General features: G+C 44.0%; 2 protein-coding genes across 3 annotated transcripts; both read left to right on the top strand.

Moving 5' to 3' along the window:
* Window positions 1-7059: 7059 nt before the first annotated feature.
* pnmt (phenylethanolamine N-methyltransferase) lies at window positions 7060-11590 on the top strand. Its single transcript, XM_021565302.3, has 3 exons — window positions 7060-7471; window positions 9419-9629; window positions 10045-11590. The coding sequence occupies exons 1-3, from the start codon at window positions 7270-7272 to the stop codon at window positions 10484-10486; spliced, it is 855 nt and encodes a 284-aa protein (XP_021420977.1). The 5' UTR covers window positions 7060-7269; the 3' UTR covers window positions 10487-11590.
* Window positions 11591-14538: 2948 nt separating this feature from the next.
* On the top strand, window positions 14539-63252 carry LOC110491676 (integrin beta-3). 2 transcript variants are annotated; one of them, XM_021565300.3, is made up of 15 exons: window positions 14539-14807; window positions 19268-19353; window positions 21115-21322; window positions 23300-23552; window positions 35363-35525; window positions 35623-35784; window positions 35927-36022; window positions 36179-36268; window positions 40112-40246; window positions 50193-50652; window positions 53314-53536; window positions 53929-54029; window positions 54535-54654; window positions 60340-60506; window positions 61582-63252. In XM_021565300.3, exons 1-15 carry the CDS (start codon window positions 14726-14728, stop codon window positions 61651-61653), a joined length of 2418 nt encoding a protein of 805 aa, XP_021420975.1. In that variant the 5' UTR covers window positions 14539-14725; the 3' UTR covers window positions 61654-63252. The 2 variants fall into 2 exon arrangements, with proteins under 2 accessions (XP_021420975.1, XP_036802463.1); XM_036946568.2 differs by lacking the exon at window positions 14539-14807 and adding an exon at window positions 16700-16948.
* Window positions 63253-72089: the final 8837 nt, after the last annotated feature.

The raw sequence follows: 72089 nt of genomic DNA, 5'->3' as shown, positions 1-72089 counted from the left end.
AGAGACAGTGAGGGTTAAAGGTAGCGTCTCACGCTGAATCCTGGGGAGAGGACTACCATCCAAAGCGAACAAGGCCGTGGGCTCCCTTAACTGTCTGAGAGGAATGTTATGTTCCCGAGCCCAGGTCTCGTCCATAAAACAGCCCTCCGCCCCAGAGTCTATTAAGGCACTGCAGGAAGCTGACGAACCGGTCCAGCGTAGATGGACCGACAAGGTAGTGCAGGATCTTGAAGGAGAGACAGGAGTAGTAGCGCTCACCAGTAGCCCTCCGCTTACTGATGAGCTCTTGGCTTTTACTGGACATGAAGTGACAAAATGACCAGCGGAACCGCAATAGAGACAGAGGCGGTTGGTGATTCTCCGTTCCCTCTCCTTAGTCGAGATGCGGATACCTCCCAGCTGCATAGGCTCAGCACCCGAGCCGGCAGAGGAAGATGGTAGTGATGCGGAGAGGGGGGCAACGGAGAACGTGAGCTCCTTTCCACGAGCTCGGTGACGAAGATCAACCCGTCGCTCTATGCGAATAGCGAGTTCAATCAAGGAATCCACGCTGGAAGGAACCTCCCGGGAGAGGATCTCATCCTTTACCTCCGCGCGGAGACCCTCCAGAAAACGAGCGAGCAAAGCCGGCTCGTTCCAGTCACTGGAGGCAGCAAGAGTGCGAAACTCAATAGAGTAGTCTGTTATGGATCGATTACCTTGACATAGGGAAGACAGGACCCTGGAGGCTTCCTCCCCAAAAACAGAACGATCAAAAACCCGTATCATCTCCTCCTTAAAGTCCTGATACTGGTTAGTACACTCAGCCCTTGTCTCCCAGATTGCCGTGCCCCACTCACGAGCCCGTCCAGTAAGGAGAGATATGACGTAGGCGATACGAGCTGTGCTCCTGGAGTAAGTGTTGGGCTGGAGAGAAAACACAATATCACACTGGGTGAGGAACGAGCGGCATTCAGTGGGCTTCCCAGAGTAACACGGCGGGTTATTGATTCTGGGCTCCGGAGATTCGAAAGCCCTGGAAGTGGCCGGTGGATCGAGGCGGAGATGGTGAACCTGTTCTGTGAGGTTGGAGACTTGGGCGGCCAGGGTCTCAACGGCATGTCGAGCAGCAGACACTTCCTGCTCGTGTCTGCCTAGCATCGCTCCCTGGATCTCGACGGCAGAGTGGAGAGGATCCGAAGTCGCTGGGTCCATTCTTGGTCGGATTCTTCTGTTACGGTGCGTGAATGAGGACCCAAAAGCGAATTAACGTAAACAGAACTTCTTTAATAACAAAACATAGGTAGGCTCAGATGGACCGGCAGATTCCGACAGGACAGGACAAGGTTGCAGCAAACATGACGATAGTCTGGTTCAGGCATGAAAAACACAAACAAGAATCCGACAAAGACAGGAACAAAAACAGAGAGAGATATAGAGGACTAATCAGAGGGAAAAAGGGAACAGGTGGGAAAAGGGGTGACGAGGTAGTTAGGAGGAGACAAGGAACAGCTGGGGGAAAGAGGGGGAGAAAAGGTAACCTAATAACGACCAGCAGAGGGAGACAGGGTGAAGGGAAAGGACAGAAACAAGACACAACATGACAATACATGACAATTCTACCCGCACACGCATGGTCCAATGACCATAACCGTTGAACCAGCATGGAGCCCGTGTTTGGCTTGATGTGGGCTAGCCTGTGATGAGCTAGCCCGTGTTGGGCTGGTGTGGGCTTGGTGTGGGCTAGCCTGTGATGAGCTAGCCCGTGTTGGGCTGGTGTGGGCTTGGTGTGGGCTAGCCTGTGATGAGCTAGCCCGTGTTGGGCTGGTGTGGGCTTGGTGTGGACTAGCCTGTGATGAGCTAGCCCGTGTTGGGCTGGTGTAGGCTTGGTGTGGGCTAGCCTGTGATGAGCTAGCCCGTGTTGGGCTGGTGTGGGCTTGGTGTGGGCTTGGTGTGGGCTAGCCTGTGATGAGCTAGCCCGTGTTGGGCTGGTGTGGTCTTGGTGTGGGCTTGGTGTGGGCTAGCCTGTGATGAGCTAGCCCGTGTTGGGCTGGTGTGGGCTTGGTATGGGCTAGCCTGTGATGAGCTAGCCCATTTTGGGCTGGTGTGGGCTTCTATGAGATCACAGTAATGATAGTTTTAACCATATTTTGAGGCTGTATATGTTATGTTTACAATCCTCTTCTTTGTAAACAATGAATAAAACCTTCTATTTTGGGTTATGATAAAGATAGAGGTTAAACTAAGCTCATGAGTTGAGTTACAGTATATCCTTCAAAATATAAATGGGCAAATATCAGGGATGATTGAACAGCTTCCCAAAACCCAGACCATAGCTTTATTGTGATGTAGTTATTGGATGGGACTGGGATTGTGTTACGAGGGTTTGGACCTTTAAAACCAATTATCTCAGAATCATCTTTTTGCAGAACCTTATCATCCCCTCTCTCATAATGACTGACCAAGCTCTACCGTATGTAGAATAAAAGGAAGTATCCTGGAGGTTAGAGTGTTTGGCCAGTAACTGAAAGGTTGCTGGATCGAATCCCCGAGCTGACAGGAAACAACTCTGTTGTTTTGCCCCTGAGCAAGGCAGTTAACCCACTGTTCCAACGGGCGCCGAAGACATGGATGTCAATTATGGCAGCCCCCCGCAGCTCTCTGATTCAGAGGAAAACCCATTTCTATTATGTATTTAGCCCTCATACCACCAGAGGTAGAGTGTTTATTCAATTCTTACATTTTTTCATGACTTTTTCAATCGACTTGTTCTTAATTAAATCAAATCAAATCAAAATGTATTTGTCAAATGCACCAAACACAACAGAATACCGAACACCGAATACAATACCTTACAGTGAAATGCTTACTTACAAGCCCTTACTGGAACAAACAATGTAGTTTTCAGAAAAATACATGTTAAGTAAAAATAGATAAGTAAAAAATAAGAAATAAAAGCAACAAATAATTAAAGAGCAGCAGTGAAATGACAATAGCAAGGCTATATACAGGGGGTACCGGTACAGAGTCAATGTGCGGGGGCACCGGTTAGTTGAGGTAATTGAGGTAATGTGTACATGTAGGTCGAGTTAAAACCTCTTATTTAAGGATCCAACCCTTTTTTTCCATTTTCGCCTAAAAGGACATACCCAAGTCTAAATGCCTCAGGATCTGAAGCAAGGATATGCATCCTGAAGCAAGGATATTCTTGATACCATTTGAAAGGTTACACTTTGAAGCCTGTGGAAATGTGAAATTGATGTAGGAGAATATAACACATTAGATCTGGTAAAAGATAATACCATCATCTTTGAAATGCAAGAGAAAGGACATAACGCATTTTTACAGCCCAGGCGCAATTTAGATTTTGGCCACTAGATGGCAGCAGTGTATGTGCAAAGTTTTAGACTGATCCAATGAACCATTGCATATCTGTTCAAAATGTTGTATCAAGACTGCTGAAATGTGCCTAATTGGTTTATTAAGACATTTTGAAGTTCATAATTGTGCACTCTCCTCAAACAATAGCATGGCATTATTTCACTGTAATAGCTACTGTAAATTGGACAGTACAGTTAGATTAACACAAATTTAAGCTTTCTGCCCATATCAAATATGTATTTTTTTTTTGTTACTTACAACCTCATGCTAATCACATTAGCCTGCGTTAGCTCAACCATGCCATGGGGGAGAGGTTAAAGTGACTATGCATAGATTATTGACAGAGAGTAGCAGCAGAGTAAAAGAGGGGGGTGGGGGGCAATGCAAACAGTCTGGGTAGCCATTTGATTAGCTGTTCAGGAGACCTATGGCTTGGGGGTAGAAGCTTTTGAGAAGCCCTTTGGACCTAGACTTGGTGCTCAGGTATCGCTTGCGGATGCGGTAGCAGAGAGAACAGTCTATGACTAGGGTGGCTGGAGTCTTTGACAATTTTTAGGACCTTCCTCTGACACCGCTTGGTATAGAGGTCCTGGATGGCAGGAAACTTGGCCCCAGTGATGTACTGGGCCATACGCACTACCCTTTGTAGTGCCTTGCGGTCGGAGGCCAAGCAGTTGCCATAACAGGCAGTGATGCAACCAATCACCTTTGGGGTAATTTTGCGCCTAGCACTAATTGCGCCCATAATGATTTGATAGAAAGGTGCAGTTCTCTATTCCTTCCAAGACCAGATAGACAGATGATCTGCAGAGATATAACAAGTGGTAGAAAAATGACTCAATATCATACTTGAGTGAAAGTAAAGATACCTTAAAAGAAAATGACTCAAGTAAAAAGGAAAGGAAAGTCACCCAGTAAAATACTACTTGAGTAAAAGTCAAATAGTATTTGGTTTTAAATATATTTAAGTATCAAAAGTAAACGTAATTGCTCAAATATACTTAAGTATCAAAAGTAAAAGTATAAATCATTTCAAATTCCTTATATAAGTAAACCAGACGGCACAATTTTCTTGTTATTTTAATTTTTTTGGGATAGCCAGCAGCACACTCCAACACTTAGACAATAATTTACCAACGAAGCATGTGTGTTGAGTGAGTCCGCCAGATCAGAGGCAGTAGGAATGATCAGGGATGTTCTCTTGATAAGTGCGTGAATTGGACCATTTTCCTGTCCAGCTAAGCATTCAAAATATAACAAGTACTTTTAGATGTCAGGGAAAATGTATGGTGTAAAAAATATATATATACATATATATATATATATATATATATATATATATATATATATATATATATATATATATATATATATATATTAGGACTGTAGTGGAGTAAAAGTAAAAGTTGCAAAAAATATATAAATAGTAAAGTAAATGACAGATTCCCCCAAAAAGACAACTTAAGTAGCACTTTATAAAGTATTTTACTTAAATACTGTCCACCACTGGATATAGCTCCCCATGTACTCACCTATGATTGTACTTTTTCTATAGCACATATCACATGACAGTATACAAAACCAAAACTACATCATTTTTTGGCATATACAAATTTGCCAATGGTATACAAACTCTGTAAATGGTATAATTACTAGATAGAACTGCAATACAGAACTCAGATGCACTCCAAATCTACAGTGCTGTGAAAAAAGGTATTTGCCCCTTTTTCAAATGTTCCCTGTTTTTGCATATTTTTGATATTGAATATTGTCAGATCTTCAACCAAAACCTAATATTAGACAAAGGGAACATGAGAGATGCTTTGCTGACTCTGGATCTGGACGACTTGCCTTAGTAGGAATCATGAATTCTGCTCTGTATCATAGAATTCTACAGGAGAATGTCAGGCAACCCGTCTGTGAGCTGAAGCTGAAGCACAGCTGGGTCATACAGCAAGACAATGATCCAAAACACATAATCAAGTCTACATGAAAAAGGTTAAAAAGCAACAGATTTGAAGTTTTGGAATCGCCTTGTCAAAGTCCAGACCTCAATTTATTTTCATATATTTCTTTTCAACCTTTATTTAACTAGGCAAGTCCCAATTGAGATGTTATGGACAGACTTGAAACAAGCAGTTCATGATTGAAAACCCACACCTGTTGATTATTAAAGCAGTTCTGCATGCAAGAGTGGGCCAAAATTCCTCCACAGCGATGAGAGATTCATCAACAACTACAGGAAGCATTATACCAGCTACCCTGGTATATGCACACATAGTGCTGTGTTGGTGTTTATTCTCCTATAATATCCTTAGATATTCTATATATGTGTATTTTTATGGTATTTGGGTTGCTATACCATTTGGTTTGAAGTGTTTTTTGAGGATAGGTCCCGCCCTACCATTCCCATTGTTTCACAAGCAGCGATGCTAATGCTGGCTGTGGGGTAAGTAAATAAAGAAAACAAAGACATATTTTTGGTCATTGTCTCTCAGGATCAACAGATGAATTACTTTTTGTCAGTAAAATTATGTATATTTCAAAATTAGATGTACAGTGGGGCAAAAAAGTATTTAGTCAGCCACCAATTGTGCAAGTTCTCCCCCTTAAAAAGATGAGAGAGGCCTGTAATTTTCATCATAGGTACAATTCAACTATGCCAGACAAAATGAGAAAAAAAAATACAGAAAATCACATTGTAGGATTTTTATTGAATTTATTTGCAAATTATGGTGGAAAATAAGTATTTGGTCAATAACAAAAGTTTATCTCAATACTTTGTTATATACCCTTTGTTGGCAATGACAGAGGTCAAACGTTTTCAAGGTTTTCACACACTGTTGCTGGTATTTTGGCCCATTCCTCCATGCAGATCTCCTCTAGAGCTGTGATGTTTTGGGGCTGTTGCTGGGCAACACAAACTTTCAACCCCCTCCAAAGATTTTCTATGGGGTTGAGATCTGGAGACTGGCTAGGCCACTCCAGGACCTTGAAATGCTTCTTACGATTTGTTTTTATTTCAGATTACATTAATTACATGAATATTTATGTTTTGATAAGAATTAAGTTAATATTTTGCTATGATTGTTGCTTTTTCTAATAGTTTCTTCTTGGTGTCAAAATGACCCCCCCGTTGGTAATCCATGTGTGTAAAATATGTTGGTAGGATGAGGGTTAAATGGACACAACATTTCTCTAGACATTTTTCATTTGAGTTGTAGAAGTCTTAAGTGACATACAACCCACCCATACAACAATCCTTGCCTTCCACTTCAATATCTCTCAAAACAGCCCAACTTTCCTCTCCGTCTCCCCCTGTACAGCATAACAAAATGGCCATCTGACTGATAATTCACAGTGATTAAACCTCTATGTTTGTTTTTTTTGCCTGAGAGCTCTTTTTTAAGATGGGGGAGATAAGAGAGTCTATAAGAGCAGGGATTGCTGGCCTTGAAGTGCTTGTGTGGGCAGCCATTAGTGGATTTCCTTGGGGAGAAAGCCCTCTGTATGATGGTATCACTACCCCGTGCTAGGAGAAGTGGAATAGTGGATGGCCCAAAGGTATCAGGTGGTCACACTGTCCGAGAAAGAGGCAGAGGGGATCGCTATCTCGTCTGATAAGAAAGAAAGAGAGAGAGAGAGAGAGAGAGAGAGAGAGAGAGAGAGAGAGAGAGAGAGAGAGAGAGAGACTACCCCAAAGCATAGGAACACAGACAGACATAAACAAAGCACACGCACAGACTGACCACACACACACAACACGACACACACAGGTATTAATACTGGGGGAGACAGAGACCGTTTTCCACCCACCTTCCCTGACCCACTGATAGAAAGGCAGAAAAGGGAGAACAGGAAAGGAGTGGCACGAGTGGGAAAGAGGGGTTCTGATAGAGAGAAAAAGGCATGGACAGGGAGGCAAAAAATGAAAAAGAAGAGAACGATAGAGAGAGAGAGAAGGGGGTGGCGGCGATGGTAGCTTGTTACCAAGGCTTTGATCCAGCAGCCTATCTACAGTATAACTACATGCCACCGCGGGCGGACTTTGACCGACAAGACAGCATCGTACCCTGGAAACTAGGATGTCTGCACAGAGCTTTTACCGAGGGTGAGTGAGAGTGTGTGTGTCTAACAGGATCAGTGTGCTGATAACAGCTTTTTTATTTGAGTTTATTTCACCTTTATTTAACCAGGTGTCCAGGTTGAGAACAAGTTCTCATTTGCAAATGTGACCTGGTCATGATAAAGCAAAGCAGTTCGACACATGCAACAACACACAGAGTTACACACGGGATAAACAAACATGCGGTCAATAATACAGTAGAAAAAGTCTATATACAGCGTGTGCAAATGAGGTAGGATAAGGGAGGTAAAGGCAATAAATAGGCCGTGGTGGCGAAGTAATTGCAATCTAGCAATTAAACACTGGAATGGTAGATATGCAGAAGATGAACGTGCAAGTAGAGATACTGGGGTGCAAAGGAGCAAGATAAATAAATAAATACAGTATGGGGATGAGGTAGTTGGATGGGCTATTTACAGATGGGCTATGTACATGTGCAGTGATCTGTGAGCTGCTCTGACAGCTGGTGCTTAAAGCTAGTGAGGGAGATATGAGTCTCCAGCTTCAGTGATTTTTGCAGTTCTTTCCCGTCATTGGCAGCAGAGAACTGGAAGGAAAGGCGGCCAATGTAAGAATTGGCTTTGGGGGTGACCAGTGAGATATACCTGCTGGAGCGCGTGCTACGGGTGGGTGCTGCTATGGTGACCAGTGAGCTGAGATAAGGCGGGGCTTTGCCTAGCAGAGACTTGTAGATGACCTGGAGCCAATGGGTAAGCTTAGCTTACTCTACTGTCTGACTGCCCCATACTGGGCTCGAATCAGTGATCCTCTTCTTCACAAACACACTTGACCGCCCTCCTTGTCAACGTTCCAAAGGCTTGAGCCACAGAAAAAAGAATCTATCTCGATAGCTCGATCCGCGACATTTCAAGCGTGATGTGGTACGTTCTTAACTCCTTTACACTCACCCCTTCTTAACTCCGTTACACTCACCCCTTCTTAACTCCGTTACACTCACCCCTTCTTAACTCCGTTACACTCACCCCTTCTTAACTCCGTTACACTCACCCCTTCTTAACTCCGTTACACTCACCCCTTCTTAACTCGCCACACAGTGAGCTACTCCAGCCGTTGAGTTGAGCCCAACTGCCAAGCCATGCCACCGTACCACTGTCTGTGCCAGGGGTCAGTCAGCATGTTGCTAACAGCTTCCTACATGTTCCAACTGCCCCATACTGGGCTCAAACCAGTGAGCCTCTGCTTCACAAACACACGCGACCGCTCTCCTTGAAAACGTGGCAACGGTTTGAGCTGTCGGAAAAAATATCTAATTTGATAGCTCCTCGACATTTTAAGCTTACACGTGCTTGTTTGCGTCATTGTGTGTGTGGAAGAAAACTGTTTCAGTCAGTTTTATTCCATTTAGTGCCGATACAATTTGAGGTGTTAAACTCAACCCCTGTGTGTGTGTGTGTGTGTGTGTGTGTGTGTGTGTGTGTGTGTGTGTGTGTGTGTGTGTGTGTGTGTGTGTGCGCGCGTTTGTGTGCATCAGTCTGTCTGTCTATGAGCGACTGTATGAATAACATTTTTCAGGGTGGGTGTGATATTTGAAATATGTACAATATCTGTGTTTTTGTGCATGTACAGTAGATTTGTAAATGGGAAGGGTGAGTATGTTTAATGTTGTATCACTTCTCTCTCTACTCCTCTGTCTGTCGACTCCTTCGGTCATCTCCATCTCTCTCCCACCATTACTTCCCTGTCCTCTCCCTCTCTCTCCCACCCTTACTCTATTTCCTCCCCTACTCTCCTCTCCCTCTCTCTCCCACCCTCTTATCTCTACCCTCCTCTACCCCCCTTCCCTGCCTCTCCCTCCCTTTCTATCTCCCCCTCCTCTACCTCCCTTTCTCCCCCTCCTTCTCTCTACCCCCCCTTCCCCCAATCCTCAATCTCTTTTCCTCTTACCCCTCACTTCCCCGCCCTCTCTGTCAGGTGACATGGGAGGTGACGTGTTGGTGGACGTGGGTTCAGGGCCCACTCTATACCAGGTGTTGAGCGGCTGTGAGGTGTTCGACACTGTGTTTCTCACAGACTTCCTGGAGGTGAACAGGCAGGAGCTGAGGCGTTGGCTGCAGGGTGAGGGCTACAGCAGCCTGGACTGGACCCCCTACCTGCAGCATGTCTGCAAGCTGGAGGGCCGACGGTGGGTGCTGATGTTAGTGTTAGACCAGTGTCGTACTCATTAGTGCGTACCGTCGCAAAACGTTTTGCAACGGAAAACAAAGACAAGCGTTTCATATTGGACAAGTTAAACAGGTTGAACAGGTTGCCCCTTCGTGTTTCAATCAGTTTTCTTCCATTTGGTGCCTAATGAATATGATTTGAGGAGTTAAACTCAACTCCTTGAGGGACGCATCAACAGAGTCTGCTGCTTTTCACACTTACCTATAAACTCTCTAACAGATTTAGACCTGGGGAACCAGGTGCGGGGACTGACTTCCTAGCATATATTGATTGGTCAAGTAAGTAAGTGCTGGCTTTTGAGGACAGACATTAAATAATGTATGTTTATTGTTTTTAATTGTTTGTATTGTTTGTTGTTTTATTGTCCTGATCAGCCCTTCAGCGTGGACCGAGAAAGCTGCGCGCCTGCGTTCTGTTGTCTCCGACATTCTCCCCATCGACGTGCATCTCCCCCGCCCCCTACACCCTGACTCCCAGCTCCCCACTGCCGGCGCCGACTGCCTGGTGTCCTGCTTCTGCCTGGAAAGCGTCAGTCCTGACCTGGCCTCCTTCACCCGGGCCCTGGGCCACATCAGGGGCCTTCTCCGGCCCGGGGGCCACCTGCTCCTCATCGGGGCCCTGGGTGAGAGCTACTACATGGGGGGGCCCGGTGTGCGCATCCCTGTGGTGCCCCTGGATGAGGCCCAGGTGTGTGCCAGCGTGAGGGCCAGTGGGTACACGTTGGTGAGGCTGGAGGTGTACACGCTGCCCCAGGGCATGATGGTGGGGGTGGACGACGTGACGGGCGTGTTCTTTGTGAAGGCCAGGAAGCCATAGAGGAGAAGGAGGAGGAAAGGAGAGGAGGAGGAAAGGAGAGGAGGAGGAAGGTGGGTGAAGGTGGGAGGGGAGGGAGAGTAGTGGAAGTAGGAGGAGGAGGAGGATGTGAGAGGTTGGAAGAGACTAGGATGAGTAGAAGTCTAAAAGAGATGAGGTCAGAAAGTAAACAATAGATGATGAGGAAGATACGGAGTTCAAAAAGAGAGAGAGAGGTAGAGGATGTTGGAATAGTGAGCAGGCAAACTGTATTTAAAAAGAGGAGAAGGAGAGAGGGGAAAGATTGGATCAGAACAGTGAGGAAGTAAACAATAATATGAGATTAAAAACACATAAAGAAAATAGTATTTTTAATGGGAGAAGTGAAAGGGAGAAAGAGTAGGAGAGGAAGATTGCTAACAATTTCCACAATAAATTACATTTATGGCCCTTCACTGACATTTGACTTAAAGAATAAAAGGTCTACTTCTGCCCCCTACTGTTGAAATGAACTCACTGACGTGTCATGATCTTAGTCTTGATCCCACTGGTTGCATTTACATAGGCAGTCCAATTCTGATCTTTTGCCCAATTATTCGCAAAAGAGCTGATCTTATTGGTCAAAATAATTGGACTGCCTGTGTAAATGCAGCCACTATTTGGGTGTGCGCCCAACGCATTCAAAGGCAATTACTTCATAGAGCCTGAATTGGACTAGCTTGGTGGAAGACCCAAGTATGTTTTCATACTTGAACTTCGACCCGAGAAGTCATGTAAATCTAACAGTGAAGTTATTTTCTATCAGGATTATGGTTAGCCTTTTAGGGTTACTCAGCGATTGGCCATGTTGTTAGCTGTTTAAAAAAAATTGTTAGTTTGTCACGGAAAGGACTAAATAGGCTTTTAGTCATAAATTGAGTTAGATTTTATTTTATTTTTTACATCAAAGTTCTATGCTCTCAAAACCATTAACAAATCCTTTTGTATGTTTAAAATGTATTTTTATTGTTGTCTCTTATTGTGTTATGTGTTATTTTCTCTGGCTACTTTTGGCTTGTTGGTCAATGTTAACTTGGCTTGTGGCTTCACTGACTTTGCCTGAAGTGAAATAAAAACGTTGAACTGTTACCTGTTTCTGACTGTCCCATTTCATTCCAGTTCAACTACTACAAAGAACTTGTATATTCCACTTAATTTATACTCCAGAGCAGTGGTTCCAAAACTGTGGGTTCGGGGCCACACGTGGGTAGCAGCAGAGGTCCAGGTAGATACAGGGGATGAAATGTGTTGTGGGTTGTAACAAAAAATGTACTCAAAACACTCAAATCTACATTCAGTTGGATGTTTTGAATAAGAGGGTTCATTATTTGTATGATTTTTTTGGTCTTAGTTTGTGTTTTCACCGCTCAACCCTTACGGTAGGTCACGACTACATAGAGACCTAAATTGGTTGGGTCACGAAGCAAAACAGTTTAGGAAACCCTGCACTAGAGAGCGCTATATGTTGGGTCATGGGTCACTGGTCACATAAAGGCACACAAGTGACAAAGAAGTGAAAATGCACAGGTATGGAGAGCATAAGTAACTAAAGGAATACTACACAATAACATTGAATTTCCTTTACCTTCCGGGAACAACACTGACTGAAACATTTAGAAAGAGTTGTTGGGATTCCTTATTTTATTGGAGAACTACAGGTGTTTCTGTAGATTAGAGGAACTGCTGAATACTTTTGGCTTAGACGTTTCTGGATACAATACTGCCTCCTAGTAGTACTGCCTCTTATTGGAGCTGTCGCCGATTCCGAGGCAGAGGTCATCTTTTGAACAACAGGTGGTCTAGCGGTCGGTCTGACATTGGTCTATAGCAGTCACCGCCGAAGCCCACAGCACATCTATGTCTGTTTTGGCGTGCTCTCGAATCCCAGCCCCATCGCTCATCCGCTCTGTCCAGCTCCTCCTGCCTGCCTGTCTGTCCTGTCTGTCCTGTCTGTCCTGTCTGTCCTGTCTGTCTGCTCAATCAAAAAGAGTGGTAATTTCCAGACAGACTCAGGTCCCTTGGTGCATCACACCACGGAACGCTTCACGTAGCCAGCCAGTACAGTGCCTTTGAGCCGGTGCTTGGTGGAGTCATAGACCCCCCCGTCTATGAGAGAGCTTGGCACAGATCTCGCTGTGTTTCTCCAGGCGACTAGGATCAAAGCACCGGCCACAGTGCTCACACTGCTTCAGCTTGGAGTTGGCTGCACTCATCCTCAGTCTAGGTTTTGTGTCCACCTGAATGAAGGAATTCATTTGTTTATATACTGTATGTGGCAAATTTAAAACAGGCTACATTGAGTTGCTTCAGCCATTGTGAATACAACACTACTCACATGAAAATTCTCAAGGACAAAAAACACAAAGTCAAAAGACATTTCCATTGTGGTACTCCTCGTTATCAGATGGACACATGATTGCACAGCTCATGCCAGATGGTATATTGGGCACTCTAAAGGCACTTTACATACAATTAAATTGGAAAAAGACATACAATATACAGTATGTAATACAAATAAGCCTAAAACATGATCACAACACTGAACTAGATCAGCAGTGCACTAATGTACCTCTCCGTCCTTCATTGTCTCATCCTCCTCTTTCACACTCTTCTCGACTTGGACCCTGTCCTTGCTCAGGTGTCTCCTGGCTGCTTCGGCTTACTTGCTATGCTTCCCTCTTCCCCTCTGGTTTCCATCACCTCTTTCTTCCTCTCTTCCTCCTCTTCGTTATCTCTTATCATCTCCCATAGGTCAGAATCCACCTTCATCAGGCAGATCTCCTGGATGAACTTCTTCACCTTGACCTTGAACTGCTCCTTTGCTTTCCTCTCCTCCAAAGCCTGAGCATCCATCTTGGCCCCACCTTTGATCAGGTTTAATTCCTGGGTGACACAGATATTCCATCACCTGCTCAGCCTCCAAGTTGAAGACAACCCATACCATCTTATCAGGGCATGGCGGTAGATCCTGTACAGTTAGGGTCTGAGTCTTGAACTGGACGTGTTTCTTCACAACCTGCCTTCTGAACTTTGAAGCGGGACGAGGGCTTCCCTCTGGTCTGACAGTCCGTAATGACTCCTTCTTGGCATCATTGTTTGGCACAGTGACTCTGACTCTAATGGGAGGCAGTTGCATCTTGGTGACCATATTGGCTCCATGGACTGCCTTCAATGGCTTGGCGCTATGGAGGTAGATGTCTTTCACCACGCAGGTTTGATCCCTCTTGGTCCGGATGGGTTGCAGTGGCTTCCGGATGGGAGGAACAGTAGCCTTCCCTGACTGCTGAGATGTTGGAGCTACATGCAGTCCTTGACTCTTCCCATTGCAGATGGCCCTCTCCTTCTGCAGTACTGGGATTCTGGAGGGAGGATGGGGCCTATTTTCCTCAGTCTCAACCTTTTCCACAGGCTCCAAACTGGATGGGCCATATCATAAAGTAGCTTCATAATCAACACCTTATCATACTGACTCAATGTGACCATGTCAGCAGAATTAACTGATGACTGTGTTCACTATGGGATATTGTTCTGACTAAACTTTTTTAACTAGGTAGCGCTCTGTTATACTAGGATGATTTGTAGCAACACTGTCGGCAATCACTTTACAATATTAGTTGACTTGAGTAAACCGAAGAAAATTCACATTTTAGAGTCATACAGTCAGTGACTCACACCATCTCCAACTTCAAAGCCAACCATTTAAAACCTAGCTAACTTAGTATCACGTTACTCTATATGTTTCATACATGTATTGTAATCGTATTTAAACAACTTTATTTAATATAACAAGACATAATAATAGCTATTATTTTATTATAGCTATGATATAGGCCTAATACAAATATTCAACATATTCAATACAAACACTTTTTTTAAAGCTTAAACATGAAAACATAGTGTTCTAAAACGTGCTTAAACAACTGTATATTGACTGATAGGCCTACATTCGGATTAATGTTATTTTACGATAAGAAAAGGGCATGAAACGCTTGTGATTTTTTTTTTGCTCTAAAGACCCCCTCCCCCTTATAAACGCCACACCTCGTTGTAGGCTATGACTTTCCGTACAGAGGAAAACAGTGCTTTTGAGTTTACTCTATTTGGAGTTGTGTCAGATCGCAGACTGAGCGAAGGCGGAAGGGAGGGGGGGTATTTAAACTAGTCACAAAGAAATGTCTTGCCAAACGTCTGCGCCGTGCGTCCTGGCAAAGTACCCACGCCAAGATGGGTAGGCCTACTCACATAACGCAAAGGATTCAACTTTGGATAGGTTCTTTCGTTTTATTTGCAGTTACTGATGTTTTGGGTAAGTTTGAACTATATGATGTAAATGTGCTACTTCTAGCGGTGTGCGGTTGCTGCATCTTGAACATCGGTGTAATAATTAATCATTGTTGAAAGAGGGCGCAAAACGCAGTTCAGACAGGGAAAGATACTACAGCTAGAAATACACGTTAGACACTGTAGTTTCTTTAATGGTCGCATGAAATGGTAATATCGCTACAAATAACGGCATTTAATAGATGCAGTATCCTCAGTTTGGCTTTTATTATAGAAAATCATTGTAGTTTTTATTAAACTAAATTCATCATAACTGGATAAATGGATAAAAAATGTTAACTCCAAACTCGTTTTGGCCTCCAGTTTCCATCTTTCCCCTTATGACTCCTTACCACCTGATGAGATGACAAAATGGAATTATAGGCTTAGCATTCTGCTAGTAAGAGGACCATGTTAATTGTGTGTGTGTGTGTGTGTGTGTGTGTGTGTATGTGTTTGTGTGTACATGTGAGCGCGTGTGCAGGTGTGTCCCATTACTTGAGGTTCAATAAGCATGTCAAAAGTGATTCGTTTGATTGACAAGAATAATCACTATTTATTAAAAAGGTGACTTAAGTCATAAACACACATATACACACCAAATTACTGTAGGCTATCTACACCCTTACAAAAAAGCCTTACAGGAACCCTGCATGAAGAATCCTACAGGATTCCTGCAGGATATATATTCTGCAGGATTCTGTAGAAATCATGCAGGAAGTCCTTCAAGTAAACAATCCTGCAAGAATCCTGCAGATAGTCATTTTCCTGAAGGACAACCAGCAGGAATTGTCCTACAGCAAAATGGCCCCAAAATCCTTTTGATATCCTGTAGATAAGATTCCTGAAGGTAATTCTAAAATATTTTCAGGGCCATTTTCCTGTAGGACAGACAACCTGTGGGATCTCTTCCTCATCCTTTAAAATAATGGACACAAAGCATAAGATATCTGATTGCATAGGAATGTTATTATTCATTGCAGCAACAGCGGGCGTGTTTGATTGTCCGTTTCACCAGCACTGCATTAAACATGATTCCTAGGAGAAAGAAAATGAGATTCTGAATAAATATGGCAGAATTATAGGTAAAAGAGTGAGAGTAATGGTGACGTCACATGAACAGCTTAATTGTATTGGTGTAAAGGGAAACAAATGTCTGCAATGGTAAACCTGGTGATAGTTGGTTTTAATATGGCTGGTACCAACAACTTCTGTGAGTACTGCTATGCGTGTGTGTTAGGCTCCATTTTAAAGGGAGAAATGAGAGGCTGAAACTATGTGTGGTGGTACCTTTGCCTGCAGGACTGTCGAGTGCTGCTTTCTGTGGTAGTCAGTCTCACTTGTTTATAGGCTCTGTCTTAACTGGGGAGGGGAGGAGAGAGATGAGAGCGAGAGAGTTCCGAATATAACTGCAGAACTGTGTGTGTGTGTGTGTGTGTGTGTGTGTGTGTGTGTGTGTGTGTGTGTGTGTGTGTGTGTGTGTGTGTGTGTGTGTGTGTGTTACATGAAAAACAGCAACAAAATAGTGCAAATTATATACTGTAATAGTAAAGGAAACCGTATCACCTTTAAATAGAAGACTACTGGACTAATGGAGCTGCAAATGAGACAAAGATTCAGAAACAGAAACATGATTTTATTATAGCTATTATTGTTATGATATAGGCCTAATACAAATATTCAACATACTCAATACAAAAACTATTTTAAAAGCTTAAACATGAAAACATAGTGTTCTAAAATGTGTTTAACAACTGTATATTGACTGGTAGAACTACATTCGGATGAATATTATTTAAGGATAAGAAAAGGGCATAAAATGCTTGTGCTTTTTTGTTGCTCTAAAGCCCTTATAAACGCCACACCTCGTTGTACAGTAGGCTATGACTTTCCGGACAGAGGAAAACAGAGTTTACTGTATTTGGAGTTGTGTCAGATCGCAGACTGAGCGAAGGCGGAAGGGGGGGGGGGTATTTAAACTAGTCACAAAGAAATGTCTTGCCAAACGTCTGCGCCGTGCATCCTGACAAAGTACCCACGCCAAGATGGGTAGGCCTACTCACATAACGCAAAGGATTCAACTTTGGATAGGTTCTTTCGTTTTATTTGCAGTTACTGATGTTTTGGGTAAGTTTGAACTATATGATGTAAATGTGCTACTTCTAGCGGTGTGCGGTTGCTGCATCTTGAACATCGGTGAACTAATTAATAATTGTTGAGAGAGGGCGCAAAACGCAGTTCAGACAGGGAAATAGACTACAGCTAGAAATACACGTTAGACACTGTAGTTTCTTTAATGGTCGCATGAAATGGTAATATCGCTACAAATAAGGACATTTAATACATGCAGTAATATCATTTTGGTTTTTATTATAGAAAAGTATTATATTTTTAATTAAACTAAATTCAACATAACTGGATAAAAAATGTTAACTCCAAACTCGTAACTTCTCTAAATCTGTCCACATCGCTCCCCGTGCTCTCCCCAGACTGTTTGAGATTGGCCTCTAGTTTCCATCTTTCCCCTTATGACTCCTTACCACCTGATGAGATGACAAAGGGGAATTATAGGCTTAGCATTCTGCTAGTAAGAGGACCATAAGTCATAAGTAGCTGTACCATGTGTGTGTGTGTGTGTGTGGAATGTGTGTATGTGTATGTGTATGTGTGTGTGTGTGTGTGTGTGTGTGTGTGTGTGTGTGTGTGTGTGTGTGTGTGTGTGTGTGTCTGTGTGTGTGTGTGTGTGTGTGTGTGTGTGTGTGTGTGTGTGCGTGCGTGTCTGTGTGTACATGCGAGACTATGTGCAGGTGTGTCCCATTACTTGAGGTTCAATAAGCATGCCAAAAGTTATTCGATTGATCGCCAAGAATAACTATTTATTAAAAAGGTCATACACACACCAAATTACTGTAGGCTATCTACACCCTAACAAAAAAGTCTTACAGGAATCCTGCATGTAAAATCCTACAGGAATCCTGCAGGATATATATTCTGCAGGATTCCTGTACGATTTTCGGGGACAGTTTCCTGTAGGACAATTCCTGAATGAATGCTGTAGGATCCTGTAGGAATCATGCAGGTAGTCTTTCAAGAAAACTTTTCCTGAAGGACTACCAGAAGGAATTGTCCTAGAGCAAAATGGCCCCAAAATCATTTTGATATCCTGTAGATATGATTCCTGAAAGTACTTCTAAAATATTTTCAGGCCATTTTCCTGTAGGGCAACCTGTGGGATCTCTTCCTCATCCTTTAAAATAATGGACATAAAGCATAAGATATCTGATTGCATAGGAATGTTATTATTCAATGCAGCAACAGCGGGTGTTTTTGATTGTCCATTTCACCATCACTGCATACAATATGAATAAATATGGTAAAAGCATAGGTAAAAGAGTGAGTCAGTCATTGGCTTAATCAATAAGTGCATCGATGACGTCCCCCCCACAGTGACCGTATGTACATACCCCAACCTGAAGCCATGAATTACAGGCAACATCCACGCTGAGCTTAAGGCTTGGGCTGCTGCTTTCAATGTGTGCATCAATACAGGAATAAGATCGAATCGTACTACACAGGTTCTGATCCTCGCCGGATGTGGCAGGGCTTGCAAACCATTACAGACTACAAAGGGAAGCACATCCGAGAGCTGCCCAGTGACAAAAGCCTATCAGACGAGCTTAACTACTTCTATGCTTGCTTCGAGGCAAATAACACTGAAACATGCATGAGAGTACCAGCTGTTCCGGAAGACTGTGTGATCACGCTCTCTGCAGCCGATGTGAGTAAGACCTTTAAACAGGTCAACATTCACAAGGCCGCAGGGACAGACGGATTACCAGGACGTGTACTGCAAGACTGCACTCACCAACTGGCAAGTGTCTTCACTGACATTTTCCACCTTTCCCTGTCCAAGTCTGTAATACCAACATATTTTAAGCAGACCACCATAGTGACTGTGCCCAAGAACACTAAGGTAACCTGCCTAAATGACTACTGACCCGTAGCACTCACGTCTGTAGCCATGAAGTGCTTTGAAAGGCTGGTCATGGCTCACATCGACACCATTATCCCAGAAACCCTAGACCCACTCCAATTTGCATACCGCCCCAACAGATCCACACATGATCCACAGATTACTTAGTCTTGCAGGAAATGTCATGGTCCTTCAGGAATTTCAACATTTCTGTAGGACGTCATGCTCCTGCAGGAGTCCTGCAGGAGCATTGGAGATTTTGTCAATCCTACAGGATTCCTGCAGGACACCTTCACAGAGGGTAGAATTCCTGCATGATTCCTGTAGGACTTTTTGTTTGTGTGCGCCCTTGCACATTTAAATATGTACGATTGCTGTATGTATACTATGCATATGTGGGTGCACGTGTGCGCATGTGTGTCTACATGCTATGTTTACGTAGAGTTTGGTGAGTGACTCTACTGTCATTTCAGGTTCCAACATCTGTACATCCCGAGGGGCCAGCACATGTAAGCAGTGTCTGGCTGTACATCCTACCTGTGCGTGGTGTTCCCAAGAGGTGTGTCTAAATTCTCCCTGATATCTCCTTCAATTCTCCTTTCCTGAGGGATCACTGATCCGTGTAACAGAGGTGGTTTGCCTATGACCTAAATATGCGTGCTAGCTCCCCTGAGCTAATGCCTAGGCTTAGATCAGAAGGCTAACACAGTCTTGTGGCACGCAGACGACTCCTGTTTGGACATGTTGTAATCAATCTGATGATTGACATCAAGGAAATTGGGCCACAGAATAGTGTTATAATTGTAGTTAATGGCAATGGATGGGGACTGCACTTTGGCAACTCCCTGGCATGTGTTACTCCCTTCCTCCCCGAAATGTTTATTAATTTTCTCCACGTATTCATCCATATGATTATATTTCTGGGTTGCTCCACCAATTCTGTGTTTTTTGAGAAGTGTAACTTGGTCAAAAAGACTTGAATGGACCTAATTTTTTACATTGTGTCAGAAAGAGAACATGTTCAACCTCATAAAAAACACCTTTTCACATCTCAAGATGTTGAATCGAAAAATGACTATAGTAAGTGCCTATTAAGTGCCAAATAAAGTAACAGGGTTGTCCGTAACAGGGTTAACGATTTCTTCTTAAATCAACCATGAATCCACTTGTGACAGGGGGAATTTAAGCTTGTTGTGTGCAGCAGGTAGTGGCAATGGAATCCAAACTAAAAGAGAATACATGTGAAATTGTTAAAACAATTTTAGCCTGTCTATTTCTAGGTAACAGGGTGGATGTGCTATGCTCGGCCCACTCAGTTTTCCACCACAAACAATCAGAAATGGCTAAAAAGAGTTCACTTTTACTCTATGATTTTGATTATTAGATGTTCATATTTCAAAATATTTCAAAAGGAATCGTTTCACTGTATCAAAGAGATACTTCAGGATTTTGGCAAATGAAGCCCTTTATCTACTTCCCCAGAGTCAGATGAACTCCTGGATAACGTTTTTTATTTCTCTGTTTGAAGGAAGTTGCTAACTAGCGTTAGCGCAATTGATAACTAGCGTGAGCACAATGACTGGAAGTCTATGGTAACTGCTAGCATGCTAGTTAGTTTTGACTCACAAAACTACCTCTAACTTCCTTCATACCAGATGCAGAAACATAAAACATGTATTCATGAGTTTCTGGCTCTGGGGAACTAGATAAATAACTTCATTGCCAAAATCCGAAGTATCCCTTTAAAACGAGAGTTCAGTTTATGTAAGAGGGTTGACCTTAAAATGAGGAACAGAAGTAAATGATTCACTAATCACATGAAATAAATAGTCATCTTCGACGAAATGACTTTGTCAAAGCAACAAAATAAATAGGGCCTTACAAAGATGGTGACATTTTGAGACACTTTGGGATTAAGTGGGTTAAAATCTTCCTAGAAGTGATACAAGTTGACGTAGGGACATGTCAAAATGAAGAATTTTGGCACTTTAGCAAGCATTTATTCATATAAAAAATATGATTTTTGGAATTCTCCATATGGTCTATATTAAGTAGCAAGTCATTTACTATAACAGGCTTTTAAATTCAATATTGGTCCACAATTTCTAATCCAAATATTAAAGTGGAACGACCCTTCTATGGCATGGGGCATGTCAGGACTTGCCCTTTCACCTCCATGGCCTGGCCAAAAACAAGATGGCCTACCCCAAACAACACATAGGCTGTGTTAGAACTGCTACTTCTAGCTTTTTTGAAGGGAATGGTAGAGATTATTAACACTTCCTGTTTCTCTCACTAACTTCCTGAATTGTTCCATCAGGACTTTGGGCAGGGTGTGGCAGGCTCGTCTCGTTGTGACCTGAAGCGTAACCTATTGGTGGCGGGCTGTGCTCCTCCGACCGCCCTTGAGTTCCCCACCAGCAAGCTGCAGGTGAAGGAGGACCGGCCCCTCAGCAACAAGGCAGCCGGAGACACGGCCGACGCCACGCAGATCCAACCTCAGAGACTCCACATCACCCTCAGACCAGGTGAGATTATTAGGCTGAGACCAGGTAAGATTATTAGACCAACACCAGGTGAGATTATTACACATACAGTGCCTTGCGAAAGTATTCGGCCCCCTTGAACTTTGCGACCTTTTGCCACATTTCAGGCTTCAAACATAAAGATATAAAACTGTATTTTTTTGTGAAGAATCAACAACAAGTGGGACACAATCATGAAGTGGAACGACATTTATTGGATATTTTAAACTTTTTTAACAAATCAAAAACTGAAAAATTGGGCGTGCAAAATTATTCAGCCCCCTTAAATTAATACTTTGTAGCGCCACCTTTTGCTGCGATTACATCTGTAAGTCGCTTGGGGTATGTCTCTATCAGTTTTGCACATCGAGAGACTGAAATGTTTTCCCATTCCTCCTTGCAAAACAGCTCGAGCTCAGTGAGGTTGGATGGAGAGCATTTGTGAACAGCAGTTTTCAGTTCTTTCCACAGATTCTCGATTGGATTCAGGTCTGGACTTTGACTTGGCCATTCTAACACCTGGATATGTTTATTTTTGAACCATTCCATTGTAGATTTTGCTTTATGTTTTGGATCATTGTCTTGTTGGAAGACAAATCTCCGTCCCAGTCTCAGGTCTTTTGCAAACTCCATCAGGTTTTCTTCCAGAATGGTCCTGTATTTGGCTCCATCCATCTTCCCATCAATTTTAACCATCTTCCCTGTCCCTGCTGAAGAAAATCAGGCCCAAACCATGATGCTGCCACCACCATGTTTGACAGTGGGGATGGTGTGTTCAGCTGTGTTGCTTTTACGCCAAACATAACGTTTTGCATTGTTGCCAAAAAGTTCAATTTTGGTTTCATCTGACCAGAGCACCTTCTTCCACATGTTTGGTGTGTCTCCCAGGTAGCTTGTGGCAAACTTTAAACAACACCTTTTATGGATATCTTTAAGAAATGGCTTTCTTCTTGCCACTCTTCCATAAAGGCCAGATTTGTGCAATATACGACTGATTGTTGTCCTATGGACAGAGTCTCCCACCTCAGCTGTAGATCTCTGCAGTTCATCCAGAGTGATCATGGGCCTCTTGGCTGCATCTCTGATCAGTCTTCTCCTTGTATGAGCTGAAAGTTTAGAGGGACGGCCAGGTCTTGGTAGATTTGCAGTGGTCTGATACTCCTTCCATTTCAATATTATCTTGCACAGTGCTCCTTGGGATGTTTAAAGCTTGGGAAATCTTTTTGTATCCAAATCCGGCTTTAAACTTCTTCACAACAGTATCTCGGACCTGCCTGGTGTGTTCCTTGTTCTTCATGATGCTCTCTGCGCTTTTAACGGACCTCTGAGACTATCACAGTGCAGGTGCATTTATACGGAGACTTGATTACACACAGGTGGATTGTATTTATCATCATTAGTCATTTAGGTCAACATTGGATCATTCAGAGATCCTCACTGAACTTCTGGAGAGAGTTTGCTGCACTGAAAGTAAAGGGGCTGAATAATTTTGCACGCCCAATTTTTCAGTTTTTGATTTGTTAAAAAAGTTTGAAATATCCAATAAATGTCGTTCCACTTCATGATTGTGTCCCACTTGTTGTTGATTCTTCACAAAAAAATACAGTTTTATATCTTTATGTTTGAAGCCTGAAATGTGGCAAAAGGTCGCAAAGTTCAAGGGGGCCGAATACTTTCGCAAGGCACTGTAGATCAAAAGAGATTATGCCTATTACATTTAGGCCAAGTGGGATTAACACAATGAAACCAGGTGGGATTATTATACTCAGACCAGGTGATATTATTATACCCTCAGACCAGGTGAGGGGACAACAAGTGAGATTATTACACTGGTGGGATTATTGCACTCAAAACAGGTGAGATTATTACACAAGTGAGACTTCATGTCACCCTCAGACCAGGTGATATTATTACATGAGACCCGATGAGGTTATTACATGCAGACAGCTCATCCCAAATTTCCACCTCTCCCCCTGTCAGATGACTCCAAGCGGTTCACAGTGAAGGTGCGCCAGGTGGAGGACTACCCGGTGGACCTGTATTACCTCATGGACCTGTCCTTCTCCATGAACGATGACCTGTTCCGCCTCCGCACCCTGGGGAAAGGCCTGGCCAAGGAAATGGGACGCACCACCAGCAACCTGCGCATGGGCTTCGGAGCCTTCGTGGACAAGCCACTGTCACCTTACATGTACATCTCCCCCAAGGAGGCCCTGCTCAACCCCTGTCACGGGTAAGCCAGGGTTATTAAACCAGGGATAACTTTGTTTTCATATTTGTTTATCCTTAATTTAAACAAGTTCATGAAATGGGGAATATACCTGCATATCCACATTGACACCAAATTTGCACCCTTCTCTCAATAAAACACCAAGAACTATCAGTCCTTGTATGACTTCCTCTTTAAACTTGAGAGTGGTCACATTTCCCCAGCCCCATCCTTCTTCTCACCAAACAGTGGCAAGGTCAGGCTATTGAAATTGTAGGTTGTGCCTTTAAACTGTCATGTATAAAAGCTAGCTGTTGGTGTTGAGTCATTCTGAGACTCTGTGGGTGATGATGCTTAGTCAGCGTGTAGGAGTCAGACACAAGTAATCCAGAGCTCTCGACGGGGGTTTAAGGAGCGATTACAAGATTGGCTGTCTCCACCCTGGTTTAGCTGAACTTTTCACTGGTTTGAGGTTTTGCTCCCTCACACTCCTGTTATCTTCTTCTCTGTCTCACACACTCTCTCTCTCTCTCTCTCTCTCTCTCTCTCTCTCCCTCCCTCACGTCATCTCTCTCTCTCTCCCTCACTCACACACACACGTCATCTCTCTCTCTCTCTCTCTCTCTCTCTCCCTCACTCACACAAGTCATCTCTCTCTCTCTCCCTCACTCACACAAGTCATCTCTCTCTCTCTCCCTCACTCACACAAGTAATCTCTCTCCCTCACTCACACACACTATCTCTCTCTCTATCTCCCTCACACACACCATCTCTCTCTCTATCTCCCTCACACACACCATCTCTCTCTCTATCTCCCTCACTCACACGTCATCTCTCTCTCTTTCTCCCTCACTCACACTCATCATCTCTCTCTCTCTCTCCCTCGCGTACACTCATCATCTCTCTCTCTCTCTCACGTCATCTCTCTCTCTCTCTCTCTCTCTCTCTCTCCCTCACTCACACAAGTCATCTCTCTCTCTCCCTCACTCACACACACCATCTCTCTCTCTTTCGCTCTCCCTCACTCACACACGTCATCCCTCTCTCTCTCTCTCTCTCTCTCTCTCTCTCACACACACTCACACAAGTCATCTCTCACTCACACAAGTCATCTCTCTCTCTCACTCACTCACACAAGTCATCTCTCTCTCTCTCACTCACTCACACAAGTCATCTCTCTCTCTCCCTCACTCACACACGCCATCTCTCTCTCTATCTCCCTCACTAACACGTCATCTCTCTCTCTCTTTCTCCCTCACTCACACTCATCATCTCTCTCTCTCTCCCTCGCGTCATCTCTCTCTCTCTCTTTCTCTCTCACTCACACACATCATCTCTCTCTCTCCCTCGCGTCATTTCTCTCCCTCTCTCACACACATCAGGTTTTTAGAATTTTTTGCAAATGTATTCAAAATAAAAAACACGACCCTTTGCTATGAGACTCGAAATTGAGCTCAGGGTCATCCTGTATCCATTGATCATCCTGGAGATGTTTCTACAACTTGATTGGAGTCCACCTGTGGTAAATTCAATTGATTGGACATGATAAGGTCCCACAGTTGACAGTGCGTGTCAGAGCAAAAACCAAGCCATGAGGTCGAAAGAATTGTCCGTAGAGCTCAGAGTCAGGATTGTGTTGAGGCAGAGATCTGGGGAAGGATACCAAACATTTCTGCACCATTGAAGGACAACGACTCTAAGCACACAGCCAAGACAATGCCGAAGTGGCTTCGGGACAAGTCTCTGAATGTCCTTGAGTGGCACAGCCAGAGCACGGACCTGAACCCGATCGAACATCTCTGGAGAGACCTGAGAAAAGCTGTGCAGCAACACTGCTCTTTCAAACTGACAGAGTTTGAGAGGATCTGCAGAGAAGAATGGGAGAAACTCCCCAAATACAGGTCTCCCATGCTTGTAGCACCATACCCAAGAAGACTCGAGGCACACTTACAAAGGTGCTTCAACAAAGTACTGAGTAAATGGTCTGAATACTTGAGGAAATGTGATATTTCAGTTTTGTATGTTTAATACATTTGCTAAAATGCCTAAAAACCTGTTTTTGCTTTGTCGATATGGACTATTGTGTGTTGGTTGGATGAGGGTAAAAAACTATTTAATCAATTTTAGAATAAGGCATAACAAAATGTGGAAAAGGTCAAGGGGTCTGAATACATTTCGAATGCACTGTAAATCAATTTATTTTTATTTACTTTTATTTAGACTGTAAATCAATGAGATGATAGAGGACACCAGTTTTTTATGAGCATGGCCTTATTTCTATTGTAGCATATTGGATGACTGTCATTCATATTCCATTCACATTGCTAGGTTTATGATACTAAAATTTTCCCCATACCCATCATGAGGTCGTTACAATCTAGCATATCATTTACAACGTAGGTGCACAGGTTGTGAGAAAAAAATGTGAGTAATTAAGGTGACAGAGAGTGACACGTTTAATACCGCCTTGCACACTCTTGCCTGCATCAACAGAATTGGCGGAATGAATACACCTCTTATCACACGGAAACACAGTTCACTTTCATAGCAGCCACATAGTTACAGCATGAACATTTTGCTCGTTGCATAATTCCTTCTCGCATCTACACACTCTCCTCCTCTCACCTTCTCCCTTTGCTTGTGGACTTCAGTACACAACAAATCAGCTGTCCGTGACCAGACTAAAAAAACCTCTCAAGACAAACCTTCATATCATAACTGCTAACTGCTACGCATAGCCTACATCGTTGTCACCATATTAGCTAAAAACGTCATAGTTAACATACAGTAGCTTGCGACAGTATTCACCCACCTTGGCATTTTTCCTATTTTGTTGCCTTACAACCTGGAATTAAAATTGCTTTTTTGGGGGGTTTGTATAATTTAATTTACAAAACATGCCTACCACTTTGAAGATGCAAAATATTTTTTATTGTGAAACAAACAAGAAATAAGACCAAAAAAAAACTTGAGCGTGCATAACTATTCACCCCCCCCCCCCCCCCTCACCTTTTGTAGCAATTACAACTGCAAGTCTCTTGGGGTATGTCTCTATAAGCTAGGCAGATCTAGCCACTGGGATTTTTGCCCATTCTTCAAGGCAAAACTGCTCCAGCTCCTTCAAGTTGGATGGGTTTCACTGGTGTACAGCAATCTTTAAATCATACCACAGATTATCAATTGGATTGAGGTCTGGGCTTTGACTAGGCCATTCCAAGACACTTAAATGTTTCCCCTTAAACCACTTGAGTGTTGCTTTAGCAGTATGCTTAGGGTCATTGTCCTGCTGGAAGATGAACATCTGTCCCAGTCTCAAATCTCTAGAAGACTGAAACAGGTTTCCCTCAAGAATTTCCCTGTATTTAGCACCATCCATCATTCCTTCAATTCTGACCAGTTTCCCAGTCCCTGCCAATGTAAACATCCCCACAGCATGATGCTACCACCAGCATGCTTCCCTGTGGGAATAGTGTTCTTGGGGTGATAAGAGGTGTTGGGTTTGTGCCAGACATAGCGTTTTCCTTGATGGCCAAAAAGCTCAATATTTGTCTCATCTGACCAGAGTACCTTCTTCCATATGTTTGGGGAGTCTCCCACATGCCTTATGGTGAACACCAAATGTGTTTGTTTATTTTTTTCTTTAAGCAATGTTTTTTTTCTGGACGCTCTTCATTAAAGCCCAGCTCTGTGCAGTGTACGGCTTAAAGTGGTCCTACGGACAGATACTCCAATCTCCGCTGTGGAGCTCCTTCAGGGTTATCTTTGTTCTCTTTGTTGCCTCTCTGATTAATGCCCTCCTTGCCTGGTCTGTGAGTTTTGGTGGGCGGCCCTCTCTTGGGAGGTTTGTTGTGGTTCCATATTCTTTTCATTTTTTAATAATGCTCTGTGGGATGTTCAAAGTTTGGGATATTTTTATAACCCAACCCTGATATGTACTTCTCTACAACTTTGTTGCTGACCTGTTTGGAGAGATCCTTGGACCTCATGGTGCCACTTGCTTGGTGGTACCCCTTTCTTAGTGGTGTTGCAGACTCTGGGGCCTTTCAGAACAGGTGTATATATACTGAGATCATGTGACACTTAGATTGCACACAGGTGGACTTTATTTAACTAATTATGTGACTTCTGAAGGTAATGGGTTGCACCAGATTTTCTTTAGGGGCTTCATAGCAAAGGGGGTGAATACATATGCACGCACCACTTTCATTTTTTAAAATTTTTATTAGAACTCTTTGAAACAAGTTTTTTTTTTTCATATCACCAATTTGGACTATTGTGTGTATGTCCAGTTTTTAAAAATCTGTTATTTTACCAGGTAAGTTGACTGAGAACACATTCCCATTTACAGCAACGACCTGGGGAATAGTTACAGGGGAGAGGAGGGGGATGAACGAGCCAATTGTAAACTGGGGATTATTAGGTGACCATGATGGTTTGAGTGCCAGATTGGGAATTTGGCCAGGACACCGGGGTTAACACCCCTACTCTTACGACAACTGCCATGGGATCTTTAATGACCTCAGAGAGTCAGGACAACTGTTTAACATCCCATTCAAAAGACAGCACCCTACACAGGGTAGTGTCCCCAATCACTACCCTGGGGTATTGGGATATTTTTTAAACCAGAGCAAAGAGTGCCTCCTACTGGCCCTCCAACACCACTTCCAGCAGCACCTGGTCTCCCATCCAGGACCAACCCTGCTTAGCTTCAGAAGCAAGCCAGCAGTGGTATGCAGGGTGGTATGCTGCTGGCAAAATTACATGAAATTGAAATTAACATTAATAAAAATTACAGGTTGTAATGCAACAAAATAGGAAAAACACAATGGGGGATGAATACTTTTTCAAGGCACTGTAGCTGCTAGCTAGGAAACCCGCTACAATAATGTAGTACAGTGTGCAGTCAGCAAGCAGTTTAGCTTACCTTGATTTGGAAGATTTTCAGTATTGGAAAGCCATAGCCAGCTAGCTAACATAGCATCTCTCTCTATTTGAGCCTGGTGTTTGAGTAGGCTTAACTAGCTAGCTGGATTCACTAGCTAAGTGAAAGTGAAAAAAATACAACAAAATATAGCTAGCTCTGTCTCTCTCTCTCTCTCTCCTGCTTCTCCTTCATTTTTAAAGAAATGTATTTGTTCAAAACTGTTTCAATATTGTCTTTCTCTTTGAGTTAACTACTCACCACATTTGCACAGCAGGGCCAGTGTCACGTGTGCTTCCTCTCAGGCCTCTAAGTCATCAGGCTGCTAATTATGGCGCACACCTGCCACCATCGCTATGTGCACCTCAGCTTCATTAGACTTACCTGGACTCCATCACTTCCCTGATTACCTTCCCTATACAGTTGATGTCAGAAGTTAACATACACCTTAGCCAAATACATTTAAACTCAGTTTTTCACAATTCCTGACATTTAATCCTAGTAAAGATTCCCTGTCTTAGGTCAGTTAGGGTCACAACTTTATTTTAAGAATGTGAAATGTCAGAATAATGGTAGAGAGAATGATTTATTTCAGCTTTTATTTCTTTCATCACATTCCCAGTGGGTCAGAAGTTTACATGCACTCAATTAGTATTTGGTAGCATTGCCTTTAATTTGTTTAACTTGGGTCAAACATTTCGGGTAGCCTTCCACAAGCTTCCCACAATAAGTTGGGTGAATTGTGGCCCATTCCTCCTGACAGAGCTGATGTAACTGAGTCAGGTTTGTAGGGCTCCTTGCTCGCACACAGTTTTTCAGTTCTACCCTCAAGTTTCTATAGGGTTTTGTGATGGCCACTCCAATACCTTGACTTTGTTGTCCTTAAGCCATTTTGCCACAACTTTGGAAGTATGCTTGGGGTCATTGTCCATTTGGAAGACCCATTTGCGACCAAGCTGTAACAAGACTGATGTCTTGTCTTGAGATGTTGCTTAAATATGTCCACATAATTTTCTTTCCTCATGATGCCATCTATTTTGTGAAGTGCACCAGTCCCTCCTGCAGCAAAGCACCCCCACAATATGATGCTGCCGCCCCATGCATCATGGTTGGGATGGTGTTCTTTGGCTTGCAAGCCTCCCCCTTTTTCCTCCAAACATAACGATGATCATTATGGCCAAACAGTTTTATTTTTGTTTCATCAGACCAGAGAACATTTCTCCAAAAAGTACGATATTTGTCATCATGTGCAGTTGCAAATCATAGTCTGGCTTTTTTAATGTTGGTTTTGGAGCAGTGGCTTCTTCCTTGCTGAGCAGCCTTTCAGGTTATGTCGATATAGGACTCGTTTTACTGTGGATATAGATACTTTTGTACCTGTTTCCTACAGCATCTTCACAAGGTCCTTTGCTGTTGTTCTGGGATTGATTTGCACTTTTCGCACCAAAGTACATTAATCTCTAGGGGACAGAACTGTTCACGTCTCCTTCCTGAGCGGTATGACGGCTGTGTGGTCCCATGGTGTTTATATTTGCGTACTATTGTTTGTACAGATGAACGTGGTACCTTCAGGCATTTGGAAATTGCTCGTAAGGATGAACCAGACTTGTGGAGATCTACAATTTTTTCTGAGGTCTTTGCTGATTTCTTTTGATTTTCCCATGATGTCAAGCAAAGAGGCACTGAGTTTGAAGGTTGGCCTTGAAATACATAAACAGGTACACCTCCAATTCACTCAAATTATGTAAATTAGCCTATCAGAAGCTTCTAAAGCCATGACATAATTTTCTGGAATTTTCCAAGCTGTTTAAAGGCACAGTCAACTTCTGACACACTGGAATTGTGATTATAGTGAATTATAAGTGAAATAATCTGTCTGTAAACAATTGTTGGAAAATGTACTTGTGTCATGCACAAAGTAGATGTCCTAACCGACTTGCCAAAATTAGAGTTTGTTAACAAGAAATTTGTGGAATGGTTGAAAAACAAGTTTTAATGACTCCAACCTAAGTGTATGTAAACTTCCGACTTTAACTGTATATGTCACTCCCTTTGGTTCCTTCCCCAGGCGTTGTTGCCTCTCTCATCCTCACTCAATGCCTAGGTTTACCTCCACTGTACTCGCACCCTACCATGCCCTTGTCTGTGCATTATGCCCTGAATCTATCCTACCACGCCCAGAAGTCTGCTCCTTTTACTCTCTGTTCCGAACGCACTAGACGACCAGTTCTTATAGCCTTTAGCCGTACTCTTATCCTACTCCTCTGTTCCTGTGGTGATGTTAAGCTTAACCCAGGCCCTGTGTGTCCCCAGGTGCTCTCATGTGTTAACTTCTGTAACCGGAAAAGCCTTGGGTTCATACATGTTAACATCAGAAGCCTCCTCCCTAAGTTTGATTTATTCACTGCTTTAGCACACTCCGCCAACCCCGATGTCCTCGCTGTGTCTGAATCCTGGCTTAGGAATGCCTCCAAAAAATCAGAAATTTCCATCCCCAATTACAACATTTACCGACAAGATAGAACTTCTAAAGGGGGAAGAGTTGCAATCTACTGCAGATATAGCCTGCAGAGTTCTGTCCTACTATCCAGGTCTATGCCCAAACAGTTCGAGCTACTACTTTTAAAAATCCATCTCTCCAGAAATAAGTCTCTCACTGTTTCCACGTGTTATTGACCCCCTTGACCCCCTGGACACCATATGTGAATTGATTGCCCCCCCCCCCCCATCTATTGTCAGAGTTCGCACTGTTAGGTGACCTAAACTGGGATATGCTTAACACCCCGGCCGTCCTACAATCTAAGATAAATGCCCTCAATCTCACACAAATTATCAAGAAACCTACCAGGTACAACCCCAAATCCGTAAACATGGGCACCCTCATAGATATCATCCTGACCAACTTGCCCTCTAAATACACCTCTGCTGTTTTCATCCAGTATCTCAGCGATCACTGCATCCGTTATGTGTCTGCGGTCAAACGACCACACCTCATCACTGTCAAACGCTCCCTAAACACTTCTGCGAGCAGGCCTTTCTAATCGACCTGGCCCGGGTATCCTGGAAGGATATTGACCTCATCCTGTCGGTAGAGGATGCCTGGTTGTTCTTCAAAAGTGCCTTACTCACCATCTTAAATAAGCATGCCCCTTTCAAAGAATGTAGAACTAAGGACCGATATAGCCCTTGGTATACTCCAAACTTGACTGCCCTTGACCAGCACAAAAACATCCTGTGGCGCACTGCACCACACTGCACTGAGGCTAGGAAACACTGTCACCACCAATAAATCCACGATAATCGAGAATTTCAATAAGCATTTCTCCACGGCTGGCCATGCTTTCCAGCTGGCCACCCCAACCCCGGGCAACAGCTCTGCACCCCCGGCAGCTACTGGCCCAAGTCCCCCCCCCCCCCCACCCCCCCTCTTCTCCATCACCCAAATCCAGACAGTTGATGTCCTGAAGGAGCTGAAAAATCTAGATCCCTACAAATCAGCTGGGCAAGACAATCTGGACCCTCTCTTCCTAAAATTATCCGCCGCCATTGTCGCAACCCCTATTACTAGTCTGTTCAACCTCTCTTTCGTATCGTCTGAGATTCCTAAAGATTGGAAAGTGGCCGCGGTCATTCCCCTCTTCAAAGGGGGAGACACTCTAGACCCAAACTGTTACAGACCTATACCCATCCTGCCCTGCCTTTCGAAAGTATTCAAAAGCCAAGTGAACAAACAGATCACCGGCCATCTCGAATTCCACCGTACCTTCTCCGCTATGCAATCCGGTTTCCGAGCTGGTCACAGGTGCATCTCAGCCACGCTCAAGGTCCTAAACGATATCATAACAACCATTGATAAAAAACAGCACTGTGGAGCCGTCTTCATTGACATGGCCAAGGCTTTCGACTCTGTCAATCACCGTATTCTTATCGGCAGACTCGACAGCCTTGGTTTCTCTAATAACTGCCTTGCCTGGTTCACTAACTACTTCTCAGATAGAGTTTAGTGTGTCAAATTGGAGGGCCTGTTGTCCGGACCTCTGGCAGTCTCTATGGGGGTACCACAGGGTTAAATTCTCGGGCAGACTCTTTTCTCTGTGTATATCAATGATGTCTCTCTTGCTGTTGGTGATTCTTTGATCCACCTCTACGCAGACGACACCATTCTGTATACATCTGGCCCTTCTTTGGACACAGTGTTAACAAACCTCCAAACGAGCTTCAATGCCATACAACACTCCTTCCGTGGCCTCCAACTGCTCTTAATTGCCAGAAAAACTAAATGCATGCTCTTCAAATGATCACTGCCAGCACCCGCCCGCCCGCCTAGCATCATTACGCTGGACGGTTCTGACTTAGAATATGTGGACAACTACAAATACCCAGGTGTATGGCTAGACTGTAAACTCTCCTTCCAGACTCACATTAAGCATCTCCAATCCAAAGTTAAATCGATAATCGGCTTCCTATTTTGCAACAAAGCCTCCTTGCCTCCTTCACCCATGCTGCCAAACATACCTTCATAAAACTGACTATTCTGCCAGTCCTTGACTTCAGCGATGTCATTTACAAAATATCCTCCAACACTACTCAGCAAATTGGATGCAGTCTATCACAATACCATCCGTTTTGTCACCAAAGCCCCATATACTACCCATCATTGTGACCTGTATGCTCTCGTTGGCTGGTCCTCACCACATATTAGTAGCCAAACCCACTGGCTCCAGGTCATCTATAAGTCTTTGCTAGGTAAAGCCCCGCCTTATCTCAGCTCACTGGTCACCATAGCAACACCCACCAGTAGCACACGCTCCAGTAGGTATATTTCACTGGTCATCCCCAAAGCCAACACTTCCTTTGGCCGCCTTTCCTTTCATTTCTCTGCTGCCAATGACTGGAACGAATTGCAAAAACTGAAGTTGGAGACTTATATCTCCCTCACTAGCTTCAAGCATTGGCTGTCAGAGCAGCTTACCGATCGCTGCAGCTGTACACAGCCCATCTGTAAATAGCCCATCCTACCACCTACCTACATCATCCCCATATTTGTTTTTGGTTTTCTCTGCTCTTTTGCAAAACAGTATTTCTACTTACACATCCTCATCTGCACATCTATCACTCCAGTGTTAATTGCTAAATTGTAATTACTTTGCCACTATGACTTATTTATTGCCTTACCTCCTTACTTCATTTGCACACACTGTATACAGATTTTCTGTTGTGTCATTGACTGTATGTTTGTTTTTGTCGCACTGTTTTGCTTTATCTTGGCCAGGTCACAGTTGTAAATGAGAACTTGTTCTCAACTGGTCCTACCTGGTTAAATAAAGGTGAAATACATTATTTTTTTATTAATTGTTTCTGTTCCTGTATCATGTCTGTGCATTGTTTGTCTTTCTTATTTTGTATTATGTTGTGTTTATTTATTAAAACACTCACTCCCTGAACTTGCTTCCAGACTCTCAGCGCACATCATTACAGAATAACGCCTCACCTAAGGGAAGCATCAGGGAGTTTTTTCGGTGGGAATGACGTCAGGTCTGGGAGCTGCTACAGGCTCTCATGCCTCAGACAGATCGCCAGGCTCCCCTGCCTCCGCCGGTTCGTCAGACTCTCATGCCTCAGCCGGATCGACAGACTCCCCTGCCTCAGCTGGCTCGTCGGGCTTCCATACCTTCACCGGATCGCCAGGCTCCCCTGCTTCCACCGGCTCGTCAGGCTCTCATGCCTCAGCCGGATCACCAGGCTCTCCTGCCTCAGCCGGTTTGTCAGGTTCCCGCACTCCAGCCAGCGACAGGTTCCCGCGCATCAGCAGGGGTGACTGGTCTGCTCCTGATCTCCGAGATCGTCCATTTGGTTGGCGTCCTGCAGCTGGAGCCGAACGGGCCGGGGAGGGGGTTCCGTCACGTATGCTCTCTCTCCAGCGCTCTAGGTTGCCATACTCCCGCGTCTCAGACGGACTGACAGGTTTCCCGCGCCTCAGAAGAGGTGACCGTTCCACTCCTGATCCTGGGATCGTCATTTTGGTCGGCGTCCTGCGGCAGTAGCCACGCGTCGGTGAAGGGGTACTGTCACGTGTGCTCCCTCTCAGGCCTCTATATCACTAGGCTGCTTGTTATGGCGCACACCTGTCACCATCATTATACGCACCTGCACTTCATCAGACTCACCTGGACTCCCTCACATCCCTGATTACCTTCCCTATATATGTCACTCCCTTTGGTTCCTTCCCCAGGCGTTATTGTTTCTGTTCCTGTGTCATGTCTGTGCGTTGTTCGTGTTTCTTATTTTGTATTATGTTGTGTTTATTTATTAAAACACTCACTCCCTAAACTTGCTTCCTACTCTCACTGCACATCGTTACAACTAGCTAGCTGTAGCTTATGCTCTCAGTACTAGATTCATTCTCTGATTCTTTGATTGGGTGGACAACATGTCAGTTCATGCTGCAAGAACTTTGATAGGTTGGAGGACGTCCTCCGGAAGTTGTCATAATTACTGTGTAAGTGTATGGAAGGGGGTGAGAACCATGAACCTCCTAGGTTTTGTACCCAGAGGAGGACTGAAGCTAGCTGTCCTCCGTCTACACCATGGTACTACCCTACAGAGTTCTGTTGAGGCTACTGTAGACCTTCATTGCAAAACAGTGTGTTTTACTCAATTATTTAGTGACATGAATATACTTAATATAGTTTTATCTAAAAAGGATAACTTTTTAATGTTTCACTATTATTTTGTTATGAATATCACTGAGGATGGTCGTCCCTTTCATCCTCTGAGGAGCCTCCACTGATGTAAATGTAAATAATTGTTCCCTCTTTGTATAACTAGAACAGTGGGGTGAATGGATGGATAGATGGATTGATTCATTAATTGATTCACTGATGGATTATTTAATGAATTCATTGATTGGCAGGATCAACACCACCTGCCTGCCCCAGTTTGGCTACAAGCATGTGCTGTCTCTGACTGAGGAGGTGGGCCGCTTCACTGAGGAGGTGAAGAAACAAATTGTGTCCAGGAACAGAGATGCCCCCGAGGGAGGCTTCGACGCCATTATACAGGCTGCCGTGTGTAATGTGAGGCCAGTGTAACGTCACGCACACACACAGTGTCTTACTCTTTATCTTTCTACCATTTTTGTTCACTCACCCATCCTTTGTTGGTCAACCTCAGGAGAAGATCGGTTGGCGTCAGGGTGCCTCTCACCTCCTGATCTTCACCACCGATGCCAAGACCCACGTGGCGCTTGATGGGCGCCTGGCGGGTATCGTGCAGCCCAATGACGGGAAGTGCCACCTCAACTCAGAGAACATGTACAGCATGTCTACTATCATGGTCAGTCGGGTGGGCAGATCATGTGTCGCTTGTGTGTATGTGTTCGTGTGTGTGTGTGTGTGTGTGAGTGTGTGTGTGCGTGTATATATGCATGTGTGTGCTCATGTGTTTGAAACTCCTCACTCTGCTCTTCCTCTTCCAGGACTACCCGTCACTGGCTCTGATCACAGAGAAGATGTCAGAGAACAACATCAACCTCATCTTTGCCGTCACCAGTCCTGTGGTGCCCCTCTACCAGGTCAGTAACAATTAATTGAGCCATCCAACCAACCAATCAATCAACCAATTACATTTGATTTACAGTGTCTTTGGAAAGTTTGCACCAATTTTCACGTTCACATGTTTTGACTTACAATGGAATTCAAATGTATTGAATGATTTCTTTGTTTGACAGAACTACAGTGAGCTGATTCCTGGGACCACTGTGGGCACCCTGTCCAATGACTCAGGCAATGTCATCCAGCTCATATTAAATGCCTATGCGGTGAGTGGACCTGCGTGTGTGTGCATGTGTCGATCTGTGTGTGTGTGTGTCTTTATGTCTGTGTGTGTGTCTCCGTGTGGGTAGGTGCGTGCATGAGTCTGTGTGTCTTTACATCTATAGTGCCTTCAGAAAGTATTCACACCCCTTGACTTTTTCCACATTTTATTGTGTTACAGCCTGAAATTCACTGGCCTACACACAATACCCCATAATGTGAAATGGAATTATGTTCTTAGACATTTTTACAAATGAATAAAAAATGAAAAGCTGAAATGTCTTGAGTCAATAAGGATTCAACTCCTTTGTTATGGCCAGCCTAAAGAAGTTCAGTAAACATGTGCTTAACGAGTCACATCACAAGTTGCATGGACTCACTCTGTGCGCAATAATAGTGTTTAACATGATTTTGTAATGACTACCTCATCTCTGTACCCCACACATACAATTATCTGTAAGGTCCCTCAGTCAAGCAGTGAATTTTAAACACAAATTCAATCACAAAGACCAGCCTCGCAAAGAAGGGCACCTATTGGTAGATGGTTAAAAAAAGCAGGCATTAAATATCCCGTTGAGCATGGTGAAGTTATTAATTACACTTTGGATGGTGTAGCAATACACCAAATCACAGATACAGTCGTCCTTCCTAACTCAGTTGCTGGAGATTAAGGAAACCGCTCAGGGATTTCGCCATGAGGCCAATGGTGACTTTAACACAGTTCTAGAGTTTAATGGCTGTGATGGGAGAAAACTGAGAATGAATCAGTAACCTTGTAGTTAATAATACTAACCTAATTGACAGAGTGAAAAGAAGGACGCCTGTACAGAAAACAAATGTTCCAAAACATGCATTCTGTTTGCAGCAAGGCACTAAAGCAATACTGCAAAAAAACGTGGCAAAGCAATTCACTTTTTGTCCTGAATACAAAATGTTATGTTTTGGGGAAAATCTAATACATCACATTACTGAGTACCACTCTCCATATTTTCAAGCATAGTGGTGGCTGCATCATGGTATGGGTATGCTTGTAATCGTGAAGAATTGTTGATTTTTGGCTGCATCATGCTATCAAATCAAAATCAAATCAAACCAAAAATGATTTATCACATGCGCTGAATACAACTGGTATAGACTTTACAGTGAAATGCTTGCTGAAATTTTCCCAATGATGCAGAGATAAAAAAAATATATACAGCATTTTAAAATAGTAACCAACACAAGAGGAATAAAATAGAATACACAAGAATGGAGCTATGTATAGTACCAGCTATATACCAGTACCAGATCAATGTACAGAGGTACCTGAGGTAGATATGTACATAAAGGCAGGGTAAAGTGGCTACGCATCCGGATAGATAATAGTAAAATAAAATAAAAAGAACAGAGTAGCAGCAGCAAATTATGAGTGTGTGTGCATGTTTGTTTGTGTTGTGTCGGTATGTGTGTGTGTGTGTGTGTGTGTGTGTGTGTGCGTGTGTGCGTATGTAGTGTTTGAATGTGTGAGGGATTTGTGTGGGAGTGACAGTGTAGTGTGTGTGAGTGTCTATGTATATAATGCCTAGTGAGTGTGTGTAGGGTCAGTGCAAGATAGTTTGGGTACCATTCATTGACTATTGAGCAGTCTGGCTATTTAACGGTCTTATGGCTTGGGGGTAGACGCTGTCTTGGAGCCTGTTGTTCCGAGCACCGATGCTCCGGTACTGTTTACCGGACAGTAGCAGAGTGAACAGTTTATGGCTTGGGTGGCTTGAGTCTTTTGTCGGGCCTTCCTCTGACACCGCCTGATATAGAGGTCCTGGATGACAGGTTTGGGAGTTCTGCGTCGCTTGTCAGCTCCTGGCTGGGTTTCCCTTCATAATCCGTTATCGTCTGCAAGCCCTGCCACATACAGTGAGCATCGTAGCCGGTGTAATAGGTTTCCACCTTCCTCCTATAGTGTCCTTTTGCATGTTTGATGTCTCGTCGGAGATCGTAGTCGAATTTCTTGCATGTCAGTGTCCTGTTTAGTGTAAGTGGATAGCTCTAGCCTTTAGCCAAAAATGGATGTTGCCTGTAGTCCATGGTTTTTGGTTGGAACACGTTCTTATAGTCACTGTGGGGATGACATTGTCTATGCAGTTATTGATGAAACCCGTGACTGTTGTGGTAAACTCCTCAATGTTGTTTTTTTAATGTTTTTAATGTTTTTTATTTAAACTTTATTTAACTAGGCAAGTCAGTTAAGAACAAATGATCAGATGAATCTTGGAACATATCCCAGTCTGTACGAGCAAAAAAAAATGGTAAACCCGAGTCTGCTTTGTCCGACCACTTCCGTATTGAGCGAATCAGTGGTACTTCCTGTTTGAACGTTTGTTTGTAAACAGTATGCAGGAGAATGGAGTCATGGTCAGATTTGCCGAAGGGAGGGCCTTGTACGCGTTTCTATGGGCGACCCTAGTGACCCTAGTGGCGCAAAAGCCTAGTGACCCTAGTGGCACAAGAGACGTGTTGGCATGCTTGTAATCGTTAAGGACTGGAGAGTTTTTCAGGAGAAAAATTAAATGGAAAGGAGCTAAGCAGAGGCAACATTCTAGAAGAAAACCTGGTTCAGTCTGCTTTCCATCAGACACTGGGAGATGAATTCACCTTTCAGCAGGACAATAACCTAAAACACAAGGTCAAATCTACACTGGAGTCACTTACCAAGAAGACAGTGAATGTTCCCGGCTGGCCACGTTACAGTGTTGACTTAAATCTGCTTGAAAATCTATGGCAAGACATGACAATGGTTGTCTAGCAATGATCAACAACCAATTTGACAGAGCTTGAAGAATTTTGAAAAGAATAATGGGCAAATGTTACACAATCCAGGTGTGCAAAGCTCTTAGAGTCTTACCCAGAAAGACTCACAGCTGTAATAGCTGCAAAGGTGATTCTAACATGTATTGGCTCAGGGGGTTGAATTCTTATCCAAATCAAATCAAATTTTATTTGTCACATACACATGGTTAGCAGATGTTAATGCGAGTGTAGCGAAATGCTTGTGCTTCTAGTTCCGACAATGCAGTAATAACCAACAAGTAATCTAACTAACAATACCAAAACTACTGTCTTATACACAGTGTAAGGGGATAAAGAATATGTACATAAGGATATATGAATGAGTGATGGTACAGAGCAGCATAGGCAGGATACAGTAGATGGTATCGAGTACAGTATATACATGAGGTGAGTATGTAAACAAAGTGGCATAGTTAAAGTGGCTAGTGATACATGTATTTCATAAGGATGCAGTCGATGATATAGAGTACAGTATATACGTATGCATATGAGATGAATAATGTAGGGTAACATTATATAAGGTAGCATTGTTTAAAGTGGCTAGTGATATATTTACATCATTTCCCATCAATTCCCATTATTAAAGTGGCTGGAGTTGAGTCAGTGTCAGTGTCAGTGTGTTGGCAGCAGCCACTCAATGTTAGTGGTGGCTGTTTAACTGTCTGATGGCCTTGAGATAGAAGCTGTTTTTCAGTCTCTCTGTCCCAGCTTTGATGCACCTGTACTGACCTCGCCTTCTGGATGATAGTGGGGTGAACAGGCAGTGGCTCGGGTGGTTGATGTCCTTGATGATCTTTATGGCCTTCCTGTAACATCGGGTGGTGTAGGTGTCCTGGAGGGCAGGTAGTTTGCCCCCGGTGATGCGTTGTGCAGACCTCACTACCCTCTGGAGAGCCTTACGGTTGTGGGCGGAGCAGTTGCCGTACCAGGCGGTGATGATCTCCCAATGAAGATACATTAGTGTTTTATCTTTCATGTGTGTGTTTTAGGGTTGTTTCATCTGTGTGTAATTCTGTGGACAGAAAATCCGCTCAGTGATTGACATGGAGACACAGGGGGTTCCTGAGGAGCTGTCTCTCTCCTTCAACGCCACCTGTCTCAATGGAGAGGTCATCCCTGGCATAAAATCCTGCTCTGGACTCAAAATAGGAGACACGGTAAGAGGGCCTTTTCTCAGATAATTTCATCTTTCCTTATTTTTCTACTTTTCCTGAGAGGTCATCCCTAGCCTATACACTCCTGCTCTAGACTTCAAACAGGAGACACAGTATTTTGCCGGGGCCCTTATCAAATTATGTTTTTTTTTTTAAGCCATCCTCAATCCCCACTTTACTGATGACCTCATATGGGAGAACTGTCTGTCTGTCTGTCTCCCTGCCAGCCTGCCTGCCTGTCTCTCTCTCTCTCTGCCTCTCTCTCTCTCTCTGCCTCTCTCTCTCTGCCTCTCTCTCTCTCTCTGCCTCTCTCTCTCTCTCTCTTCTTTGTTCTGCCCAGGGCTACCCTGTTTGAATACTTTTAAAAAAATGCACCTTTCCTTCCTCCCTTCCTTGAACTATTCACTGATCTAACCCAAATTGATAGACTAGGAAGGGTTCCATTAAAACACTTTCACCTATCTAGTAATGTCAGATCAACGATTACTTCAAGGAAGGGACGAAGGAAGGGTGTATTTTGTAAGTATTCAAATAGGGTCAAGGACCCCTATACTATATCACTCCGTCCTTCTTATTATTATTATTTCACTTTCTTGGGAGGTCATTTTGGATCTGCATGCGCTCCTCCAGGGAGCTTGCTTCCTTCCCACTTCTATTCTCTCTACTTGTTTTATTTGTTTATTCCCATTATGAGGGAGGGGGTATGTTGCTCTCTTTCGCCTTTTCTTTTGATGGGTGTGTTACTAACTGGTGTGTGTGTGTGTCTGTGTTTGGGCCTGGCACCAGCCCGTTTCCTGTACACTTCCCCAGTGCTCTGATTCACTCGTGCCAGCCTCATGATCCATGTCCAACTGTCTAGCTTGGAACAGTCACACACGCACACTCGCATGTGGAGGGGGTCAGTCATATGCACACAGAAAACATCTGAAAAGAGAAATGTGTGCGTACACACTGCTCATATACTCATAGACACCCTCAGTCCCACACCCAAGACCAGGGTTGGGGAGTAACAGATGACATGTAATCCGTAACATGTAAGGGATTACAAAAAATCTGTAAACAGATTACAGATACTTTTGAAAAACTAGATTACTTCGAGGATTACTTTTAAATTCAGAAAGGAGGTTTGACACTTCTCTGTTTTCTCAATGACATTCAAATCAGCATTGAAAAAAGGTGCAAGTTTAAGTTTGTTCCACCTGAGCGAGTCTGACCACAAGTCAGAGACCACTATAGTGACACACCAAATGGGTTTGATCGATCGCGGGAAAAGAGCAGGAATAGGTTTTTGTAAGCTACAGTCCAAGCTATGTCTTCCAATGGTGCGACTGCTGTCAGCATCCAAAGATTATCCAATTTGAATAAACGCTTGGAGGTAAGGATGACAGCAGTGGTGTAGTCTACGGAGATACGGATATCACTTATTATTGATATCTACATAGCGCATTGATGTGAATCGCACAGCTGCTCTCTCATTTAGCTATCTGCCCCTTACGGATTGTGGTTGTTCTGGATGGCTGTTCACAAATCTAAATGTGTATTTGAACTCAATAGTGGTTGATTTCAAGAGGATTAACCTGCCTATCAATCATTGTTTTTGAAACCAGTGGAGAGCCAGTGAAAAATGTACTTTTGCAACAGATGCACATTGTGGAACCCAGCCTATGGAATAAAATGGTGGCTTTTATTGCTCAATCTAATTCATGCTGACAAAAAAATGACATCCATAGGCCTAACGGACACATGCTCAAACTCGCACACTTAAGGGGCTGTAGTTGCGTCATCCATTTTTGTACATACAGTGGAAGTCGTAAGTTTACATATACCTTAGCCAAATACATTTAAACTCAGTTTTTCACAATTACTGACATTTTTTTTTTATAAAGTAAAAATTCCCTGTTTTAGGTCAGGTAGGATCACCACTTTTATTTTAAGAAATGTCAGAATAATAGTAGAGAGAATGATTTATTTCATCTTTTATTTATTTCATCAAATTCCCAGTGGGTCAGAAGTTTACATACACTCAATTAGTATTTGGTAGCATTGCCTTTAAATTGTTTAACTTGGGTCAAACGTTTCGGGTAGCCTTCCACAAGCTTCCACAATAAGTTGGGTGAATTTTGGCTCATTCCTCCTGACAGAGCTGGTGCAACTGAGTCAGGTTTGTAGGCCTCCTTGCTCGCACATGCTTTTTCTGCCCACAAATGTTCTATAGGATTGAGGTCAGGGTTTTGTGATGGCCACTCCAATACCTTGACTTTGTTGTCCTTAAGCCATTTTGCCACAACTTTGGAAGTATGCTTGGGGTCATTGTCCATTTGGAAGACCCATTTGCGACCAAGCTTTAACTTCCTGACTGATGTCTTGAGACGTTGCTTCAATATATCCACATAATTTTCCTGCCTCATGACGCCATCTATTTTGTGAAGTGCACCAGTCCCTCCTGCAGCAAAGCACCCCCACAACAGGATGCTGCCACCCCCGTGCTTCACAGTTGGGATGGTGTTCTTCAGCTTGCAAGCCTCACCCTTTTTCCTCCAAACATAACGATGGTCATTATGGCCAAACAGTTCTATTTTTGTTTCATCAGACCAGAAGACATTTCTCCAAAAAGTATGATCTTTGTCCCCATGTGCAGGTGCACACCTTAGTCTGGATATTTTATGGCGGTTTTGGAACAGTGGCTTCTTCCTTGCTGAGCGGCCTTTCAGGTTATGTCGATATAGGACTCGTTTTACTGTGGATACAGATACTTTTGTAAATGTTTCCTCCAACATCTTCACCAGGTCCTTTACTGTTGTTCTGGGATTGATTTGCACTTTTCACACCAAAGTACGCTCATCTCTAGGAGACAGAACGCGTCTCCTTCCTGAGCGGTATGGTGGCTGTGTGGTCCCATGGTGTTTATAATTGCGTACTATTTTTGTACAGATGAACGTGGTACCTTCAGGCATTTGGAAATTGCTCCCAAGGATGAACCAGACTTGTGGAGGTCTACAATTTTTTTTCTGAGGTCTTGGAGGATATCTTTTGATTTTCACAGGATGTCAAGCAAAGAGGCACCGAGTTTGAAGGTAGGCCTTGACATACATCCACAGGTACACTTCCAATTGCCTCAAATTATGTCAATTAGCCTATCAGAAGCTTCTAAAGTCATGACATAATTTTCTGGAATTTTCCAAGCTGTTTAAAGGCACAGTCAACTTAGTTTATGGAATCTTCTGACCCACTGGAATTGTGATACACTGAATTATAAGTGAAATAATCTGTCTGTAAACAGTTGTTGGAAAAATGACTTGTGTCATGCACAAAGTAGATGTCCTAACCGACTTGCCAAAACTATAGTTTGTTAACAAGACATTTGTGGAGTGGTTGAAAAACAAGTTATAATGACTCCAATCTAAGTGTATGTAAACTTCTGACTTCAACTGTGTATAACAATATATATATATATATATATATATATATATATATATATATATTGATTCTTGATTCTTGAAGAATATAACTTAGAAATGCCTCATGATGGCCTCCCGGGTGGTTAAGGGCGCTGTACTTCAGCGCTAGCTGTGCCATCAGAGTCCCTGGGTTCGCGCCCAGGCTCTGTCGTAACCGGCTGCGACTGGGAGGTCCGTGGGGCGACGCACAATTGGCCTAGCGTCGCCCGGGTTAGGGAGGGCTTGGTCGGTAGGGGTGTCATTGTCTCATCGCGCCAGTGACTCCTGTGGTGGGCAGCTAACCAAGGTGGCCAGGTGCACGGTGTTTCCTCCGACGCATTGGTGCGGCTGGCTTCCGGGTTGGATGCGCGCTGTGTTAAGAAGCAGTGCGGCTTGGAGGACGCTGTATCGTTGTGTATCGGAGGACGTGACTTTCAACCTTCGTCTCTCCCGAGCCCGTACGGGAGTTGTAGCGATGAGACAAGATAGTAGCTACTACAACAATTGGATACCATGAAAAAGGGGGAAAAAAAATAAAAATGCCTCATGATTTTAGTTGAACCCAAAATTTAAGCTTGTTTTTCTCCAATGTTTGTAAACATTGTAAATGTAAACAAACACTGTATAGCCCCATAACATGGTTAAAACAATCCTTTTAATATCATGGATGGTCAGTCCTTAAATCCATAGCTCAGTCTATTAATCTGAGAGTGGTTACATTTCTCCAGGCCCATCCCTCAGCATTTATCAAAACAGAGGCGGGGTGTCCTTTTGTTTCATCTGTGGATTTGCCCTTTAAACAGCTGCATATTATCAAGATATCAAAGTGTCACCAACAAAAAGGTAAACATGTCATGTATTGTCATGTTGTGTCTTGTTTCTGTCCTTTCCCTTCACCCTGTCTCCCTCTGCTGGTCGTTATTAGGTTACCTTTTCTCCCCCTCTTTCCCCCAGCTGTTCCTTGTCTCCTCCTAACTACCTCGTCACCTCTTTTCCCACCTGTTCCCTTTTTCCCTCTGATTAGTCCTCTATATCTCTCTCTGTTTTTGTTTCTGTCTTTGTCGGATTCTTGTTTGTGTTATTCATGCCTGAACCAGACTATCGTCATGTTTGCTGCAACCTTGTCCTGTCCTGTCGGAATCTGCCGGTCCATCTGAGCCTACGTTTGTTTTGTTATTAAAGAAGCTCTGTTTACGTTAATTCGCTTTTGGGTCCTCATTCACGCACCGTAACAGAAGAATCCGACCAAGAATGGACCCAGCGACTTCGGATCCTCTCCACTCAGCCGTCGAGATCCAGGGAGCGACGCTAGGCAGACACGAGCAGGAATTGTCTGCTGCTCGACATGCCGTTGAGACCCTGGCCACCCAAGTCTCCAACCTCACAGAACAGGTTCACCATCTCCGCCTCGATCCACCGGCCACTTCCAGGGCTTTCGAATCTCCGGAGCCCAGAATCAATAACCCGCCGTGTTACTCTGGGGAGCCCACTGAATGCCGCTCGTTCCTCACCCAGTGTGATATTGTGTTTTCTCTCCAGCCCAACACTTACTCCAGGAGCACTGCTCGTGTCGCCTACGTCATATCTCTCCTTACTGGACGGGCTCGTGAGTGGGGCACGGCAATCTGGGAGGCAAGGGCTGAGTGTACTAACCAGTATCAGGACTTTAAGGAGGAGATGATATGGGTTTTTGATCGGTCTGTTTTTGGGGAGGAGGCTTCCAGGGCCCTGTCTTCCCTATGTCAAGGTAATCGATCCATAACAGACTACTCTATTGAGTTTCGCACTCTTGCTGCCTCCAGTGGCTGGAACGAGCCGGCTTTGCTCGCTCGTTTTCTGGAGGGTCTCCGCGCAGAGGTAAAGGATGAGATTCTCTCCCGGGAGGTTCCTTCCAGCGTGGATTCCTTGATTGAACTCGCTATTCGCATTGAGCGGCGGGTTGATCTTCGTCACCGAGCTCGTGGAAAGGAGCTCGCGTTCTCCGTTGCCCCCCTCTCCGCATCACTACCATCTTCCTCTGCCGGCTCGGGTGCTGAGCCTATGCAGCTGGGAGGTATCCGCATCTCGACTAAGGAGAGGGAACGGAGAATCACCAACCGCCTCTGTCTCTATTGCGGTTCTGCTGGTCATTTTGTCACTTCATGTCCAGTAAAAGCCAGAGCTCATCAGTAAGCGGAGGGCTACTGGTGAGCGCTACTACTCCTGTCTCTCCTTCAAGACCCTGCAGTACCTTGTCGGTCCATCTACGCTGGACCGGTTCGTCAGCTTCCTGCAGTGCCTTAATAGACTCTGGGGCGGAGGGCTGTTTTATGGACGAGACCTGGGCTCGGGAACATGACATTCCTCTCAGACAGTTAAGGGAGTCCACGGCCTTGTTCGCCCTGGATGGTAGTCCTCTCCCCAGGATTCCAGGATTTCTGGTAATCATAGCGAAACCATTTCTTTTTTAATTTTTCATTCACCTTTTACACCTGTTGTTTTGGGCCATCCCTGGCTAGTTTGTCATAATCCTTCCATTAATTGGTCTAGTAATTCTATCCTCTCCTGGAACGTCTCTTGTCATGTGAAATGTTTAATGTCTGCTATCCCTCCTGTTTCCTCTGTCTCTTCTTCACAGGAGGAGCCTGGTGATTTGACAGGGGTGCCGGAGGAATATCACGATCTGCGCACGGTGTTCAGTCGGTCCAGGGCCACCTCTCTTCCTCCACACCGGTCGTATGATTGTAGTATTGATCTCCTTCCGGGAACCACTCCTCCCCGGGGTAGACTATACTCTCTGTCGGCTCCCGAACGTAAGGCTCTCGAAGATTATTTGTCTGTAGCTCTTGCCGCCGGTACCATAGTCCCCTCCTCCTCTCCCGCCGGAGCGGGGTTTTTTTTTGTTAAGAAGAAGGACGGGTCCCTGCGCCCCTGCATAGATTATCGAGGGCTGAATGACATAACAGTGAAGAATCGTTATCCGCTTCCTCTTATGTCTTCAGCCTTCGAGATCCTGCAGGGAGCCAGGTTTTTCACTAAGTTGGACCTTCGTAACGCTTACCATCTCGTGCGCATCAGGGAGGGGGATGAGTGGAAGACGGCGTTTAACACTCCGTTAGGGCACTTTGAATACCGGGTTCTTCCTTTCGACCTCGCTAACGCTCCAGCTGTCTTTCAGGCATTAGTCAATGATGTCCTGAGAGACATGCTGAACATCTTTGTTTTCGTTTACCTTGACGATATCCTGATTTTTTCACCGTCACTCCAGATTCATGTTCAGCACGTTCGACGTGTCCTCCAGCGCCTTTTAGAGAATTGTCTTTTTGTGAAGGCTGAGAAGTGCTCTTTTCATGCCTCCTCCGTCACATTTCTCGGTTCTGTTATTTCCGCTGAAGGCATTAAGATGGATCCCGCTAAGGTCCAAGCTGTCATTGATTGGCCCGTCCCTAAGTCACGCGTCGAGTTGCAGCGCTTTCTCGGCTTCGCGAATTTCTATCGTTGTTTCATCCGTAATTTCGGTCAGGTGGCAGCCCCTCTCACAGCCCTTACTTCTGTCAAGACGTGCTTTAAGTGGTCCGTTTCCGCCCAGGGAGCTTTTGATCTCCTCAAGAATCGTTTTACATCCGCACCTATCCTTGTTACACCTGACGTCTCTAGACAGTTCATTGTCGAGGTTGACGCGTCAGAGGTGGGCGTGGGAGCCATTCTTTCTCAGCGCTCCTTCTCTGACGACAAGGTCCACCCTTGCGCGTATTTTTCTCATCGCCTGTCGCCGTCGGAACGTAACTATGATGTGGGAAACCGCGAACTGCTCGCCATCCGCTTAGCCCTAGGCGAATGGCGACAGTGGTTGGAGGGGGCGACCGTTCCTTTTGTCGTTTGGACTGACCATAGGAACCTTGAGTACATCCGTTCTGCCAAACGACTTAATGCGCGTCAGGCGCGCTGGGCGCTGTTTTTCGCTCGTTTCAAGTTCGTGATTTCTTATCGTCCGGGCTCTAAGAACACCAAGCCTGATGCTTTATCTCGTCTCTTCAGTTCTTCAGTAGCCTCCACTGACCCCGAGGGGATTCTCCCTGAGGGGCGTGTTGTCGGGTTGACTGTCTGGGGAATTGAGAGGCAGGTAAAGCAAGCACTCACTCAAACTCCGTCGCCGCGCGCTTGTCCCAGGAACCTTCTTTTCGTTCCCGTTCCTACTCGTCTGGCCGTTCTTCAGTGGGCTCACTCTGCCAAGTTAGCCGGCCACCCTGGCGTTCGGGGTACGCTTGCTTCCATTCGCCAGCGCTTTTGGTGGCCCACCCGGGAGCATGACACGCGTCGCTTCGTGGCTGCTTGTTCGGTCTGCGCGCAGACTAAGTCCGGTAACTCCCCTCCTGCCGGCCGTCTCAGGCCGCTTCCCATTCCCTCTCGACCGTGGTCTCACATCGCCTTAGATTTTGTCACCGGACTGCCTTCGTCAGCGGGGAAGACTGTTATTCTTACGGTTGTCGACAGGTTCTCTAAGGCGGCTCATTTTATTCCCCTTGCTAAGCTTCCTTCTGCTAAAGAGACGGCACAAATCATCATCGAGAATGTTTTCAGAATTCATGGCCTTCCGTCAGACGTCGTTTCGGACAGAGGTCCGCAATTCACGTCTCAATTTTGGAGGGAGTTTTGCCGTTTGATTGGGGCTTCCGTCAGTCTCTCTTCCGGCTTTCACCCCCAGTCTAACGGTCAAGCAGAACGGGCCAATCAGACTATTGGTCGCATCTTACGCAGTCTTTCTTTTCGCAACCCTGCGTCTTGGTCAGAACAGCTCCCCTGGGCAGAATACGCCCACAACTCGCTTCCTTCGTCTGCGACCGGGCTATCTCCTTTTCAGAGTAGCCTCGGGTACCAGCCTCCGCTGTTCTCATCTCAGTTCGCCGAGTCCAGCGTCCCCTCCGCTCAGGCTTTTGTCCAACGTTGCGAGCGCACCTGGAAGAGGGTCAGGTCTGCACTTTGCCGTTATAGGGCGCAGACTGTGAGGGCTGCTAATAAGCGTAGAACTAAGAGTCCTAGATATTGTCGCGGTCAGAGAGTTTGGCTCTCCACTCAGAACCTTCCCCTTAAGACCGCTTCTCGCAAGTTGACCCCGCGGTTCATTGGTCCGTTCCGTATTTCTCGGATCATTAATCCTGTCGCAGTTCGACTTCTTCTTCCGCGATATCTTCGTCGCGTCCACCCGGTCTTCCATGTCTCCTGTGTCAAGCCCGTTCTTCGCGCCCCCGCTCGTCTTTCCCCCCCCCCCCATCCTTGTCGAGGGCGCACCCATCTACAGGGTCCGTAGGATTTTGGACATGCGTCCTCGGGGCCGTGGTCATCAGTACCTAGTAGATTGGGAGGGGTACGGTCCTGAGGAGAGGAGTTGGGTTCCCTCTCGGGACGTGCTGGACCGTGCGCTGATCGATGATTTCCTCCGTTGCCGCCAGGTTTCCTCCTCGAGTGCGCCAGGAGGCGCTCGGTGAGTGGGGGGGTACTGTCATGTATTGTCATGTTGTGTCTTGTTTCTGTCCTTTCCCTTCACCCTGTCTCCCTCTGCTGGTCGTTATTAGGTTACCTTTTCTCCCCCTCTTTCCCCCAGCTGTTTCTTGTCTCCTCCTAACTACCTCGTCACCTCTTTTCCCACCTGTTCCCTTTTTCCCTCTGATTAGTCCTCTATATCTCTCTCTGTTTTTGTTTCTGTCTTTGTCGGATTCTTGTTTGTGTTATTCATGCCTGAACCAGACTATCGTCATGTTTGCTGCAACCTTGTCCTGTCCTGTCGGAATCTGCCGGTCCATCTGAGCCTACGTTTGTTTTGTTATTAAAGAAGCTCTGTTTACGTTAATTCGCTTTTGGGTCCTCATTCACGCACCGTAACAAAACATGCCTATTGCAAATGTAGCATATGGCATTCATTTTTCACATGTAAATAGCACTTTCAGTAGTGCTCAAAGCATGCCATTCCATGAGCACAGCATTTATTTTTCAACTCGAATCAATGAGCCCAATCTGTCCTCCATGACAACAAAATCATAAACAACAGAGTAGGGCTGAATAAAAAAAAATCCTTAGTTTTGGGGTTATGCTCAGGTTAAACAATTTGGCTAATCTATACTTCCATATTTCCAAATTTAGCATCCATATATGGCCAGCTATGTAAACTTAAAAATGGATTTATCCTGCAATAGATGTGGTTCAATTGATAACATACATTTTTTTCTTCTTCTAATGCCTCTTAAGGGGAAAGTAATCTAAAAGTACCTGGGCCCGCAGTGTAATCAGATTACATTACTGCGTTTGGGTAATCCTAAAGTTATGTTACTGATTACAATTTTGGACAGGTAACTAGTAACTGTAACAGATTACATTTCAAAAGTAACCTACCAAAACCCTGCCCAAGACACACACTTTACTGACCTACATCCCCTTCTCTAGAACCACATATTCACATTACACATTCCTCCTGTGTGCTACCCATCTACTCACTGCACTAACCTCTTCTACCTCCACCCTTCTACTCCTCCACCCAGGTCTCCTTCAGCGTGGAGGCGCGGGCGCGCGGCTGCCCCAAGGACAAGCGCAAGACGTTCGTCATCAAGCCTGTGGGCTTCAAGGACTCTCTGACCGTCACTGTCACCTTCGAGTGCGAGTGCAAGTGCCAGGCCCGCGCCGAGCCACTCAGCCCTGTCTGTAACAATGGCAACGGCACCTATGAGTGTGGCATCTGCCTGTGTCACCCGGGGCGACTGGGGCCGCGGTGCGAGTGTGCCGAGGGTGACTACAGCACCACGGAACAGGACCGGTGTAGTGTACCCTCCACCGTGGGCATTGGGGGTGCAGGGGGTCCTGGGGCAGCGGTGTGCACTGGGAGGGGCGACTGCGTGTGCGGGCAATGCGTGTGCCACAGCAGCGACTTTGGCAAGGTGTGGGGCAAGTTGTGCGAGTGCGATGACTTCAACTGCCTGCGCTACAAGGGCGAGCTGTGCTCAGGTGAGAGGAGAGGGAAGGAGGGAGGGGTTTCAAAGTGCTTAGTGCCTATAACTACAGCCCAGACTTGTTGCTGGTCTGGTCTGGCCACATGTTTACATTTCAGTTAGCTGAAAAATTATTTCTGGCAAGTTCTATAAATGTATAGGTTTTTCAGTGTTTGTGGCCTACAATCTTTCATCACAATCTGACCTTTAATAATTACATTTAGACAACTTATAGCACTTTTTATCCAAAGATTAACTTAGACATTCTCAAAACAAATTCAGTTGTTTCTGTCAGAGTTTCTGGGGAAAAATCTGTGAGCTTTTTCCAGGCCAGTACTAGCCATCCTCAATCCTCACCTTACTGAAGACCTCATATGGGAGGAATTACCAACCATAACAGCCAGCCAGACTCTCTCTCACTCTCTCTCTGTCTGCCTCTGTTCTGCCCAGGGCTAAGGGCTAGCTCCATTCACAACAAACATGTGGCTCTGTGCTGTGAGCTGCGGCTGTGTGGGCTAAGACATGCGTTCGACTGGTGTGTTTGTGTTTGAGCTGAGCTACTGAGGTAATGATAGAACAAGTGCCTACCAAGCTCCGACTTTGCACATGTCACGTAGAAAGAACAAGTAGTTAAAGGTTTATTGTTTGCGTGTACGTAGTTAGTGTGGGTTGGGTTTTAGCTAATAAGGCTAATCAGGGGGTCTTACATGCTTATGTATACATTATAACTGCACCACAAGTTGAAGTAAGCTTTAAAAAAAATGTGTTAACAGTAGTTCTTACAATAAGTAGTTAGTGTGGTTTGAATTTGAGCTCAAGTTTGGGTGGTTCGGCGAAAGCAAATGTCTAGTGTATGACCATCCTTAGAGTTTAGCTCTAATGCTAGAGGTCGTTCATTGTAAGCGATGCCAGAGTGGGCGCCTTGTGAGGTAAGGCAACAAGGCTGCTGAACACAGGAAACACATGTAAAGCCTGCATTATCTGTGCCCCTGTCAAATAGTGGATTAAGGCCTTCTGTAATGCTGGATTTTGGGTACTGTAAATCTATTCACTTAGTGCTCTGATAACGCTTCATTCAAAGCGTTGCATTCACTGAAATCCACTCACAAGCACTATGTCACTAGCTTGTATCCCATATTCCTGTATCCCCTCATAACCAACATCATCACTGCAAGACATGGACCCTGCCTGCTTCGTGGTACATTTGCCCTCTCCAATTCTATCCTCACAACCTTATTTGCTCTATTCCCCAAAGTGCAATGATGATTGAGGAAAATACCTCTCTGCTTTGTCATTGGCTGATGCTGTCATAGAGCTAAAAATAAACCTGGTCTGGTAAAATGGGCCTGAGGTAACGAGCTGGAAATGCAGTTGATGTGTATGTGTGTGTGTTATGTGTTGTTCAGGGTGGGAAACAATGCCCACATAACACAGTTTTAGAGAGAAGCAGTTAGAGAATGGCATAATGACAGGAGAGTGGTGGTTGGAAGGCTTGTGGCTTCCTTCATGTTTGTTTTTGACAAGTCATTTTGTTATCCAGGCGGTTCACTCACTTGCTCCCATTGTTTTCCTGTCCGATTGTTTATCTGGAGTCTGGTCTGTGGTGATAAACCAACAACAGCAGATGTATGTTCTGCACTGTAACTGTCTTACTGGCAAGGGGTCCAAAAAAACCACACACATATACATGCACGCGCACACACACGCACGCACACACAGGCTAAAAAAGCACCCAGACACCGCTGACACACCATATTTTATGTTCTAGAGAAACAACAATGGAATTAGTTCCACTTCCAGCGCTCCAACTATTACAGAAACAGGACTTGCTACTTCCCCATATTTGGCTTAAAATTCCTGGAATTCCTCACCATTCCAATACCTGTTTTTTTTTCCAGATGGATTTAGGGTGGATTAGCTATGTTTGATAACACCCAAGTATGCTTTATAGGGTTCAATGCACTTCGTACAAAATGGTACCCTATTCCCTATTGAGTACACTACTTTTGACCAGTGCCCACTTTTGACCGGGGCCCATAGGGCTCTGATGAAAAGTCGTGCACTATATAGGGAATAGGCTGCCATTTGGAAAAAAGACAATGTGTGTGGAATGTATGGCAAATCTCCTTATGTAACCAATGATTTATCAAATATGTTATCAAGAGATTGGAAATGCAAATAGATTGTTGATGAAATGACTGTATTCAACATGGTTCAGAAATAGTGTTCATTCGTACCATTCTCTAATGTCACATTCACTGGGATTCATCAAAAAGTGCACCGAAATATTATGAACTTCTGTAAATATATTATAGGAAGAACACATTTGAGACTATAGTCACCTGAACGACTACCCATGTTTTGACTTTCTCCGCCCCCTCTCAACTTTCCACCCTTCCTTCTCCCTCAACCCTACTCACCTTACTCCACTCTCCTCGTCTCCCTCTCCTCTCTCACCTTCCTGTCTTTGCTATACCCTCTTCTTCTTCTCCTCTTCCCTCTATTCTTCCCTCACCCCATCACCCATATTTCTGCATCCTCTCTATCCTCCTCCCCTCCCCTCTTCCTTCCTTCCTTCCTTCCTTCCTTCCTTCCTTCCTTCCTTCCTTCCTTCCTTCCTTCCTTCCTTCCTTCCTTCCTTCCTTCCTTCCTTCCCTCTCGCTCTCTCTTCCCCCAGGCCACGGCACCTGTGATTGTGGGTTCTGCCAGTGTGACTCGGACTGGCAGGGGGAGAACTGTAACTGCTCCCGCCGTACTGACACCTGTATGTCCAGCCTTGGCCTGCTGTGTAGTGGCCGGGGCCAGTGTGTGTGCGGGGCCTGCGAGTGCACCCAGCCGGGGGCCTATGGGGCCACCTGCGACAAGTGCCCCACCTGCCCCGATGCCTGCACCATGAAGAAGTGAGTGTGGTATCCACACACACTCACAGACAGACAGACACACACACACACTCACACAGAGAAAAGGTCTACAGTGTTGTACCTAAGAAAAAGTACTGTACAGTTCAACTCAGACTAGACTGACTCACAGACAGTTGAGTCATTTAATAATTGTAATAATGTAATTGCCTCATGTTGAGAAGAACGTGAGTAATAGATGCTGACGTGTGTGTGTGTGCGTGTGTGTGCGTGCGTGCGTGCGTGTGTGTGTGTGTGTGTGTGTGTGCGTGCCCGTGTGTGTGTGTGCACGTGCGTGCGTGCGTGCGTGCGGTGCGTGCGTGCGTGCGGTGCGTGCGTGCGTGCGTGCGTGCGTGCGTGTGTGTGTGTGTGTGTGTGGGCCTGGACTGGTACAGAGAGTGTGTGGAATGTAAGCATTTCAAGCGAGGGAAGCTGTTTGATGACAACACCTGCACCCGCATCTGCAGAGACGAGATTCAGCTCGTGGACGACCTTGGTAAGACAAATCCATTTCAAATCCCATTTGATTTAAGTATCCCTTTTTACAGCTACATTCACAAAGTACTTTACAGTAACCCAACCTTGACCCCCAAAGCAAGCAGCAGCACAGTAGTAAGGCAAAACTCCCTAGAAGGAAGAAACCATGAGTGGAACCAGACTCGGAGGTGGGGCCCATCCTCCTCTGACTGTGCCAGGTCGAAGTTTGGAGTACAAATGACCGGCTAGTCCACACAGTTCACAGCATATGTGACCAACAAAGCCAAATGGTTGTCCATTTAGGCAAATAAGAAGCCAAATATTTGACTGAAAAACACGCTTCAAACCACCTCTGTTTAATATCCAACATGAATACCCAAATGAACATCATGACGCTGTCTTGAGATTCTCATTAGCATGACACTATTTACAGTCAAGATGGCTGACATTGTATCAAATGATAGGACTATTTTGTGTGAAGATAAGAGAAAGATGATTCCCTACTCCTTCTCTCTGCCTCCCAGAGTTCCATGATAAAAATGCTGTGAACTGCACCTATAAGGATGAGGATGACTGTGTGGAGCGCTTCCAGTATTATGAGGACGCCAGTGGCAAGTCCATCCTATTTGTGGTCAAAGAGCCTGGTAAGAATCATACAAACACACGCACACAAATACACACACACCTTTTTGAGGACATGTTTTGTGTCTGCAAAATGCTAAATGGTATTTTCCAAAATGCTAAACTTCAGATTTCAGTAGGAGTGTGTTTGAACACTAATGGCTGTTGTTATTTTATTTACCAAATGTAAAAGTCACCACAAGACACTACAACCACAAACCAACACATCCAGGCCCACTCTCTTTGGAGCCTCATGTTCAATCAGTGCTCCCTTTTGATCCCACCTACCCCCATCCATCGCCATCCATCCCCATCCATCCATCTGCTTGTTAAGCGGCCATGTTGAAAGAGTCGTCGGTTGCAAAAAGCTGTTAACAGCCAGCGCCCGCAGAGAAAGCCTGTCCCTGGGCCTGCTTTTAGTGGACCCACGTGTGGACCCTTACCTTGTAAAAAGACGCTCGTAAACAAGCACCCGGCTCCCGAGGAACCCGCTGACGCTTCACAATCCTCTGGGGAGGAAGGAGGGATGAGGGAGAGAGAAGTGGGGGGGTAGTGGTGGGGAGAGGGAGGGAGAGAGAGAGGGAGAGAGGGAGAGAGAACACTAAACAGAAACAGCCATGTTGAACTTGCCTCAAATAGTCGCCAAAAGTATTTTGGGTTGTATTAGGTTTAGTTGATGTGTAGGGCCTGCCAGAACTGGAATTCCTGAAGTCCAACTCACATAAGCAGAGGTAGAATAAACAAACCTTTGGTTAGCACAAAATTACTATATCCTTCACTTTCTATGTGTACACTCAAAAAGGTGCTATCTAGAACCTAAAAGGGTTCTGTAGCTGTCCCCATAGGAGAACCCTTTGAAGAACCCTTTTTAGTTACCGGTAGAACTCTTTTGGTTCCAGATAGAACCCTATTGGGTTCAATGTAGAACCCTTTCCCCAGAGGGTTCTACATGGAAGCCAAAAGAGTTCGACCTGTAACCATAAAGGGTTCTCCTATGGGGACAGCACAGACAGATCTGAGACCAGGCTAAATAAAACCAACTTGTGGAATCAAAATGTATTCTGATGAGGAGACGGGGATCATATCACCCATTCAAAGCCATACAAAGACACTTGAAATGCTAGAATGGGGTAAGACTTACTTATTTAAGTCGTGACGCGGCACAAAAAAAAAGATAACTTTTAACCAGTGTAACTGTGTGTCCAATATTTAAAATCATATCCTATAACCATATGCTAACAGTGTCCAGGCTCATCTTATTCAGCCGTGAAGATGGGAGGATGGATAGAGCAGTGAGATGAGAGAAGTGAGTAGGAGAGGTACAGCGACAGGAAATTGAGTTAGAGCGAGGGAGGTATAGAATGAGAAGAATGATGCATAAGAGGGGAGGGAAATCGGAAAGGTGGGAGAAAAGAAGTTGCTTTGATGTAGCTGTAAAAGTACACCCCTGCCTGCTTCCTCGGGAATGTTGCGCAACAAACGCACGCACGCACACACACACCCACAAACAAACGCACAGACACACACACGGATGGACCCAAACGAGGGACCAGAATGAGGGAGAGTAGGTATAACTCATCTGGTATAGGTCATCCCTTCCTCATGTTCATCACTAGCCGTTTCGCTATGTAAGGGATAATCAAGGAGGGGCGTTCTATGGAATATAATGCACGACGTGGAAGGTGTGTTCCACGAGGCGCTAGCGTAGTGGCACTAACCTTCCACGGAGTTGCATTATTTTCCAGAGAACGCATAGAGCCACGAGTTGATTATCCCCGGGTATAATTTAACACATTTGCTGCTGGAAATGTGTTCAGTTTCCGGTAGAAATGTGTTCAACATTCACTGAAGTAGCTAACCTGCAAGTTTACTAGATCGCTACAATAGTTGCCTTGGTAACCAAACAAACAGACTTGCTAGTTTAGCTAACTAAACCATAAATCCTAGCTCAAACAAAGAACATGTAAGAATGAACTTCATAGCCATTGAATTAGACCCTGCATTATTTAAGTGATAATGCCTGAGAAGCTGGTGTTTGGAGGATATACAGTGCATTCGGAAAGTATTCAGACCCCTTGACTTTTCCACATTTTTATTCTAAAATTGATTAAATAGTTTTTTTCATCAATCTACACACAATACCCAATAATGAAAAAGCAAAAACAGGTTTTTAGAAATGTTTGCACATTTATAAAAAATAAAAATAAATTAAAAATGGAAATATCACATTTACAGAAATATTTACTTTGTTGAAGAACCTTTAGCAGCAAATACAGCCTCGGGTCTTCTTGGGTATGATGCTATAAATTTGGCACACTTGTATTTGGGGGGTTTCTCCCATTCAACTCTGCAGATCCTCTCAAGCTCTGTCAGGTTGGATTGCTAGCGTCACAGCTATTTTCAGGTCTCCCCAGAGATGTTCGATCGAGTTGAAGTCCGGGCTCTGGCTGGGCCACTCAAGGACATTCAGAGACTTGTCACAAAGACACTCCTGCATTGTCTTAGCTGTGTGCTTAGGGTTGTTGTCCTGTTGTAAGATGAACCTTCACCCCAGTCTGAGGTCCTGAGTGCTCTGGAGCAGGTTTTCATCAAGGATCTTTCTGTACTTTGCTCCATTCATCTTTCCCCCGATCCTCACTAGTCTCCCAGCTGCTGAAAAACATCCCCAAGGCATGATGCTGGCACCACCATGCTTCACCATAGGGATGGTGGCAGGATTCCTCCAGGCATGACGCTTGGAATTCAGGCCAAAGAGTTCAGTTTTCGTTTCATCAGACCAGAGAATCTTGTTTCTCATGGTCAGAGTCCTTTAGGTGCCTTTTGGCAAACTCTAAGCGGGCTGTCATGTGCCTTTTACTGAAGAATGGCTTCTCTACAATAACGGCCTGATTGGTGGAGTGCTGCAGAGATGGTTGTCCTTCTGGAAGGTTCTCCCATCTCCACAAAGGAACCCTGGAGCTCTGTCAGAGTGACCATCGGATTCTTGGTAACCTCCCTGACCAAGGCCCTTCTCCCCCGATGGCTCAGTTTAGTCAGGTGGACAGCTCTAGGAATAGTTTTGGTGGTTCCAAACTTCTTCCATTTAAGAATGATGGAGGCCACTGTGTTCTTGGGGACCTTAAATACTGCAGGAATTTTTTTGGTATCTTTCCCCATATCTGTGCCTCGACACAATCCTGTCTCAGAGTTCTACGGACAATTCCTTCGACCTCGTGGCTTGCTTTTTGCTCTAGCATACACTGTCAACTGTTGGACCTTGATATAGACAGGTGTGTGCCTTTCCAAATCATATCCAATCAATTGAATTTACCACAGGTTGACTCCAATCAAGTTGTAGAAAGAGCTCAGGGATGATCTATGGAAACAGGTTGCACCTGAACTCAATGTCGAGTCTCATAGCAAAGTGTTTGAATACTTATGTATATAAGGTTTTTATTTATTTTTTATTTATAAAATTGCAAACATTTCTAAACCTGTTTTTGCTTTGTCATTACGGGGTATGTTAGAGTTGCGTAAATTCGAATCTGGTATCAGGATAAATATGACAATGAGTCACCGATTGTATACTATGTATTTTTTATTAACTAAGCAATAAATGGCAAATGCAACTTTCGTATATACGGGCTCACTGTAATACCACGCAGGGCAGAACAGGGAACTGACAGGATGTACGTAAACAGTGTTCTTATACTGTGATAGACATAGTTCCAACCCATCTGTTGGCCTATCACAGTAGAGGCTGAGCGTGGTTTAGACTTGCTCAGCCTATCGCAGGCCATCAGGCTGGTCCCCGCCTCTTGGCGCTTCTTACAGTCCTCCCTCCGTCAATGTATAGATTCTCACTGTTCTGGTATCACACCCTAGTTATAACAGTTGCTCAGTTCCTGCTATTGTGTTGTTCAGTATTTCTCCATCTCAGTTAGACCTCGTGATGACCACCCCTCTCTATACCTGATTAACCACAACTTGGTAAGATACAGCAAGTCACACCATGTGCTCAATATTGTTACATACAAACACAAGGACAAAGCATCTGCTGGGCTGTTATCTACAGTTTTGCAACATGCATGTCACACCATGTTATTCAGTTCTTGTCACACACAAACAGGCAAGTAGATGTAGCAAGCAGTTGTTTAATCTCATGATGATGCTCAAGTGCACAAAATGCAGATACTTCACACAGTCAACATCAGATAATATTTAATCATATATATATGGTAATGGCTATAATGTAAAACACAGAATCCCACAGGTATTGTGTGTAGATTGATGAGGGAAAAAAAGATTGAATGAATATTAGAATAAGGCTGTAATGTAACAAAATGTGGAAAAAGAGAAAGCGTCTCAATACTTTCCGAATGCACTGTATTGGCAAGGGTGTTGCGGGAAACCGTGCCAATAATATCCACCTAACACCGGCTTCGAGAGCATTATCACTTTTATACAACGAGTTACCAACGTATTCAAATGATGATTTACATAGTTTCATTCAAAACTTTATTTTGATTCATTTATTCATACTATTTCATCCTTCCACAAGATATAGTCCCGACACAAACCTAGGGGTGCTACCCAAGTCTGCTGGTTGTTCTATTGATTCAGTTGCCAGAGACGCGACCCAGTCGTTCATTCTTTTTGTTCTTTATCTATGGACGCGACCCAGTCGTTCGTTCTAAATGTTCCATTGCCATACTGGCTGGCAACTATCTTATCCCTTGCATGTTAGCTAGCCAACTATGGCTAACTTACAGTCACGTCAAACAGTGCAGCCAGAATAACAACAGTAGCTGCGTTTGCATTTGTTTAAGCTGTTTTCTAGTGACATTTATTTGGATACACCCATAACAATGAGCTAATGAGGATGTACTTGAGCTCAATTTCAAATCTCATAGCAAAGGGTCTGAATACTTATGTAAATAAGGTATTTCTGTTTTTTTTCCCTAAAAACCTGTTTTCGTTTTGTCATTATGTGGTATTGTGTGTACATTGATGAGGAAAAAAAGTAGTTTAATCAATTTTATAATAAGGCTGTTATGTAACAAAATGTGGAAAAAGCCAAGGGGTAGTCCGGGTAGCTATTTGATAGTCCGGGTAGCTATTTGATAGTCCGGGTAGCTATTCGATAGTCCGGGTAGCTATTTGATAGTCCGGGTAGCTATTTGGTTAACCATTTAACAAACTATTTAGCAGTTAGTTCAGTATCATAAACGAGTATTCAACAAAGCCACGGTATAAAATACCTTACAGTTCCTCCTGTTGTTCCTTATAATGCCTTAATAATGCCTTTATAATGTAAACATATTTAGACCAGATACACTAACATAATCATTATTACCAGCTCTCACGCTCAAACAGAGTTATTGGAGACATTTGGTATTGTTTTCAGCCTGATCTAAGAACAGCTTCTCCTAACCAAATCCCAATCCTAACCATATGCGCAAAGCGTAAAACTTACTTGCGAACAGTGCTTAGGGACAATAGGCTTTGTGAAGGGCTCAAATGTTAAAAGCTTGTCTTTCTGTGCTTCTGGCAACTGATGTTTGATGTCTTGCCCTCATGTGTTGCTGTATTGTGTTATGTGGAAGTTTGCTGACATTTTATTATTGTAGACAGGGCTCTCTCACAAAGGAGATTCCTATCTCAATTCGATTTCACCTGAATAAAGGATAAATAAAATAAACATCCCTTGGTTGCCCCTCTTCCCCCAGACTGCCCTAAGGGTCCAGACATCCTGGTGGTGCTGCTGTCCGTAGCCGGGGCCATCTTGGTTCTGGGTCTGGCCGGCCTGCTCATCTGGAAGCTGCTGGTCACCATTCATGACCGCCGCGAGTTCGCCAAGTTTGAGGAGGAGCGTGCTCGCGCCAAGTGGGATACGGTAAGAGGCTGCATCACATCCGACCGTGAGTCCCATAGGGCGGCACAATTGGCCCAGCGTCGTCCGGGTTTGGCCGGGGTAGGCCGTCATTGTAAATAAGAATTTGTTCTTAACTGACTTGCTTAGTTAAATAAAGGTTCAATTCAAAGAAAAAAGAAAAAGAGGGCACTGGGCACACACACATTTGTGCACACACACATTCTTGGCTTGCTAGGCTGAAACCAACCCATAGTCCATGGGTGGCCAACAACGCCAGTCCTGGGGAGCTACAACCATTCAACTGGACACAATCTTCCATTTAGAACACAAGTAGATTAATCGGATGTGGGATTCAATTAATCAGCCAGCTTTCTATGCTTAATTTTTTATTTGAGGGTGTCACAGTGCAAGGCTATGAACTACCAGGTATACCATTGTGTCTACTGCTCCCCTACCATACAAAGCAATGTATTAAAGAAGGCAAAAAGATCATAAATATTTGTTCATTTGTGTTGTTGAAACATCTATTGTTTGGTTGGAAGCAGAGGTCGGGTCTCTCACTCTCTCTCATTATGCTTTTTATGATTTTTTTTCGCTGCAATGTTCCTCCCTATACAGAAAAAAAAGCAGCCTCCACTCCCCAGGGGTGGCTTGGTTGGCACTGAAATTAGCTAACGCTAATTAGCTTTTACAGGCAGTGGCAGGGGCTGCCTCACACACACACTCTTCCCATCAGACATCCCGTCCTGAGCTCATCTGGAGTCCCTAATCCTGCGCATGGGATGCCAGAACTCCCATCATCCTCCTTGCTTAAATGTGCTCAATTTGTTGTAACTCGAGTGTGAGCCACAGGAGTGATAGGTGTACCGTGTGTCTGAAGTAAGGCTACTGTTCATAACTCGTCATAGAGCTCCTGAATTCCCACGTTCAACTCACAACCCACATTCAGGTCAATTCAGGAATGGGTGGATCTTGAAATCTAATGCACGCTAATAAATTCCTGAAATGAATTTCAGTTCATCAACTGAATTGACTTGAGCTGAATTGTAGTTGACGCCATAACATTCATTCTGAAACTCTCTGTTTTGAATTGTAGGTCCATAACCCCCTGTACAAAGGAGCCACCTCAACCTTCACAAACATCACATACAGAGGCAACAAGGAGTGATGGCAACCAGGATCACTGAAATGACTGCATCATTTGAAGGATCACTGAAATGACTGCATCATTTGAAGGATCATTAAAATAACTGCATCCCATTGGATTCTTTCAATTTCCTCTGGAATGTTACGATTTCATGTGCTGGCTCTACTGTCACAAGACGAAGATGTAATATTTGTGTAGTGGTTTGTTGTACATATGTATTTAAACGGTACCAAATATGTTTTTCCGGAGGCATTTCAACATGAACTACCAACAAGTTCATTCAAAATCCATAATTGTAACTTAGGCTGTCCATTAATGAAAGTAGAGTCGGCTACATTGAGAGATAAATGTACGACAGTAGACGTGACTCAAGTTAGGCACATTACTTTCTTTAGTGACAGAGAAGCGAAGGACAAATAGAAGGGGACGGCCACCCCTCAGAGTCTGGTTCCTCTCTTGGTTTCTTCCTAGGTTCTTGCCTTTCTAGGGAGTTTTTCCTAGCCACTGTGCTTCTACATCTGCGTTGCTTGCTGTTTGGGGTTTTAGGCTGGGTTTCTGTACAGCACTTTGTGACATCGGCTGACGTTAAAAAGGGCTTTATAAATACATTTGATTGATTGACTGATAATGATACTCATAGCATACGCATGACATCACTTACTCATCAGCGTGTTGTCATTTCCTGTTTGTAAGAGTCTGGCATGATAAGCACATTGTCCAAATAACATTTCTGAGACATGTGGTTTAGCGATCTGTCACTTTGCTAAAACAAAAAAATGCCTTTGGGTTCTCCCGCATTCTCATTTCACAGATAAACAGTTTCCTTCAGCTGTTGGCATTGACTTGCAACATCTCTCAGATATGCAAAAAAAATGATGCTTAAATGTTTTTACGCCAGCCGTGTTGTATATTATGATTCTATGTACCGCACATTGCCCCATATCCATAGCGTATTCGAGTAGGAGTGCTGCTGTAGGATCAGATCATAATGAATAAGATTACATGGATATGGGGAACCTGATCCTAGATCAGGACTCCAACTCTGAAACGACCGTTTGGTAAAGAGGTGTGGCGTCTTTGTTTGTATGTGAAACCAGCACTCTCTTCTTACATTCCCAGTTATTGTCAATATAATGTTCAGGTATACCATCAACACCACAAATCATCTCTCAATCACATGAATACATTTCCTCCTTTAGTGGAAGCATCATAGTCGGTGTCTTGTATTCATAAATGTGACGTGTTATTAAGATATTTGTTCACTGTATATAATGTTGCACTTGTTTCCTTTAAATCAACTGCCCTTGTGGATTATGGGCCAGTTAAGCTGTCAATCATTTGTAAGACTTAACTTTAACTGGACCTCCAGCCAAGATGTCACTGATGACAGGTTTCACTGACTCCGGACACCGTTTTTATTTGCTCAAAACATCCCCATTACCAGAAAAGGAAGGAAGCACAGAGTACGCTCTTACTCTTACTATGATGACATCATTCCATATCCAATTCACAGGGTCTGCATTGTAAAAAAAACGTTTGTAATGCTTTTACATTGTTTTTCATATCCACTTTTGCAAGGGACACATTTAAATAAATACATAAATAATGGGTTTAAATGGATACTGACTTTGTCTGATATGTATTTCTTATTATAAACTGGGCCGTTCGTGCCCTCGAATGCTGATTAGCTGAAAGCTGTGGTATATTAGACCGTATACCACGGGTGTGACAAACCATTTATTTTTACTGTTCTAATTACATTTATAACTAGTTTATAATAGCAATACGGCACCTCTGGGGTTTGTGGTATATGGCTAAGGGCTGTAGCCAGGCACTCTGCGTTGCATCATGTGGTAGAACCGCCCTTAGCTGTAGTATATTGGCCATATACCACACCCCCTCTGTCATTATTGCTTAAGTAAGTAATTGTTGTAAAGTTAAATATAGCAGAACACTGCATGCAAAATGATTGGCTACTTGGTTTTAAAGTTAAAAACAACTTTCATATTGCGCCGTGAGAGTGCATGATTGGAATACTCAACAAAATAGTGTTTACAGAGTAAAACTAAATGAATATATTAGAAATATATTAGGTTGACTATGGTTTCTTGCAGTGTGTGAAGACTGTTGTCTAGTTTACCCCTGAAAGCGGGTTAGCAGTTTTGGTGAAATAAACCCCTCAATATTTTGACTTGTGAGAGGGGCCTGTCAAAGAGCCTTTCCTCCTCTTTGGGCTTCTGTTTCAGGGGCCAAAGCGAGGAGGCCAAGGGCCAGTTTGTTTAGCATAATATTCATATTGTGTAGAACAATGCTTCCCTCTTCTGGCCTGTATGCAAATTGCAGGCCTTTTGGTAGACATGTCATGCACGACAGATAATTGCAATGACTGATGACCACCCCAAACCCTGGAATTAGTGACGTACTCAGTCCCAACCCCTGGAATCGATGTAATTAGTTAGTGACCACATTTACATGCACGCCAATATCCCGTTATTACATGGGATAGGCCTACTCAAGTATTCTGTTTTTGAGTTTACACATAAACATAATATCCTGTTTACAATAAAAGTATTGTATCCCGGTTATCAGAAACCGGGATAAAATGCCTGAGATATGCAGATTTTTCTACGGGATACTGTGGCATGTAAACATCTTATCCCGTTTCCTTTTGTTTTTCGCAGTCTGCGCAGAATCGGTTTCGCATATCGTGGGTGTTGTGTGGTGATATTTTCATCTGATTGTCAAAAGAATCACTTAGAAAAACATTTGGTAGGACATTTGTTTTTCAACTAAAGTTAGATACATGGGGCTTCCCTTCTGTCATAACTTGTTGCCTCAGAAGACTAAATAAAGTAGTGCTCACCAGAATAATGTCTTACATTGATGTTCACCCGACCTAGAATACCTCACAATCAAATGCCGACGGTACTATCTCCCATTAGAATTCTCTTCGATTATTGTCACAGCCACATATATTCCCCGCATATATTGTGTTCAAATCACCAACGAACTATCATGGTCCAAACACACCAAGACAGCCATGAAGAGGGCACGACAAAAAACCTTTTCCCTCTCAGGAGACTGAAAAGATTTGGCATGGGTCCCCAGATCCTCAAAGTTCTACAGCTGCACCATTGAGAGCATCCTGACCGGTTGCATCACCACCTGGTATGGCAACTGCTCGGCATCTGACCGTAAGGCGCCACAGGGTGTAGTGCGTACAGCCCAGTACATCACTGGGTCCAAGCTTCCTGCCATCCAGGACCAAAAGGCTCCTTAACAGCTTCTATCCTCAAGCCAAAAGAATGCTGAACAATTAATCAAATTGCCACCAGACTATTACATTGACCCCCCCCCCCCTTGACCCCCTTGACATTCTCTGTGGCCGAAGAAGGACATTTAAACGTGTTAACCCTTGCAAGGCTACCGGCCCAGACAGCATCCCTAGCCGCATCCTCAGAACATGCGCAGACCAGTTGGCTGGTGTGTTTACAGACCTCTTCAATCTCTCCCTTTCCCAGTCTGCTGTCCCCACATGCTTCAAGATGGCCACCATTGTTCCTGTTCCCAAGAATGCTAAGGTAACTGAACTAAATGACTTTCGCCCCGTAGCACTCACTTCTGTCATCATGAAGCGCTTTGAGAGACTAGTCAAGGATCATATCATCTCCACTTTACATGTCACCCTAGACCCACTTCAATTTGCTTACCGCCCCAATAGGTCCACAGACGATGCAATCGCCATCACACTGCACACTGCCCTATCCCATCTGGACAAGAGGAATACCTATGTAAGAATGCTGTTCATTGACTATAGCTCAGCATTCAACACCATAGAACCCTTCAAACTCATCATTAAGCTCAAGGCCCTGGATCTGAACCCCGTCTTGTGCAATTGGGTCCTGGACTTCCTAACAGGCCGCCCCCATGTGGTGAAGGTAGGAAGCAGCATCTCCTATCTCCTGCTCAGCCCCCTCCTGTGCTCCCTGTTCACCCATGACTGTGTGGCCATGCACGCCTCCAACTCAATCATCAAGTTTGCAGACAACACAACAGTAGTAGGCTTGATTACCAACAACGACAAGACAGCGTACAGGGAGGAGGTGAGGGCTCTGGGAGTGTGGTGTCAGGAAAATCTCTCATTCAACGTCAACAAAACAAAGGAGATGATCATGGACTTCAGGAAACAGCAGAGGGAGCACCCCCCTATCCAAATCGACAGCACAGCAGTGGCGAAGGTGGGAAGTTTTAAGTTCCTTGGCGTACATATCACTGACAAACTAAAATGGTCCACCCACACAGACAGTGTGGTGAAGAAGGCTCAACAGCACCTCTTCAACCTCAGGAAGCTGAAGAAATTTGGCTTGTCACCTAAAACCCTCACAATTTTTTTCAGATGCACAATTGAGAGCATCTTGTCGGGCTGTATTACCGTCTGGTATGGCAACTGCACCGCCCACAACCGCAGGGCTCTCCAGGGGGTGGACACCTACAGCATCCGATGTCACAGGAAAGCCAAAAACATAATCAAGGACAACAACCACCCCCCGAGCCACTGCCTGTTCACCCCACTATTATCCAGAAGGTGAGGTCAGTACAGGTGCATCAAAGATGGGACCGAGAGACTGAAAAACAGCTTCTATCTTAAGGCCGTCAGACTGTTAAATAGCCATCACCAGCACAGAGGCTGCTGCCTACATACACACACTTGAAACCACTGGCCACTTTAATAAATGGAACACTAGTCACTTTAATAATGTTTACATATCTTGCATTACTCATCTCATATATATATATATATATACTGTATTCTATACCATGTACTGTATCTTAGTCTATGCCGCTCTGACATTGCTCATCCATATATTTATATATTATAAATTCCATTCCTTTACTTAGATTTGTGTGTATTAGGTATTTGTTGTGAAATTGTTATATACAGTGCCTTGCGAAAGTATTCGGCCCCCTTGAACTTTGCGACCTTTTGCCACATTTCAGGCTTCAAACATAAAGATATAAAACTGTATTTTTTTGTGAAGAATCAACAACAAGTGGGACACAATCATGAAGTGGAACGACATTTATTGGATATTTCAAACTTTTTTAACAAATCAAAAACTGAAAAATTGGGCGTGCAAAATTATTCAGCCCCTTTACTTTCAGTGCAGCAAACTCTCTCCAGAAGTTCAGTGAGGATCTCTGAATGATCCAATGTTGACCTAATTGACTAATTATGATAAATACTATCCACCTGTGTGTAATCAAGTCTCCGTATAAATGCACCTGCACTGTGATAGTCTCAGAGGTCCGTTAAAAGCGCAGAGAGCATCATGAAGAACAAGGAACACACCAGGCAGGTCCGAGATACTGTTGTGAAGAAGTTTAAAGCCGGATTTGGATACAAAAAGATTTTCCAAGCTTTAAACATCCCAAGGAGCACTGTGCAAGCGATAATATTGAAATGGAAGGAGTATCAGACCACTGCAAATCTACCACGACCTGGCCGTCCCTCTAAACTTTCAGCTCATACAAGGAGAAAACTGATCAGAGATGCAGCCAAGAGGCCCATGATCACTCTGGATGAACTGCAGAGATCTACAGCTGAGGTGGGAGACTCTGTCCATAGGACAACAATCAGTCGTATATTGCACAAATCTGGCCTTTATGGAAGAGTGGCAAGAAGAAAGCCATTTCTTAAAGATATCCATAAAAAGTGTCGTTTAAAGTTTGCCACAAGCCACTTGGGAGACACACCAAACATGTGGAAGAAGGTGCTCTGGTCAGATGAAACCAAAATTGAACTTTTTGGCAACAATGCAAAACGTTATGTTTGGCGTAAAAGCAACACAGCTCATCACCCTGAACACACCATCCCCACTGTCAAACATGGTGGTGGCAGCATCATGGTTTGGGCCTGCTTTTCTTCAGCAGGGACAGGGAAGATGGTTCAAATTGATGGGAAGATGGATGGAGCCAAATACAGGACCATTCTGGAAGAAAACCTGATGGAGTCTGCAAAAGACCTGAGACTGGGATGGAGATTTGTCTTCCAACAAGACAATGATCCAAAACATAAAGCAAAATCTACAATGGAATGGTTCAAAAATAAACATATCCAGGTGTTAGAATGGCCAAGTCAAAGTCCAGACCTGAATCCAATCGAGAATCTGTGGAAATAACTGAAAACTGCTGTTCACAAATGCACTCCATCCAACCTCACTGAGCTCGAGCTGTTGTGCAAGGAGGAATGGGAAAAAATGTCAGTCTCTCGATGTGCAAAACTGATAGAGACATACCCCAAGCGACTTACAGCTGTAATCACAGCAAAAGGTGGCGCTACAAAGTATTAACTTAAGGGGGCTGAATAATTGTGCACGCCCAATTTTTCAGTTTTTGATTTGTTAAAAAACTTTGAAATATCCAATAAATGTTGTTCCACTTCATGATTGTGTCCCACTTGTTGTTGATTCTTCACAAAAAAATACAGTTTTATATCTTTATGTTTGAAGCCTGAAATATGGCAAAAGGTCGCAAAGTTCAAGGGGGCCAAATAATTTTGCAAGGCACTGTATATTTTAGCAATTACATTTATATTTTGATACATAAGTATATTTAGAACCATATATTTTTAGACTTTTACTCAAATGTATTTTACTGTGTGACTTTTACTTCTACTTGAGTAACTTTCTATTAAGGTATCTATACTTTTACTCAAGTATGAGCACATCAGCACATCATACATAACACCATGGAATGTCTAGGGGTGTTATGATGTGCTAGCTGTCATTCAGATGCGAGGGGCTGAAGCTCATTGGCTAGAACTCAAATTGCTAGGGGGCTGGCTGGCCTATGTAGGGAGAAATGTAGAGAAAATGGCGCGGCACAGCTTCAAAAAACCATTCCACTGAATCTACTCCAGCCATTACAACTAACCTGTCCTCCCCAATTAATGAGCCACGAACTTACTATGAAATTGACGGATTTTGATGCCGATTTTTTTATTATGTTACTTAGATTGAGGCACCAGTGCGTAAATCAACTCTAGGGGTTAGCGGGGTTTGAGCTAATATCTGGAATTCCTTGCACATGTAGACATGGTCATTGTGAGGTGAAACGTCAACTTTGCACATAGAAATGTAACAAATAGAGCTGACACGATTCCCTATTCTGCAAGACAGACAAGCATATCTGTTCTATGTTATAATATATTGTAAAGTTCCGTAACGTTGCACTGTCCTGAAACGAGACCCTGCTCCAGTAGCCTACAGACCTGCACACCAGCATTTACATTATGCACTTAACTGTGAGCACAGGAAATCAAATAAAATAAAATTGTATTGGTCACATACATATATTTAGCAGATGTTATTGCATGTTATGTTATTTGACTCCCTTATAGAGAGTCATATGATGTTGTTTGTAAAATGCTATGTTCTCATTGTAATATGACAAGTTGCATATAAAACATTGAGAACACCTTCCTAATACTGAGTTGCACTTGCACTAGCTCCCCACCCCTCCCTCCTTTGCCCTCAAAACAGCCTCAATTTGTCGGGACGTGGATTCTACAAGGTGTCGAAAGAGTTCCACTGGGATGCTGGTCCATGTTGTCACCAATGCTTCCCACAGTTGTGTCAAGTTGGCTGGATGTCATTTAGGTGGTGGACCATTCTTGATACACACAGGAAACTGTTGAGTGTGAAAAACCCAGCAGCGTTGCAGTTCTTGACACACTCAAACCGGTGCTCCTGTCACCCACTACCATATCCCATTCAAAGGCACTTACATATTTTGTCTTGCCCATTCACCCTTAATGGCACACATTCATACACAATCCACGTCTCAATTGTCTCAAGGCTTAATAATCCTTCTTATTTAACAAGTGACATACAAACACACTATACACACACGTACACCTGTATTGTGCTGTAGTAGAGTAGCGGCCGGAGGGCTGACAGTTAATGTATTGTGCAGTTTGTTGTAAAATAGATTTTAATGTTACAATTTCTAAATATATTGTTCATTACTACCTTAATTTTTTGGTGGACACCAGGAAGAGTAGCTGCTGCCTTGGAAGGAAATAATGGAGTTCCATAATAAATACAATTACATCAATAAGGGATCATAGCTTTCACCTGGTCAGTCTATGACATGGAACGAGCAGGTGTTCATAATGTTTTGTACATTCAGAATATATCAATCAAGTATGAGTACAGTAGAGTAACAGTAGAGTAACTTTTCAAACACAAATCTAAAGGCAGCGTGATCCACCGTCTCCTCCTCTGACAGGTTCCTAGAGGGTGAGAGAACCTGGGCTTTAACCCCCCCTCCCCTGCCCCAGTCTTCTTTTTCCCGAGAAGCAGGATGGGGACATACCCTGCTACCTTTAGACTAACAAGCTGAAACCACAAAGTATGTAATGGTCGTTATTTCTGTACAATTTCAAAGGAAAATCACATGTCTCCTTGCTTGTGGATGTAAAAAGCTTTTACAGTCTGCCTCAACGAAAATATCACCCGCTATGCTTGTGACGACAATATTTTCCCTCATATGGAGGTACGCATTATCCACAGTCTGACGGATTTAGAGTCAGTCCTGGGCCTCTTGTTAGATTCCCCCCCTATTTTTTCAAACCTCAAGCTGTGGGGCCCCACAGAACTTACTTTTTTTTGCCCTCACCCCAAAGGTTTGGGCACAGTTTGGGCACGTTTCTTTTTGTTGATCTCGCCATTTCTGAAATTGTAGATAATGTGCATCTTTATAATATGTCAAAATGAACACAAAAGCCTAGGCTAATTGTTTAATATCATACTCATACCATCATGTCATATTATGTGAATCATAATTCCAGACTGAGGTAGTAAGGGTTATTTTGGATATTACATTAAAAAGGCTGATTCAGTTATTGGAGTTAGTTATTGGCCTCACTCCAGACTCTCTGGAGGTCATGACTGAGTAGAGAACCAGACAGAAACTGGATATCTGTATAGTACTTCCAATGACCCTAGGAGTACTTGTAGCAACTGGCTTGTAATGCCAAAGTGCTCAACATAAATATTTAGGAGGTCCATTATACCTAAAGCAACAGTTTTTTAAATATTGCCCTATGACCGTACTTGAGGGGTAGCCTACTTAGACTGGGTTAGACTGGGTTAGTGAGCTGTGGGACAATGAATAATCTACACTCTCAAAAATAAAGAGTTTTATCTAATCTTAAAGGATTTTTTTATTTATTTTTTTTTTTTTTTATAAAAGAGGGTTGCCCTACAGGTACAAGTGGTGCCACAAAGCACTCTTTTTTTCCTGAGTGTAGTGTGAATAACATCTCAATATACTGTCAACAATGTTTCACTGAGCAACTACTACGGCACAAAGGATTTTCTCATTTTTTTTCTCTCTGATCATTTTAATGGTCGTGCAGACAAGACATACCAGTAATTTGTCTATTGAACACATACAGGCCAACTAAAAAAAATTAACTACACTATCACAGATCTAATTCAAATGAAAAATACAATTGTTCTTGGGGAAGCTCTAAAAAGCTTCCCCATGCTTTCACCCAGTCTTCCCCTTTAGACCCCAGGTCCCGAGAGGTGTTCCCAAGTCGTGTCATTTTCACTTTGTTCCCCATCTCCTCCATTTCAACTGATAAGCACATCACCGGATATGCAAGTACGTATCCCTAATCCACGTCCCATCCTCTTGAGGTAACTCAGCACTGTATCTGCTTTCACATCAATGCCTTCAACATTCTGTTCACAGTACAATTACCCCTCTATCCTCCGTCATATGATGCATTAACCAATAAAGCAGCTAAACCCCAAACCAACTATGATGTTTATAGTAGCTCCCAGACCCAACCCATCTGTATGTCTTACAGTGGACTCTAGTCTCTCTCTCGCTCCGCTTCCTCTGTCTTGGCATCTTCGCTCACCCATTTAGTTGGACCTCACTTCACGTGAAAACTATGCACCCCCCCCCCCCCAAGGAGAGACATGACGATCTTTACCGCTGCAGGTACTGTACGGAGTAGTCTCTCTCAAACCAATGCTGTCCCAACAGCCTGGTGTCTCTTGATGTACACTCAATCTCCAGAATTCAGCCCGTGCCCTTGGTTATATCTCTGCTTCCACCTGAGGATATACACACTGCAACACATGGGTCATTTCCTGACAACATAATTTGTGAGATTTGAACCACATCCTCTGTCCTTCCATTGGTCCCCCAGTTACCAATCCATGTGACATGAGTTGTCATAAAACTGCTATCCCAACAATGCTACTAAAGTAACCATTGCTACTTCCAACATAGCCCATGACTATAGTCTAACAATACCCCTCATTTGCGCAGTAGTCCAATTCCATGCTATCAATATAGCATCCTTTGCTACTAGTACTGCGCCTTCAGTTACTGTCCCTACAGCGCCTGCCATGAGAATACCTCCTGCATGTAATCTG

This window comes from Oncorhynchus mykiss, chromosome 16, assembly GCF_057628025.1.
Source record: "Oncorhynchus mykiss isolate SJ-2025 chromosome 16, ASM5762802v1, whole genome shotgun sequence".
NCBI classification, from domain to species: Eukaryota; Metazoa; Chordata; class Actinopteri; order Salmoniformes; family Salmonidae; genus Oncorhynchus; species Oncorhynchus mykiss.
Note: the sequence above shows the minus strand (reverse complement) of the source record. Positions and strands in the feature narration are given on the sequence as shown.

Bases quoted from the DNA above. Each gene is read 5' to 3' on its own strand.
- pnmt (XM_021565302.3), top strand. From the start codon at position 7,270: ATGGACAGGGAGGCAAAAAATGAAAAAGAAGAGAACGATAGAGAGAGA. The intron at 7,472-9,418 runs GTGAGTGAGAGT...CCTCTCTGTCAG, and splicing joins GCACAGAGCTTTTACCGAGG to GTGACATGGGAGGTGACGTG. The intron at 9,630-10,044 runs GTGGGTGCTGAT...TGTCCTGATCAG, and splicing joins TGCAAGCTGGAGGGCCGACG to CCCTTCAGCGTGGACCGAGA.
- LOC110491676 (XM_021565300.3), top strand. From the start codon at position 14,726: ATGGGTAGGCCTACTCACATAACGCAAAGGATTCAACTTTGGATAGGT. The intron at 23,553-35,362 runs GTAAGCCAGGGT...ATTGATTGGCAG, and splicing joins CTGCTCAACCCCTGTCACGG to GATCAACACCACCTGCCTGC. The intron at 60,507-61,581 runs GTAAGAGGCTGC...TTTGAATTGTAG, and splicing joins CTCGCGCCAAGTGGGATACG to GTCCATAACCCCCTGTACAA.